This window comes from Lolium perenne, chromosome 4 (assembly GCF_019359855.2).
Source record: "Lolium perenne isolate Kyuss_39 chromosome 4, Kyuss_2.0, whole genome shotgun sequence".
NCBI classification, from domain to species: Eukaryota; Viridiplantae; Streptophyta; class Magnoliopsida; order Poales; family Poaceae; genus Lolium; species Lolium perenne.
In genome coordinates, this window is record NC_067247.2 from 306,807,910 (window position 1) to 306,879,664 (window position 71,755).

General features: G+C 46.9%; 2 protein-coding genes across 6 annotated transcripts; both read right to left on the reverse strand.

Annotated features, from left to right (window-relative positions):
* Window positions 1–9,126: 9,126 nt before the first annotated feature.
* LOC127296023 (uncharacterized) lies at window positions 9,127–12,891 on the reverse strand. 2 transcript variants are annotated; one of them, XM_051326042.2, is made up of 3 exons: window positions 12,425–12,891; window positions 9,526–10,124; window positions 9,127–9,431 (listed from the first exon to the last, which is right to left on the reverse strand). In XM_051326042.2, exons 1-3 carry the CDS (start codon window positions 12,757–12,759, stop codon window positions 9,367–9,369), a joined length of 999 nt encoding a protein of 332 aa, XP_051182002.1. In that variant the 5' UTR covers window positions 12,760–12,891; the 3' UTR covers window positions 9,127–9,366. The 2 variants fall into 2 exon arrangements, with proteins under 2 accessions (XP_051182002.1, XP_051182001.1); XM_051326041.2 differs by having other exon boundaries at window positions 9,526–10,130.
* A 119-nt stretch (window positions 12,892–13,010) lies between these two features.
* On the reverse strand, window positions 13,011–16,929 carry LOC127296024 (E3 ubiquitin-protein ligase SDIR1). 4 transcript variants are annotated; one of them, XM_051326045.1, is made up of 9 exons: window positions 16,817–16,925; window positions 16,407–16,733; window positions 16,220–16,277; window positions 16,070–16,122; window positions 15,732–15,960; window positions 15,504–15,639; window positions 15,252–15,303; window positions 13,955–14,071; window positions 13,011–13,345 (listed from the first exon to the last, which is right to left on the reverse strand). In XM_051326045.1, exons 2-9 carry the CDS (start codon window positions 16,485–16,487, stop codon window positions 13,220–13,222), a joined length of 852 nt encoding a protein of 283 aa, XP_051182005.1. In that variant the 5' UTR covers window positions 16,488–16,733; window positions 16,817–16,925; the 3' UTR covers window positions 13,011–13,219. The 4 variants fall into 4 exon arrangements, with proteins under 4 accessions (XP_051182005.1, XP_051182004.1, XP_051182006.1 ...); XM_051326044.2 differs by having other exon boundaries at window positions 16,407–16,739; window positions 16,817–16,923; XM_051326046.1 differs by having other exon boundaries at window positions 15,252–15,300; window positions 16,407–16,929.
* Between the last annotated feature and the right edge of the window lie 54,826 nt (window positions 16,930–71,755).

Genomic DNA, 71,755 nt, shown 5'->3' on the forward strand with positions numbered 1-71,755 from the left:
GCGTGCTCTCAACCGCGCCAATCCTTGCAACGCCGGCTTCAATGGAGCCGATGCTGTTGTACATCGCAGCCACCAACCGAGTGGTTAGCGTTGTCCTGGTGGTGGAGCGCAAAGAAGCCGACAGGGAGCAGCTGGTTCAGCGCCCAGTCTATTACCTTAGCGAAGTGCTCTCCCAGTCGAAGCAAAACTACCCCCACTACCAGAAGGTCACCTACGGCGTCTACATGGCGGCCAAGAAGCTCAAGCACTACTTCCAAGAGCACCCCATCAAGGTGGTTGCCACAGCGCCCTTGGCGGAAATCATCGGCAGCAAGGATGCCAACGGCCGGGTTGCCAAGTGGGCCCTGGAGCTAGCCGCCCACACCATCCTCTACGAGCCACGCACAGCCATCAAGTCGCAGATCCTCGCGGACTTCTTCGTCGGCCGGGCTGAGATGCGGTACCTGCTTTGTCTGTGCCGGATTCCACACACTGGAAGATGCACTTTGACGGCTCGAAGATGCGCAACGGCCTGGGAGCCGGCATCGTCATCACCTCTCCCAAGGGAGACCGGCTGGACTACGTCCTGCAGATCCACTTCGCCGCATCCAACAATGTGGCGGAGTATGAAGCGCTCATTCATGGGCTGAAGCTGGCCAAGGAGATTGGCGTGCGTCGCATACTCTGCTTCGGCGACTCCGACTTGGTCATACAACAAGCATCTGGCGACTGGGACGCGAAGGACGCCAACATGGCCTCATACCGCTTCCATGTCCAGCAGCTATCCGGCTTCTTCGACGGCTGCGAATTCCACCATGTGCCACGGGCAAGCAACGAGGCGGCTGGCGCCTTGTCCAAGATTGGCTCAACCCGGCAAGCCATTCCGCCGGGCATCGCCTTGGCGGTTCTCAAGAAGCCGTCCATTATACCGTCACCGGATTCGGATTCAATATTCGTGCCGGCTGACCCGGGGGCTGCTCAGCCGAACCCGGGGGCTTCATCGCCCAAGTCGGGGGCTAGCAAGCCGAACCCGCCGGCTACCATGCCGAACCCGGGGACTTCTCAGTCCAACCCGGGGGCTTCATCGCCAAACTCGGGGGCTAGCAAGCCGAACCCGCAGGCTAGCAAGCCGAACCCGGCGACCATGCAGTCGAATCCGGAAGCTCCCACGCAGGAGGCCCTGTTGGTCAGCGTATTCGAGATAAGATGCATACCTTCATGGGCACAAGAATTCCTCTCCTACCTCACCGACGGTGTGCTGCCTGATGATAGAGTCCAGGCCAGGCAGATTGAGAGAAGGGCCAAGGCCTACACAATCATCAACCACCAGCTGTACAAACGCAGCGTAAGTGGGGTGTTCCAGTGGTGCGTCGAGCCGGCTGAAGGGATTGAACTCCTACGGGAAATCCATCAAGGAGAGTGCGGACATCACGCCTCATCCAGAGCCATAGTGGCCAAAGCCTTCCGGCACGGTTTCTTTCAGCGGCTGCGCTCAGAGACGCAGAAGAGTTGGTGAAGAAGTGCAACGGCTGTCAGCGCTTCGCAAAGAAGAGACACCAGCCGGCTTCCGCCTTGAAAACCATCCCCATCACATGGCCATTTGCCGTATGGGGCTTGGATATGGTAGGCCCATTCAGAACGGCGCGAGGCGGCATGACACATCTCTTGGTGATGATTGACAAATTCACCAAGTGGATCGAGGCCAAGCCAATCAAGAAGCTGGATGGCTCCACAGCCGTCACATTCCTCAAAGAAATCATTGTGAGATTCGGCTACCCCCACAGCATCATCACCGACAACGGCAGCAACTTCTCCCAAGGCATCTTCTCTCGCTATTGCGGGGAAATGGGGATCCGGATGGCCCTATCTTCTGTGGCGCACCCAGAGTCCAACGGACAAGTGGAAAAGGCTAACGGCTTAGTCCTAGCTAGGAATGGCAACGGGTCTGCACCCGCGCGGGGATTGCCTTTTCTTCCCCGTCCCCGCGTTTGTGAAATTCCCCCATTCCCCACCTTGGGGACTATTTTCCCCCGTCCCCATCACCCACCGGGTATAGCAGATCCACGGGTTCCCCACCCCCATCACAAATAGTAGACAAATCATGAAAATATCTTAGAAATTCAAGCTCAAAAATAACTTAATACGTGCAAACTGTAGAGTCACACAACCACACACTGACACACATAAGACATAACGAGTACTTATGTTTGACTCACATAGTTCACACGATGACACCACCGAATCACGTGATTACCAGAAGGTAAGCAAGCATTAGTGACGTGCGTAAATACGTGTTAGCTGAAATTAAGCAGGACAAGCTAAATTTGTGGGATGTTACCGATACGTGCGGGGCTCCGCGGGGTTCGGGTATGGGGACTGCTAGAACACCCACCGCCCCGCTTTCCCCATCGGGGAGCATGTCTTGCCGTTAATACCCCCATGGGGATAAGTTAGATACCACACCCGGCCCCTAATAGAGGAAAACCCCGTCGGGTTTCGGGTAAACGATCCCCGTTGCCATCCCTAGTCCTAGCCGGCATCCGGCCCCGGCTGGTGGAGCCGCTTGAGCGAGCAGCCGGCTGCTGGATTGAAGAATTGCCCAATGTGCTATGGAGCCTGCGCACAACGACAAACCGCTCAGTCGGCTTCATACCATTTTTCCTCGTATACGGGGCCGAAGCCGTCCTGCCAACTGATATCGAGCACGACGCGCCAAGGATCAAGCTCTACACAGAAGCCGAAGCCAAAGAAGCTCGCGAAGATGGAGTTGACCTGGTCGAAGAGGCCCGGCTGCTGGCTGCGTCCAGATCTACTATCTACCAGCAGAGCCTCCGACGCTATCACAGCCGGAAGGTCCAGCCCTTAGCATTCCTAGAAGGAGACCTAGTGCTCCGGCTGATCCACGGGACAATGGGACAAAGCATAAACTGTCATCCCCATGGGAGGGTCCCTTCATCGTGAGCAAGGCAGTAGGCAATGATTCCTACTATCTCATAGATGCCCAAGAGGCTAAGAAAAACAAGCCGGACAAGGCTGACGAGGAGACTAAACGTCCCTGGAATGTCAACTTACTCCGCCCATTTTACACATGAGAGCAGGAATGTATGTATCCCTTGTATCCCTTTTGTGAGCTATGAAAAAGCACGCGCCAAGAGCGCTGTTTCCGACAAGTTTTTCACGTACTCTACTTCGTTTCGCCAATTGGCTTGAACCCTTTCACGCGGCCAGCTCAGTAACGTGATCCGGTTTCCGACAGCCGGCTTCCGATCCAGCTACAGACCGCAACCCGGCTGTCCGGCTGGCGGTAGTAAGGCCTAGGGAGCCGGCACGCGAAAAACGACTAAGGGAAAGAGTAAAAGCGAGTTGACTTGCAACTTTTCATAAAAGTGCCGGATTGCCGAATTCAGCTCGTTCGACCGAAATACTGTCGGCCTCACCCAGCGGCCCGCTCTTGATCCGGTGACGGATCGCAAGTCGGACGTACGACCGGCAAGAGCACAGCCAAAGAGTGGGGCGGATGGGAAAAAGCGAACGAGTCGAAAGAAAGCAACTCGGCACACAAATGATTAACAAACACATTAAAGTGTGACATAACGAAAGGACGATAATATTCATACATATGCACCCGGCATCCCGGGGATTTAATAAATTGTCTTGGCAAAAGCAACAAATGAGACAGGTAAACTAGGCAGTAGCTGAAGAGGGACCAGCCGGAGGAGCGTCAGCGGAGCCGGCTGCCGGGTCGTCTTCGGGCGCATCTTCCGCCTCCTCATCGTCCATCTCGTACTCCTCATCAGACTGAGGGTTCGGGTCCGCGATGAAGATGCCCTTGTCGACGAAGTCGGCGATGGCGCTGGCTCGGGCAAGCCGGGCGGTCTTGTGTTCGGCTGGGAGCTTGTCCTCCACGCCGGCTCACCGGTACTCGAGCTGCTCCAGGTCCACCTCGTTGTACCAGGAGAGGACAAAGGATAGCGCCATGTCGGCACCAGCGCGCGTGGCAGACTCCTTCCAGTCGAGGAAGCGATCCGGCGCCCGCTCCATCAAGGAGGTGAGATGGGAGATATCTTGCGGCACCGCCTCCCCGGGCCACAGCATCGGGACCAGCTCCTCAGCCGCCTTCCGGAGCTCCCAGCCAAGCTTGGTGATGGGCTCGACGCGGGCAGCCATGGACGCCATGTAGTCCTCCATGGTGAAGTACTCCGAGCTGCCCTCGCCAGTCGCCCGCCTCCTGGATTCGCGCGCAACGCCAACGGCTGCCAAGGCCGCGTCCTGCGTCTCCGGGAAGGCCGCTGCAAGAAGAAGCAAGTCAGAAATCATCGAAGCCGAAATAAGCTGAAAAATGCAAATTTTCGAAGTCCTAAGACAAAAGGAAAAGCCTGGCGGCAGCCGGCAAGAACCGACTGCCCCCAGCCCGAAGATGGAGATAGCGAAAAGATCAGAAGTTTCTGCCGCCAGCTGCCAACGAAAGCCGGCAGCCGACAGCCGAAAGCCGGCAAAGGGAAGGGAACATAGAGATGCACTCACCCAACAAGCCACGATCAAGCGCGCCAATCTCGTCCGTCCAGCGCTTGGCAGTAGCCGTTAGCTCCGTGGATTTGGTGGTGACCTCCTCCTGAAGCGCAAGCCGCTGCTTCTCCACCTCGGTCAGCCGCCGGCTCAGATCCTCCACCTTCTCCTTCTCCGCCGTCCTAAGGGAGGCGAGCTCAGTGAGATGGTTCTGCTCCAGCAGGCGCAGCCGCGTCAACTCCCCCTCAGCCACCTTGAGCTTGGCGGCTGCAGATCGGCCCGCCTCCTCACTCTCGGCACACTGGGCGCGAGCAGCCCGGAGATCCGCCTCCAGCCGCGGGACCTTGGCGGCTTCAACTGCGAGGCAGCCGGAAAGAAACGTCAGCCAACGAAGACTAAAAAGAAAGAAGACATCGAGTCGGAAGAAGCAAGATCTTACCCTTGACGGCCTCCAGCTCACGAGCCAAGCCGGCCCGGTCCAGCTTGGCCTTGTGGTAGTGGGTCACGGCGCGGTTGTACAGATTGGTGCGCCGATCCGCCACAGCCTAAGGAAAAAAGAAAAATCAGTATGCTAGGCGAAACCCGGACCGGCTCCAAGCAGCCGGCCCATGCCTCGGAGGGCTACCAGGATGACAACCAAATCAAAAAAAAACAGATGAAGCTTACCTTGCTGGCTTCCTCCACCTTGGCGAGGTTGGCTGCGACCTCTGCAGCCCTAGCCTTGAGGTTGGCTTGCAGGCTGGAGAAGAACATCTCCACCGATGCTTGGCCGGGGTTCCCCTCCCGGCTGGTCACCTCATAGGAGTCGGCGCGGAGCCACGCCTGCTCCATAGTGCCAGCCGAGCCAAGGCTGGAGTCGGAGGCGGATGGCACATGCAGAAGCATAGCGCCCTTGGCCACGTGCAGGCCCTGCTGCGGCGCCGATGGGGCTCCCGTCCTCACCAACGCGCGCGAGTCGGCGCCCTCCGGGCGCGCCGGCTCGTCCCTTGCCGGCTCTGCTGGCCGGCTCCCCGTCGTCGGCTCCGGTGGTGGCGGCGCTCCGGCAGCAGATGGCGGTCGGCGCAGCCGTCTCCGGCGCTGAGGTGCCCCCTCCGGGCTCTCATCCAGCACCACCACGCTTGGCACGGCTCCGGCTCCGGTCGCGGGCGGCGCAGCCCTGCCGGCTCCGGCTCCGGTCGCGGGCGGTGCAGCCCTGCCGGCTCCGGCTCCGGTCGAAGGCGGCATGCCCCGGCCGGCCCCGGCGGCTGGGTCCGAAGACGAGTCCGGCGCGGGAACATGTCGTCCGGCGTCGGCTGGCGCGTCGGCTCAGCCCGCGTGCCGCGATCAGGCGCTGAGGCCAGCGGCACGGCGAAGGAAGGCGCCCCTGCGGAAGGCGGAGTACCCGCAGGCGGCGGCGGCGTAGGTGCGCGCGATGGAGGCTGCGGCGTCGATTCCCTCCTTTGTCGAGGAAGCGGCGACATGACGCGCGGAGCTTGCCGGGAGCCGCCGCCCTGAGCAAACTTAATGGGGGCCCTAGCCGGACAAACAAAGAGAAGATAAGCATAAAGAGTAAGGAAAGAAAAGGAATCAAACAAAAGAGAAAGGGAGCTCACCCGGCCTGCTCCGGAACCTTCTTCGGCTGCAGCCGGCGGAGTTTCTTCGCCTTCGCCTCCAAGGCGGCAGTAGAGCGGGGCTCGCTGGCCCGCTTCTTCCCCTTAGGCGCTGAAGTCGCCGTGGTGCTTGGCGGCCTCGCGCGCAGGGGCACGGCGGGGATTGGCCCCGTGGCGGACGTCGCCGGCTCCTCGTCCTCCTGCTGCTCCGGTGAAGGGGCCGGATTGTGCTCCCCCTGGCCGCCTAGGTCAGGCACCTGCAGCAGGTCGTCGTCGCCAGCTTGGTCGCCGGCTTGGTCAGCCGGATCGGCGTGATCCGGCGACCATCTCCTCGTCGCCGGGTCGCCATCCTCGACGTTTTGGCGGTCGAAGAGCTAGAAAAAACAGAACATGAGCAAACAACAAGCCGGAAGTCGGCAGAAGAAAAAGGAAGTCGGCCTCGCAGCCGCAAGCCGGAAGTCGGCGAAGACATAAAGCTTACCAGCTCGGGCGGGTGGTCCCTGTCGTGGGGCGCCAGCCCGTAGTTCCACTCCTCCGGCATGTTCGCCTTGGTGATGTTGTTCACCCGGTGGGCGACCTGGGCCTTGGAGAGCAGCGCCTTGGACGTCCGGTTCGGATCGAACCGGCCGGACATGTGCCCGATCTTGTGGGTGCGCATTTGGAGCGGCAGCACCCGGCGCTCGGCGATGGTGCAGAGGAGGTCTTCGGCGGTCAGCCCGTTCCCGACGGCTGCCCCCAGGAAGTCCCAGAGCTGATTCACCTCAGCATCCGGATCCGTCGTGCGGGCGTTGTAGCTCCAGTTGATCCGGCCAACTGGAGGAACCGGGTTGAACTCCGGAAGGTTGATCCGGTCGACGAGCTGGCCTTCGTTGCGCACGTAGAAGAACGACATTTGCCAATTCTTCACCGAGTCAACGGTTGGAATTTTGGGGAAGGGCGTACCGGGCCGAGTGTAGATCGAGGCGGCGCCACAGGCCCGCAGGCGGCCCTCAGTGGTTTGCGCCTTGAGGTAGAACAGCCGGCTCCAGAAGTCGATATCCGGCCACAAGCCGGCGTAGGCCTCCATGAAAGCCACATAGCAGCTGAGGAGGATGCAGGCGTTGGCCGGCAGATGGTGCGGCTGCAGGCCAAAGTTGTCGAGGAACTGGCGGAAGAAGGTTGATGCCGGCAGGCCCAGCCCGCGGTCGAGATGCGCGCCGAAGACGACGCGCTCGCCGGGCTGCGGCTCGGGCTTCGTCTCCTCGCCGGGCGCCCGCGTGATCACCGACGACGGGATCCGGCGGAGGCGCACCAGCCGCTCGATGTCGTCCTCCCGCATGTACGAGCCCCTCCACGATCCGCTGGCGGAGGCCATCGTCGAGGAAGAAGAAGAAGATGAACACGAGAGGCGAAAGGGCGAAGAAGAGCCTTGCGACGGCGGCGGCGACGACGGCGGCTGAGGACGCTCCGTTGAAACGCGGGGCCCCGTGGTGCCGGCTCGACGGAGTAGCGGCGGCGGATCGGCGGAGGTTCGCTCGCCGGAGTTCGCCAGTGGGAGGCGTTCGCCGGAGCAGCAACGGGCTTGAGCGCGAAGAAGAGAGCGAAGAGGAGTGGGAGCGCGAGGAAGATGAAGTGAAGCAGTGGCCGCCTCGGAACCCTCCCCCGCGGCATTTATAGCCGACCGCGGCGGACGGTTAGCCTCCAAGTGGCGATCGTGGCCACGTCGCCCGGATCTTCTGCGCATTAACTCCCCCCACGTCCGCTGCCGTTACTGGAAACCGCCACACCACGTCGCCCACGACCGCATCGAATCCGGAGGGGACATTGATGTGACCAGACGAACCGGCGGCAGAGCCCAGGCGTCAGAACCGGTCAAGTCGGGTGCAGGACCAGAGACGGCGGAGACTCCGGCGCGCCGCAAGCCGGAGCCGGACAATAAGTTCAACTCGGACCAAAAGTCATCAGCAAGGCGGAGACGCCACCAAAACTTGCGAGAAAGCAAAAGCTGCATAAGTGTAAATAGCGGCCGGCTAGAAGCAGCCGGTAGGAACGAGCCGGATGAGGGCGCAGCCGGCTGAATGGAGATTCTCAGTCGGCCCCTCCAAGTGCCGTCAAGTATATTCGAGAAGCCAGGAAAACCTGCCTAGGTCCTTCTTAACGCAGGACCTTGCCAGCTTCGGGGGCTAATGTCGGGGGGAAGACCCCGGGTAGGGCAATGGACGCGGAGCAGCCGGCTGGTCACTGGCCGGCTCGCGGCAAAGGCCGGCGAGGAGCAGCGGCCGGGCGCGCCGTGGCCGGCTGGTCCGGAGCCGGCTGGCTCTAGGTCCTAGTCGGCACGGCTACGGCCGCCAATCTTTGTGGGCGGGCCGGCTTCTACAAGCCATATCCGATCGGGGGTTTGTACCTCGGACCGACTCGAGGCTGGCGAGTCTTGCCTTTGGAAGGAACCGGGTTGGTGATCCGGGTTCCCAAAGTCCACGCCGACTTCATCCTCCGTAAAGCGCGGGCCTTTGTGGAGCAATAGTGCCACGCGCCGGACAGGCCATCATGGTCTACGACGATCCGTGCGCTCTACGATGGGCGATGGCGACAGGGACACCTCCTCACCATACCGCTGACCTTGGCAGCCGGATGGGACAGGCCATGAGGCCTCAACGGCTCCTGACGTCACTGCCTCGGGAAGGAGCGGAAGCCGGAGCCGGCCAAGCCGGCCAGTAAACTATAGGGTCTTATATGTAAAGTGCCGGCGCCTATATAAGCCGCACTACCCCCTCTCGTGCAGGGGATCGATCATTCTCACTTCATTCCACCCTTAGCGCTGCCCTGTGAGAGAGACCATCGTCTCCCTTAGCCCCCCAGGAGCAGCCGGACACAGCTCTAGGAGCACCATTGTATTGTGTGATCATCATATACACTCTAGCAGGAGTAGAGGTTTTACCTCCATCGGAGGGCCTCGAACCTGGGTACGTCGCCGTGTCGCTCGTCCCCATACCCGCATCCGGATACCGCCGTGAGATCTCTCAGGAACCACTTCGATTAGCCACCCTATGGCATATGCCGTGACGATACCACGACATGAACATAGCACGTTAATCAGAATTCCAGATGTACCTTTATGCACAGATCTACACCCATGACACAACGGATGCCAATACTTGATGGCCCCTAAAGGTAGGGTCTGAAAGTGTTAACATATATACACATTGCAGAGGCAAGATTTTAAGTTAAAATACAGAATTAATTCGCCGATAGTAGTTCGACTTGCATTTGCTAGTTCAAGACAGGTTAGGATGCAGAGCTTCTTTGAAAAGTACTAAAGCATGAGCTTTGAAAAGTACTGCTCGAATTCTTGATCGATGGTTAGCTTCTTCTTCTCACCTGAAATTTGTTGCGGCAAGCAATGTGTTAGTGTATAGGTAGCAGACAGGTTCAATCGTAAGTACGAGAATTGCGTGACTGCGTAAGTACTTACCATGGCATCCAGTCTTGCCTGCTGGCAAAATCATGAAATCGTCGACGCCGTTCGAGTAAAGCTTCTCATCCATGATATGATCTACAGAACCATCGCCATTTGCTAGCTCATTCATCACATCATACATCCTCTCAATGTCATCATCGTATGGTTGCAGCATCAAACCCGGGTGATCATGCTCCAGGCGTGGCCTCACCCAGCTGGCAGTCTTTTTGGTGCCACAGCTATTGAAAGAACTGTAGGCGTCAGATGAAATGTTGTTGCTTGAGCTGCTGGATACAGACGCCCGTTTTCTCATAGATTGGCTTTCGATTCCATTTATGGAGTCGACTTCGATGCACCCACCTAGAAGGCTTTGTGTATTCTCACAAGAGTCCAATTCCTTAACACCATTGACCATGTCGGTGTCACAATTCTTGTCGATGAAAATGCCATCGCCTCCTAAGCTTTCTGTTCTTGCAGTCTCATTCTCCTGCCAAGCTAAACGGTCCTGGAACTTGTATTTCAGCGATGACAGCCTTGTATCATTGAGATCATACTGTGGCTTCCGTTTCTTAATTGGACTGTCAATAGGGTAAATTTTCTTCACGCTACTGGAGCTGGAACTAAAAAATAAAATATAGCATGAAATATTATTACAAACCTGAACTTTATTTGCACATAGCAGTAAGCATTAACGACTCAGCTGGCCAACAAAAAATATTCTCTATTTTGCCATAGGAAGAGTATTTTGACAACTTTCAAGAAAAAACAATCCTGAGTCATCCTTCCACACTCCCCCATTGTAGTAGTTATTCATTTACATATTTATAAAAATATTCCCATGAAGCAGAAACTGGAAAACACTTTATAGGATAAATGTAAACTTTAGAGCGTGAGGTGGAGGTCCAAAGGTAATATACAAGCTGCACTACAGTGTTTTCAACTTGAGCAATGATTTTCTCATTTTGTTTGGCCACCACATTATAATTTCAGTTTTTGGTAATGCTCCACTTTGCAAACATGTCCAAGAATTCTGATAAAGATAATGCTGTGTTCTGGAATTACGGTGGATTTTTTTTAACTGAACGGCGGGAGCTCCGCCTTTGCATTATAGAAGAAAAGAAACAATGGGCTTTACATACATTCTCCCAACCCCAGGCTGGCTGGAGAATGACTCAAACTCAAGGAGAAAAGGACTAACTCGAACGACTGCGATGAGCCTGTCTATACATCGCAAGGTCCATTCTGGCCTTGTCGGCAACAATGTGAGCTTGCAACTCGATGCCCTGGAAAATATGCCTGTTACGCTCGCTCCACAGGTTCCAATAAATATATACTGCTACTGTAGCCTCCCTCTTTGCGTGAGGATGCTGACCCTGGTTGATATTCTTCCAGCATTTTCAACCACTCTTTTGCCTATTTTACCTTTACGCTACCAAATACTTTTATGCCTTCATGGGTACTTTTCAGCATCATATTATAAAATAAGTCAAGCACATCACAGTTTAGCAACCGCAAAATGAGCTTAAATGAACAAGGCTTACAATAAATCACAAATAAACAGAATTTTATTAGGCAAGTCCGCCCTAAATGTGCAATTAGGTGGAAGCATAACACCAAAGAAGGTTATTGTTATTGGCCAAATTTGTTGTTCATGTTTTGCTCCCTGCCTTGAAGCGTTAAGACCCTAGAATATGTTTGAGATGTACAAAATCTAAATGGCACGCATTGAAACCACAATTTTCCAATTTCACTTTTTCATATTAATCCATATCTATCCTATTCGTTCTAGTATAATGTTCAGGTTGTTGCTTACATCATGTTCATGCACCTCGAAGTCACACAACTTCTTTTTTCTGGTTACATGATTTTCTTACCAATATATGATTGATCGATCAACATCTGATCCACACAGGATGATTTGGTTAAGATTTGGGAGGATATTACTCAAGTATCTTAGGACCGCACCTCGGACATCACACTGCTTGCGTAGTCAAAAAAACGAGACCACCCAGGCACTAGCACCCGATTGGGGCGGGCTGCGTGCACTCCCGCACCTCCAGCCACCAGAGCGACGCTCTGTTCTCCACTGCTTGCGTAGTCACAACGAACCATACCAATGCGGCAACATCTCATCCAGACCATGAATCTTTCATGGTCTGGACATCTCATCCAGACCATGAAAGATTCATGGCGGTTACCAGGCTAACCTACATGCACACAACGATTCAATAATAAAGTTATGAAGTACTACTAGGTAGGAGTACTACAAAGTGTCAACTGCCATCCCTTCCCAGAGAAGCAAAACGAAAGGAATGGAGAAACTAACAAACACCCAAAATGGAAAACCTTATCTGCTAGCTGTTCAATGGGGAAAGCTAACAGCTTCCTTTTGGTGCACCCTTCCTTAACTCCACCTTATTAGTGCTGTCTTCTGTTATCCACCGTAATACAAATTTTGCCTAACCTTGCTGCAGCTACCGGCGTCACAAACCCCACGCAGCTGTTCTTCCCGAACATCAACCGCACTTCACTGATCCACTCAATCGTGAGCTCAAACACAAATTAGGTAGCCGGCACACAGTGAGAGACACGCAGAACACTTCGCTTTGAACTTGAATTTGGCATTAGGCCTTGCTGCAAGACTATGGGTTATAGTATTGTAGCTTCTTTTTTCGATAATTATAGTCTTGTAGCTACTGTAGCAAAGATTCCCCATTTCCCCCATAGAGATCTCAGCTTGGCCGCACTGATCGAACTACCCTACCTCAACCTCTCGCTTGATCACCAAAGCAGAAGGTAAAAAAAGCAGAGGAACTCATGGCAGGCAAAGTAGCAGAACGAGCTAGCGCCATGCGTATGGCCGGTACGGCGGTAGTACATGATAGAGGAGAGGAAAAGAGGATGCCTCACTCACCAGCCTTCGAAGCTTTCGGTTTTCTGGTTGGTGGAACCCGCCGCCTGCTGCTCCTCCTTCCCGGGCATCCCGTAACCAGCTCCGCCGCGATCCATTTGAGACAGCCAAGGGAGGGGAGAGGGATGGGCAGCTGTAGCTTCTTCAGTTGTGTTCTGATTAAGATATGGAGAGTGGAGGGAGTAGGCCGCAATGTCACCAGGGGCCCACGGATTACTATCGGCTCTGTTCGGCCGAGATTTTCTGCATGAAGAAACCGCTGTGGCGTGTGGATGCAAGTGCGTGCTTTTCATCAGTCTACAAGAACAGCTCGAGCTCGAGGTTTTTTTTTTGAACATTGAGCTCGAGGTTCCAATCACAGAAGATCCTGGTGTCCACGTGACGCGCACGGGAAGCCCATCCGCTCGCCTCCCGACGGAATACGACGGCCCATCGCAGATCCAAAGGCTCCAACAGGGTGGATCTCCCCAGCAGCTAAAACATCAGCTGAAACTCGATGACAGATGACAATCCTCAGCATTGGAGCAAATCAGTAGCTCATAGACCAAGTCCAAGAGCAAAGTATCATCTGACGCTCTGACAGCAGAGATAGGCTGCTAGCTCATCGACCAGAGTAATTAAACTCAACCAGAAAATATCAGTAGCCTTTGGATGCATAAACATCGGAGAGGAAGGAGCTGGGAACATCTCATGTATACAGGAGCTCTCGGCACGACTAGACACCTAATATTTCCCAATTCCATTGGTTTTTTTTCTGTTACTAGTACTATCAGGTTAAGGCCTGAAGCTCATGTTAGGTTACACCATGTAAGAAGCGTCCACTTCGACTTCGCTGGCCGCCTGCCACCCGTCGCTCACCTGGCGCTTGCAGACCGGGCATGTTCCTTGTTGGCGCAACCATGGGTCGATGCAGTTCACATGAAACTGCGAGCAAAATGTAGGTCAGGTCAACCTTGCAGAGTCAATCATGTACACACGGTAGTAATACGCAGGCAGCAGAGTGCATCAGCTATCCTCCTTCAAAGGCGTGGGAGGAGCGCGATAAAGCAGTCACGATGGTTATTGGTCATTACTTATTAGATTCACCACCCATGTCCATAACATTTCTGGTATGAAAGTGCTTCGGAAATAAGGTAAATCGGTGAAACAGTTATAAATAATGTGGCAATTGGCTATTTAGCAGGATGTAACATTATCAGCCATTCAGAGTGGTGCAGCATCGTGCACAAAAGGAAGTGTCCAACAAAGTGGAAGTGTGGAACATCGTAAGTATAATATTTATTTGTATATCTGTATAAGGAATGAGTTTAAAACTTCATATTCATTGCTCACTGTAATCATGCATGCATTGTGCAACTCAGTTTCGGTTTCCTAGCACGCTTATATGATGTTCACCGGCATTATGTCAACTACTCAACTAAGTTAATCTGCCACCGTCAATAGTACTACAGTTAGCTTGTCCTCCACGACAGAAATTTAAGTCCTGCTGTCAAAATGAAGGAAACAACTGTAAGATGATCATATGATAATTACCTGATGCAAGCATGGCAGGCTTCTCAATAGATCACCCACAACAACTTCCTCTAAGCAAATACTGCACGTCAACTCATCCTCTGGCATTATGCTGTTTCCATCTGTATCTTGCTTTTTCTGCACAAAAAATGCAAATATGTAATAATTAAAACAGGAAGTGCTGCCCACCAAGGTGGTAGTGCTAGGATACATGCTTAATAATAAAAAAAGAGCTGTCTGTGTAAGAAACTAACCCTAATTACTGAAAAGTATATAAGAGTAAACAACAATATTCTCCCTTTGTGGGTGTCGCAAAACATGATATTTCTTGACTAATTCTGACCCTGCTGCTGGAGGATGTGGCACTACTTCCGCTCCTCCTTGTAGTTTCTCTACCTCCACTGCTTCAAGCTGCAGCCCTTCTGTCGAAGGGGTTAGCTGCACCAGCTGCTGGTAGGTGGGGGCAGAATTGGGGAGGGATTGGATTTGAGCTGTAAGGTGGGCAGCTGTGGCAAGTAAGAAGATGGCTGAAGGTGGAAAAAGAAGTTGACGACTATTGGTTCACTGGCTTAGATTGAAAACAAATCGTGGGGGTGCGAACTGGCTTAGATTGATGTTAGAGGGCAGCTGTGGCAAGCGGGCAGAGTTCCGACGGCAGCGGCGGTGGCAATTCCCCCGCTAGAGAAGGGGGCACCAGAGGTGCTGTTTGTGAGGGACGTGGAGGTGGCGTCATGTGTGGCTGCTGCATCCAAGGAAACTGGTGGCGGTTGAGCGCTGTCAAGCGGCACCAGCCCGCTGAGGAACACCTGGTGCTTCTCTCGTTGGCGATTGAGGTTCTCCAACTGCTTCGCGATGATCTTCATCTGCTCCACAACCTCTATTTTGATTTCTTTGCCGCCATCGTAGATGGCTCTGATACCAAATTGTAAGAAACTAAACCCTAATTACTGAAAAGTAGATAAAAAAAAGTAAACGGCAATATTCGTCTCCGTTGATTCCCAGTTGGTACATCTGATGTCCCTTATAGAGGATGACTTACTTGCCCCCTAAGTAATAATCTAAAGGATACAGATCCGATATCTTAACTCTAAATTATCTCTTTCCTCTTTAAATAACTTCCATATATCTCAATATAGCATAATCCTATATTCCTACACATAACGGTGTGATTGTTACTACCACAGTTGACTATAATGAAATCCCAAAGAACATGTAGTCAAGCTCAAGCTACATTGCTGTCTAGTGATACCAAAATGGAGATAGATATATAGCAGCTTTATAGAAGGAATATGATCAAAGAAACACATTTATTCATTACCTCCTTGCCAGATCCAGGAGAGGAAACCAGCGGTACAGATGGTCCATCACTACTGCATCAAAAATATTAAGCAGTCAGTTACACTCTCTAGAAGCAGGAAGATATATATTGTTCGTTACTTATTTCCCTGAGGAACTCAGTAGGACATGCCCCTATTGTGCTATAATTGATCGGGTTACAAATTGAAGAAAGAAGGCACTTATAATCATTTTTTTTTGCCATAATGCACCCAAAAAGGATAACTCATCTTGCCTTTTTTGGGCAGCGGTGCTTGCCTGCTGCGCCTGAAATTTGTATTTGAAAACAGGGAGAGTATTTATTTCTTCTTCACTCATAGAATGAGCACGTGGACTATTGTCGGCATCTAGAGCTCTAAGGGCATCATAATCTGCAAGCAGAAGATCCAAGAGTGGTGATATGTTTGCACGAAACAATATAAACACCAGTTAGAGCAACAGAAAGTATCAGTGTACAATGTACCCAAATCATCAAACTCGCGGTCAAGCAGAGCAAGTTGAAGTCTGAGACTTTGCAACCGGCCTCTCGTAGCAACGGCTATGCTTGGCGGGACATGCACCCGCAACTCAGTGCGTCCAAGGAAGCCGTTGGCGGCTGCAGCATGTGCTTGCGCCTGCGCTTGGAGCTGCTGGCACGTGGCCAGCATCCTAAGGCTGGTGGCCATTAGGAACACACCCAACACCAGCCAAAGCTACAAGAACAGACAGTTCCGAGCAATCCGACAAAAGTTATGAAATCGGCCATCAAGCTTCGTAAGCATAAGAACACGTACATCGCTACGTTGTGCATGAACAACTTACCATAAAATTCGGAGACATCTGGTGCGAGCTTAGTACCATGAATAGAACAAGAACTGCCCAATAAGAAACAATCAACCATATATATAACTAAAATCACAAATTATTAACAGCTTAGCAATACCAGTAGTACACATGACAGACCCACATTACCTGTTACAAGAAAAGCTAAGGAATTGCTGTTCACCGGCCGGCCTCCGGCATGAATCCGCTACACACAAGCACACACGTGGGTGGAATCATCAGATATCTAGGGCACCAAATCTACTCTAGGTTGAAAATGCCGAAAGAATGATTTCAGGCAGAAATGCAGGTGGGGATGAAGAGGAGAGGAACTCACCATGGCACGGCGCTCCGGGGCGAACCCCGGGGAGCCACCGGCCTCGATGTCAGCCCTGCTGCCGCGGAACACAAAGCTCATGGCGTCCACCGGCCAGCACCACCGCCACTACCGCCAGGTGTAAGATGTGTTCCTTCAAAGCGGCGCCTTTCCTGCCAACAAATACTTCGGCAGGCCCACGCAGCAACGTCACTGAAGCCGACGAGCGCACCGAGGATGCAAATCGAACAAGCGGCGGACAGCGACGCCCCAACCGAAACTGTAATTTCCGGAATCCCAGCGGCCCAGGCGCGGAAAACGCCCGGATAATCCTGAAGCTTCCGGAAGCTTCGCCTGCGACGGCACGCGATTTCAGGGTTCCCAATTGGGGGATTCGAGGAATGGAGCGCGATTTCGAGGAGGGCGCGCACCTAATCGGAGACGAGCGGCCTCTCGAGCCGGCGTTTTGCTCGCGCGGACGCCAAGGTAGCGGCTTGGAATGGGGGAAGGGGGAGCAGGAGAGGAGAAGAGATGGAGAGCGAGAAAGGCATTTTTTTTTTCTTTTTCTTTTGGCAGTTTCAGATCGTGTGCGTTGTGCGGTGCAAGGTGCGTGGCTCCATCCAGACCGTCCATCCTATTATGATCTTATTACTCTGCTTTTAGTTGCCCTATATCTATATCTATATCTATATCCATATTCATACATAATAATAATGGAGCTAAGGTTTTGCCAAATAGTTTAGTCAACAATATTTTTTAGACCGTTTTACCCTCCCACCAAATTACATATTACTGCACACTTGTCACTCTAGGTAACAAGGTATTAACTTGTCAATGCCTACAAGTTGTAGACTAGTGTTTTGCGGAAAGTAGAGGGCAACTAAATCTCGAAGGTTTCAGCCGAAAAGGTGTTCAACTGCTAAAAACTAGGGTTATGTTGACAATGAAATCAATCCTTTCTTTCTTCCTCGACTTCCCCTTATATAGGAGGCGGACCGAGGGTTTCATGTCGTACAAGTTACAAACAGCGGGAGACTCTTTGAGTTCGTCCTGTACAATTACAAATCTCTATGTTTTCTAATCTATCTCCATCTTCCAAGTCGATGCTTTATTGGGCTTTCGGGCTTTGCAATCTTCGGGTCGTGGGCATTTTAATAAACCCCGGGTACCTTCTTCGGCATGCCCATTCGGGATGCCTATGTCAGTAGCCCCCGAGATTTTGCTTGAATTGTAGAGTCGAGTAAAATCTCCATTATACAATTAGTTCATAAATATTTCGGATTGTCACAGCAATTTATTCGGGGTATACATATTTTGTACAGGGATAATGGTAAATGGGGCTGGTTCATCTGACGGATTAGGTACCGGTTAACTGCTCTCGTGTCAAACCCGCAAAAACCTACTTCAAAGTCAAGCCCCTGGACATGACTCCGGAATACTGGCGTAATTCGAAATGTGCCGCTTTAGGACTTACTCGTGAATCGAATTCCAATCATTTTTATAAGATCCATAGCGCGTCCGCTAGGAATTTTCCTTCGCGTCTGTTGACACGGAAAAAGGTAGCAGAGCGCATTCAGGTGCGATACCACGCCACACAGGACAGAACCTGGGGACTTGCCCTCGTAAAGCATTACGGCATCCAGAGATTTTACCATGGCGGACGCGCTCTGGCAATATATTGTCGAGTACCTTTATCGGCTGTTGGAATTGCCAATTTTCTCGAATCGTATAGTGATAATATGTTTTCCTGATGAGAGTACATGACGAGTTATATGTAACTCGAAGATGTACGACAAAAAGTATTCGTCTTATATTTTGTCTTGTCACTTTCTTCCTATGTATATTTTATCAGGTGCGCGACTAGCGCTCCCGATGGGAGTAGCCCCCGAGGCTATAGTCGAGTATTTATATTTGGTTGCAGGCTCAACTTGCATTGTTCCTGCACTCTATATTTTGAAATCATAACTTCTGCTTCTCTTTATTTTATCGGGTGCGTGATGACCCACAACTATAGGGGGTGTATCGTAGTACTTTCGATAAATAAGAGTGTCGAACCCAACGAGGAGCAGAAGGTGTTGACAAACAGTTTCGATGAAAGATTCACTGTAAATGCTCACAGACAAGTATTCAGGGGGTTTTGATATAGCAGATAAATAAAATACAAGTAAGTAAAATGCGAGAGTAATAATTGCAGCGAGTGGCCCAATCCTTTTTAGAACAAAGGACAAGCCGGTTTGTTTACTTATAATGACCAAGCGTTCTTGAGGACACACGGGAATTTAGTCTAGTGCTTTCGCTTCATATAGTTGATTAATCTTCATTGTTTTGATAAGTGTTGTGTGGGTGAACCTATGCTAATGTACCGCCCTTCCTAGGACTAATACATACTTGTAATTAAACCCCTTGCAAGCATCCGCAAATACAAGAAAGTGATTAAGATAAATCTAACCACAACCTTAAACTCTGAGATCCTGCTATCCCTCCTGCATCGATATACCAACGGGGGTTCAGGTTGCTGTCACTCCGGCAACCCCACAATTAGCAAACGAATACAAGATGCATTCCCCTAGGCCCATAAAGGTGAAGTATCATGTAGTCGATGTTCACATGACACCACTAGAAGAATAACGCCACAACTTAAATATCAAACCATTAAATATTACTCAACATAGTTCACTACTAACATTTAGACTTCACCCATGTCCTCAAGAACTAAACGAACTACTCACAAGACATCATATGGAACATGATCAGAGGTGATATGATTATGAATAACAATCTGAACATAAACCTTGGTTCAATGGTTTCACTCAATAGCATCAATAACAAGGAGTAATCAACACCGGGAGAGTTTCCCCTATGAAATAATCAAGATTCAACCCTAGATGTTACAGCGGAGACGAGGTGCAGCGGTGGAGATGACGGTGACGGTGGTGGAGATGATGGTGATGATGATCCCAATGAAGTCCAGCTCGATGACGGTGACGATGGCGACGATTTCCCCCTCCGGGAGGGAATTTCCCCGGCGGATTTCAGCCTGCCGGAGAGCTCTTTTCTCTCTGGTGTTTTCCGCCCCGCAGAGGCGGCTGTGTCTATTCGTGATGCCTCTATGCACCTTAGGTTTTCGGGTAGATGAAGTACACGAAGGAGAGACGGCCAAGGGGGGCTGTGGGCCCCCTCCCCACAAGGCGGCGCGGCCAGGGTGGAGCTCGCGCCGGCCTATGGGGGCCCCATGGCGACCCTCCTCGGTCCCTCCTTTTGGCTGGCTCCTTCTTCTGGAGAAATAAGACTTTCTGTGTATTTTCCGTCAATTATTGATCTTCAGAAATATTGTATCCTGACGGTGCTTTTTCCAGCAGAATCCTGACTCCGGTGAGTATTTCTCCAATAATCATGAAACATGCAAAATAGGTGAAATAACATAAGTATCATCTCTAAATATGAAATATATCAATGAATAGCAGTAGATTATGATATAAAATAGTGATGCAAAATGGACGTATCAACTCCCCCAAGCTTAGACCTCGCTTGTCCCCAAGCGAAACTGAACTCAGTAAACAAGACCACATGTTTATGGAGTGAAGAGTCGATAAATAAAATACGGACAAGAAGCATCACATTAATTCACACAAGAAATTCTAGTGAACAACTTCCTCATACAACTCAACTTGAAATAAGTAAAGGGAAATCACAAATAAGGGTGCATAGGAAATCACAATTGGTGATGGCAAACTTCGTTCTTGGTCAAAGAACAATTAACAGATTGTACTATCTTTCGAGCAGAGCCCTTAAATTAAAGCTTATATGGTAGATCTTATATGCTCAATCATACTAATATCCTCATAATCAATGATAACCTTTAAAGCTATATTCATTCAGATAAAACTTGTACTAAACAAGGAAGAATAAAAATGCATGATTAAATAGATCACAATATAAATGGTTGGGTCGCAACAACTCAATTGCTTGCTTAAGATAGAGGGAAATAGGTTTACTGACTCAACATAAAAGTAAAAGATAGGCCCTTCGCAGAGGGTAGCAGGGATTAAATCATGTGCTGGACCTTCTTAAGTTTTGAAATCTTATAGAGGGCATAAAAATAAAGTTTTGGGAGATGTTTGTTGTTGTCAACGAATGGTAGTGGGTACTCTAACCCCTTTGCCAAACAGACTTTCAAAGAGCGGCTCCCATGAAGGACGTTATTTCTACCAGCAAGGTAGATCATCCCTCTTCTCTTTTGTTTACACATGTACTTTACTTTATTTAGGGATGACACTCCTCCCAACCTTTGCTTCCACAAGCCATGGCTAACCGAATCCTCGGGTGCCTTCCAACATTTCACATACCATGGAGGAGTGTCTATTGCAAAATTAAGTTGCTTACTGATGAATCAGGGCAAAACATGTGAAGAGAGTTATTAATGAAAGCTAATTAATTGGGGCTGGGAACCCCGTTGCCAGCTCTTTTTGCAAAGTTATTGGATAAGCGGATGTGCCACTAGTCCATTGGTGAAAGTCTGCCCAACAAGATTGAAAGATAAAACACCACATACTTCCTCATGAGCTATAAAACATTGACACAAATAAGAGATACTAACTTTTGAATTGTTTAAAGGTAGCACATGAAGTATTTACTTGGAATGGCAGAAAAATACCACATAGTAGGTATTTATGGTGGACACTGATGGCATAGGTTTGGGTTAAGGTTTGGATGCACGAGAAGCATTCCCTCTCAGTACAGGTCTTTGGCTAGCAAGGTTGGTTAGCAAGCATAAGAGTTGAGGGAGACAAACAAATATACATGTGATAGAAACAATCATGCATCTTCCTCGTAAGCACGAATGAATTTATCTTCAGAATACTAAGCTCATTAGCTAACAAGAAAGAAAGATAATGAAATAACATATCTACATGTATTTCTTCTTTTCTACTTAAACCTCAAATATTGTTGCTATTGACCAATGCTAAGTTTGCCAAAACCAAATAGATTTACTTGATGCTCCCAAAGCGATACCAATACTAACAACAAGATCAATCATATAACAGAGATTGCGAACTAAAATAAGGTGTGAAATATGTAAATGATAAAACTTCTCATTAATATTCCATAACGATAACTCACACCAAGGGATACATAGATAACCAACTAAAGAGAGATACTTCCATACTGCAACCATCTTATATGATAACTTCCCTACTCATGATATGACACTACTTGATAGTAAAAAGATAAAAGATAGTGATGATGTGATACCGCGGCACTCCCCCCAAGCTTGGAACAAACCAAGGGGGTGCCAATACCAATGATGAGTTACTCCTTCGGTGGTGATGATGAATTCCTGATAAGCTTCTTAACAAGCTCCTTTAGCTCATCAATCTCGTAAGTGAGGTTGCGGATCATCTCCGAGTTGTGCTCAACGCGGTTAAGAAGTATATCAGATGGTGAGTCCCAACTCTTAGAGTTGTTTCCCCACTCCTCAGCTTCAGGTTTCACCCTTCCTGCAGTGTTAGAACGATCCATATCCCAACTGCTAGGCAATACTGCCTTGGGAATCCTTTCAATTTGACTATTATGAATTAGAGTGTGGAAGGGGTTGTCGATGCCTGGAGGAGATGTCCTTGTTGTTGGAGACCATGGTGCTTCTAGATCAAAAACGGATCCTGGCATAAAACAGCTCGAAACAAAACACGACGAGATAACGATATACGGATCTCGGGGGATCCGGGGTGATTATATAGCAAAAAAATTCACGACAGAAGGAAAGTACCAGGTCGAACCGGAGTGGGAGAGGGACTCCGAGGGGCCATCCCCGTATGGCGGCGCGGCCAGGGTGGGGCCCGCGCCAGCCTATGAGGGCACGCCCTCGTGCGTCTCCTCCACTCCTATTCGATCTCGTAATTTTTCATATTTTCCAAAAATAGCAAAAACGTTGTTCAGAAAGTTAAACGTGGACTTTTTATTACCAGAACTGTTACCTATTCAAAGTCGAACTCTACAGAACTATCAATTTGATCTTTGATGAAAGCTTCCGAAGTCACCACTCGAATAACATCAACATCTTCATTATAAGAATCTCCAGAAATATAATGCTTGAGTCTTTGCCCATTCACCACTTGTGTGGCATCACCTTTCAGAGAACCAATTTTTATTGCCCCTGAACGATACACCTCCACAATGACATATGGTCCTTCCCATTTTGAGAGTAATTTCCCTGCAAAAAATCTGAGACGAGACCGATACAATAGGACTTTATCTCCAACATTAAATTCTCTTTTGATAATTCTTCTATCATGCCATTTCTTAACTTTCTCCTTAAAAAGTTTAGCGTTTTCATAAGCTTCACTTCTCCATTCATCTAAAGAACTCAATTGTAGCAACCTCTTCTTACCGGCAAGTTTAGGATCTTTATTTAGTTCTCTTACAGCCCAATAAGCTTTGTGCTCTAGTTCTAAAGGTAAATGACAAGCTTTTCCATAAACCATTTTATAAGGAGACATACCCATAGGATTTTTATAAGCAGTTCTATAAGCCCAAAGTGTTTCCTTCAACTTACTAGCCCAATTCTTTCTAGATTTATTAACAGTCTTTTGCAAGATAGATTTAATTTCTCTATTTGATAATTCTACTTGTCCACTAGTTTGAGGATGATAAGCGGAAGCAATCCTATGATTAATACCATATTTAGCCAGAGTTTTTCTAAAACCACCATGAATAAAATGAGAACTTCCATCAGTCATAAGATATCTAGGAACTCCAAATCTAGGAAAAATAATATCTAAAAGCATTCTTAAAGAGGTCTCACCATCAGCACTTTTCGTGGGTATGGCTTCCACCCATTTAGTAACATAATCAACAGCGACAAGTATATGAGTGTTACCTTCTGAAGAAGGGAAAGGACCCATGAAGTCAAATCCCCAACAATCAAATGGTTCAATAACAAGAGTATAATTCATAGGCATTTCATTGCGTCTAGAGATACTACCAACCCTTTGACATTCATCACAAGATAAAATAAACTTTCTTGCATCTTTAAAGAGAGTTGGCCAATAAAAACCTGATTGTAGAACCTTTTGCGTGGTTCTATCTCCGGCGTGATGTCCTCTATAAACACTACCATGGCACTTACTCAATATCTCTTGTTGTTCATATTCGGGAACACATCTTCGCATAATACCATCCACTCCTTCTTTATATAAGTGTGGGTCATCCCAAAAATAATGCCTCAAGTCATAAAAGAATTTCCTCCTTTGCTGAGCTGAAAAGGTTGGAGGCAAGTACTTCGAAACAATAAAGTTAGCATAATCAGCATACCAAGGACTATCTCGCGAGCTCACCTTTATTACAGCCAATTGTTCATTTGAAAAACTATCATTAACAGGAACAAGATCATAAGCAATATTTTCCAATCTAGACAAATTATCAGCAACAGGATTATCAGCACCTTTCCTATCTATAATATGTAAATCAAATTCTTGCAAAAGAAGCACCCATCTAATAAGCCTTGGCTTAGCATCTTTCTTTTCCATAAGGTACCTAATTGCAGCATGATCAGTATGAATTGTGACTTTTGAATCAACAATATAAGGTCTAAACTTGTCACAAGCAAAAACCACAGCTAATAATTCTTTTTCAGTTGTAGCATAATTTCTTTGAGCAGAATCAAGAGTTTTACTAGCATAATGAATAACATTCAATTTTTTATCTACTCGCTGTCCAAAAACAGCACCTACAGCAAAATCACTAGCATCACACATAATTTCGAAAGGTAAATTCCAATCAGGAGGTTCAACTACAGGAGCAGTTGTTAAGGCTTTCTTTAAAGTTTCAAAAGCTTCCTTACAATCATCATCAAAAACAAAAGGTACATCTTTTTGAAGAAGATTAGTAAGAGGCTTTGAAATTTTAGAGAAATCTTTAATAAATCTTCTATAAAACCCAGCATGACCAAGAACACTACGAATACCTTTAACATCCCTAGGATAGGGCATCTTCTCAATTGCTTCAACTTTAGCTCTATCAACTTCAATACCTCTCTCAGAAATTTTATGTCCCAATACAATTCCTTCATTTACCATAAAGTGGCATTTCTCCCAATTAAGAACAAGGTTAGTTTCTTCACATCTCTGCAAAACTTTATCAAGGTTTCGCAAGAAATTATCAAAAGAATTCCCATGGACAGAAAAATCATCCATGAATACCTCTACAATCTTTTCACAAAAGCCATGAAAAATAGCAGACATGCATCTTTGAAAAGTAGCAGGAGCATTACATAAACCAAAAGGCATACGCCTATAAGCATAAGTTCCATAGGGACAAGTGAAAGTGGTTTTCTCTTGATCTTTAGTTTTAACAGCAATTTGTGAAAACCCAGAATAACCATCAAGAAAGAAAAAATGAGTATTTTTATACAACCTTTCTAACATTTGATCAATAAAAGGTAAAGGGTAATGATCTTTCTTAGTAACTTTATTAACTTTTCGATAATCAATGCACATTCTATACCCTACAACTACTCTTTGAGGGATGAGCTCATCATTATCATTAGGTACAACAGTTATTCCTCCTTTCTTAGGAACACAATGCACAGGACTAACCCATCTACTATCAGCAGTAGGATATATAATACCAGCTTCAAGAAGTTTTAATACCTCATTCCTTACCACATCCTTCATCTTAGGAATTAGACGACGCTGATGTTCAACAACAGGCTTTGCATCATCTTCCATGTTGATGGCATGTTGGCAAATAGAGGGAGAAATCCCCTTCAAGTCATCAAGAGTGTAGCCAATAGCTCCTCGGTGTTTCTTCAATATTTCCAATAACCTTTCTTCCTCAAAATCTGAAAGCTTAGCACTAATAATAACAGGATATATTTTCTTATCATCAATATGAGCATACTTAAGATTATCAGGCAACAGTTTTAAATCAAAAACAAGATCTTCCTTTGGTGGTGGTGTTGTACCTAGATCTTCAACCGGTAAGTCATGTTTAAGAATAGGTTGACGAAGGAAAATTTCATCAAGCTCATTCCTTTCTTCCCTAAAGACTTCACTCTCACTATCCTCCAAATGTTGCTGCAAAGGATCATTAGGAGCAAGAGCAATAGATGCACACTATTCAACTCTAAAATCATTATTAGGCAATTCAGCTTTATAAGGAGCTTTGGCAAATTTAGAGAAATTAAACTCATAAGATTCACCAGCAAATTTAGTTACAATTTTCTCCTTCTTACAATCTGTAACAGCTCCACAAGTATTTAGAAAAGGTCTACCAAAAATGATAGGACAAGACTTACTAGCAGCAGAACCAAGTACCAAAAAGTCAGCAGGATATTTAATCTTACCACATAGAACTTCCACATCTCGAACAATACCAATAGGAGCGATAGTTTCTCGGTTAGCTAGCCGAATAACCACATCAATATCTTCAAGTTCACAAGAACCAATTTCATGCATGATTTCCGTGTAGAGCTCATAAGGAATGGCACTAATACTTGCACCAATATCGCATAAACCATAATAACAATGATCACCAATTCGAACAAAGAGCATAGGAACACTGGCTTTCCTAGACTTATTAGGATGTGAAACAATATTAGAAGCATCTTCACAGAAAATGATATGACCATCTTCTACATTTTCAGTCACAAGATCTTTAACTATTGCAATAGCAGGTTCAACCTTTATTTGCTCTTCAGGTTCTATAGGTTTCTTTGCACTTTTATTAACCACACTAGTTATAACAGAATACTCCTTCATTTTAGCAGGAAAAGGAGTTTTTCAATATAAGCTTCAGGAAGAATATGATCAACAGTTTTAATCTCAACACATTTACCTATAGGTGAATCAATTTTATCTTTGTAAGGTTCATGATACTTATTAAAATTCTTCCTAGGCAATTCAAAATGAGAGGCAAAATCTTTATAAAAGTTTGCAACAACTTGAGAGTCAAGATCATAAGTAGCACTCATATTACGAAATTTATCAGTATCCATAAAAGTTTCAATGCATTCATAATCATAATTTATACCTGACTCTCTATCTTTATCGTTCTCCCATCCTTCAGTATTCTCCTGAATCCGATCAAGAAGGTCCCATTTAAACTCTTCTTTGTTGCGTGTGAATGATCCAGAACAAGTAGTATCCATCAAGGTTTTATCTTGAAAAGAAAGTCTTGCATAGAAATTATCAATAATGATATTACCAGGAAGCTCATGAATGGGGCATTTAAGCATTAAAGACTTCAATCTCCCCCATGCTTGGGCAATACTCTCTCCATCACGAGGCCAGAAATTATATATGCGGTTTCGGTCTTTGTGAATTTCACTTGGAGGATAGAATTTAGAATAAAATAGAGGCACAATATCCTTCCAATCAAGAGAATGCCCATTCTTCAGCAGTTTATACCAATGCGCCGCTTTACCAGACAATGATATAGAGAATAATTTCTTCCTAACTTCATCCATAGCAATACCTGCACACTTGAATAACCCACATAATTCATGTAAAAACAGTAAATGATCTCCAGGATGGATAGTTCCATCCCCTTCATAGCGGTTATCTGATGTCTACGCACGTTCTATTCCTGTAGGCAGTGTTGGGCCTCCAAGAGCAGAGGTTTGTAGAACAGCAGCAAGTTTCCCTTAAGTGAATCACAAAGGTTTATCGAACTCAGGGAGGTAGAGGTCAAAGATATCCCTCTCAAGCAACCCTGCAATTAAGATACAAGAAGTCTCTTATGTCCCCAACACACCTAATACACTTGTCAGATGTATAGGTGCACTAATTCGGCGAAGAGATAGTGAAATACAAGTAATATGGATGATTGTAAGTAGTAATTGCAATCTGAAATAAAGATGGCAGCAAGCGAACATGTAGCAGAACTTGTTGGAAACGGTGTTTCAATGCTTAGAAATAAGGCCTAGGGATCATACTTTCACTAGTGGACACTCTCAACAATGATCACATAACTGAATAAATAAATGCTACTCTTAAACACTCTCTTGTTGGATAACAAACACCATTCATTGTGTAGGGCTACAAAAGCACACCTCAAGCCGGAGTAAACAAGCTCCACAACGTCCGGAGTTCATATTAAAGTAACCTCTAGAGTGCGTAATAGACCGTTGCAATTTAGACCGAGTACTAACATAGCATACACACTGTCACCAATAGCTATGAAAGGGGGAATAGATCACATCAATACTATCATAGTAATAGCTAACTTCATAATCTACAAGAGATTACAATCATAACCTACGCCAAGTACTACATGATGCACACACTGTCAACATTACATCATGGAGGAGGAATAGACTACTTTAATAACATCACTAGAGTAGCACATAGATTAATAGTGATACAAAGCTCATGATCACATAAAGATCACACCATGGGAGAGAGAGATGAACCACATAGCTACCGGTAGAGCCCTCGACTCTGGGAGAACTACTCCCTCCTCATCATGGGAGTCAGCAACGGCGATGAAGATGGCGGTGGTGTCGATGGAGATGACTCCGGGGGCAATTCCCCGTCCCGGCGGCGTGCCGAAACAGAGATTCTGTCCCCGAAACATGTCTTCGTGATGGCGGTGGCGCCCCTGGAGTCTTTCTGGAATATGATTGATTGATGTAGGGTTTTTACGTCGCGAGGGATTTTATCGGCGAAGAGGCGGCGCAAGGGGGTGCCTGGGGGGCCCACACCACACCTGGGCGCGCCCCCCTCCTAGGCCGCGTTGCCCTGTGGTCTGGAGACCCTGGGCCTCCTCTCCGTCTCTCCTTCGGTGTTCTGGTCCGTCCCGGTAAAATAAGATGTTTGGCTTTTGTTTCGTCGAATTCCGAGAATATTGCCCGAACAGCTTTTCTGGAACCAAAAATAGCAGAAAACAGGAACTGGCACCTCGACATCTTGTTAATAGGTTAGTTCCGAAAAATGCATAAAATCATTATAAAGTGTGAGCGAAACATGTAGGTATTGTCATAAAACTAGCATGGAATATCAGAAATTATAGATACGTTGGAGACGTATCAAGCATCCCCAAGCTTAGTTCCTACTCGCCCTCGAGTAGGTAAACGATAAAAAGAATAATTTCTGAAGTGACATGCTACTAACATAATCTTGATCATACTATTGTAAAGCATATGAAATGAATGAAGTGACTCAAGGCAATGATCTATAGTTTGCTAACAAATAGATAACATATAGCAAAACTTTTCATGAATAGTACTTTCAAGACAAGCATCAAAAAGTCTTGCATAGGAGTTAACTCATAAAGCAATAAATTCTTAATAGAAGGTTTTGAAGCAACATAAAGGAAGATATAAGTTTCAGCAGTTGCTTTCAACTTCAACATGTATATCTCATGGATAATTGTCAACACAAAGTAATATGATGAGTGCAAATAAGCAAGTATGTAAGAATCAATGCACACAGTTGACACAAGTGTTTGCTTCTAAGATAGAAAGAAGTAGGTAAACTGACTCAACATAAAGTAAAAGGAAGGCCATTCGCAGAGGGAAGCAGGGATTACTCATGTGCTAGAGCTTTTATTTTGAAATCATAGAAACAATTTTGTCAACGGTAGTAATAATTCATATGTGTTATGCATAAGACATCCTATAAGTTGCAAGCCTCATGCATCGAATACCAATAGTGCTCGCACCTTGTCCTAATTAGCTTGGATTTCCATGGATTATCATTGCATTACATATGTTTCAACCAAGTGTCACAAAGGGGTACCTCTATGCCGCCTGTACAAAGGTCCAAGGAGATAGATCACATTTGATTTCTCGTTTTTGATAGATCTCAACTCGAGGACATCCATACCGGGACAACATAGAAAACAGATAATGGACTCCTCTTTAATGCATAAGCATTCAACAACAGATAATATTCTCATAAGAGATTGAGGATTAATGTCCAAACTGAAACTTCCACCATGATACATGGCTTTGGTTGGCGGCCCAATGTTCTTCTCTAACAATATGCATACTCAAACCATTTAATCATGACAAATCACCCTTACTTCAGACAAGACGAACATGCATAGCAGCTCACATGATATTCAACAAAAGTGTAATAATTGATGGCGTCCCCAGAAGCATGGTTACCGCTCAACAAGCAACTTATAAGAAATAAGATACATAAGCTACATATTCTTTACCACAATAGTTTTTAAGGGTATTTTCCCATGAGCTATGTATTGCAAAGACAAGGAATGAAATTTTTAAAGGTAGCACGCAAGAAATTTACTTTGGAATGGCAGAGAAATACCACATAGTAGGTAGTTATGGTGGACACACATGGCATAGGTTTTGGCTCAAGGTTTTGGATGCACGAGAAGCATTCCCTCCCAGTACAAGGCTTTGGCTAGCAAGTTTGTTTGAAGCAAACACAAGTATGAACCGGCACAACAAAACTTACATAAGAACATATTGCAAGCATTATAAGACTCTACACTGTCTTCATTGTTGCTCAAACACTTTTACCAGAAAATATCTAGACCTTAGAGAGACCAATCATGCAAACCAAATTTCAACAAGCTCTACGGTAGTTCTCCACTAATAGGTTTAAACTACATGATGCAAGAGCTTAAACATGATCTACTTGAGAGCTCAAAACAATTGCCAAGTGTCAAATTATTCAAGACAATATGAAGCATTTTCTGTTTCCAACCAAATAGCAATAAATGCAGCAGCTTTCAACTTTTGCCATGAACATTAAAAGTATAACGAAGAACACAAGTGTTCATATGAAAAAGCGGAGCGTGTCTCTCTCCCACACAAGCATGAATTTATTCAGAAAATGAAAATAACAAAACGAAAATAAAAGCACACAGACGCTCCAAGTAAAGCACATAAGATGTGACGGAATAAAAATATAGTTTCACTAGAGGTGACCTGATAAGTTGTCGATGAAGAAGGGGATGCCTTGGGCATCCCCAAGCTGAGATGCTTGAGTCTTCTTGAAATATGCAGGGATGAACCACGGGGGCATCCCCAAACTTAGACTTTTCACTCTTCTTGATCATATTGTATCATCCTCCTCTCTTGACCCTTGAAAACTTCCTCCACACCAAACTCAAAACAAACTCATTAGAGGGTTAGTGCATAATCAAAAATTCACATATTCAGAGGTGACACAATCATTCTTAACACTTCTGGACATTGCTCAAAGCTACTGAAAGTTAATGGAACAAAGAAATCCATTCAACATAGCAAAAGAGGCAATGCGAAATAAAAGACAGAATCTGTCAAAACAGAACAGTCCGTAAAGACGAATTTTAGAGGCACTTAACATGCTCAGATGAAGAAGCTCAAATTGAATGAAAGTTGTGTACATATCTGAGGATCACTCATGAATTTTCGCTGATTTTTCTGAGTTACCTACAGAGAGACCTACTCAAATTTGTGACAGCAAGAAATCTGTTTTTGCGCAGTAATCCAAATCTAGTACCAACCTTTTATCAAAGACTTTACTTGGCACAACAATGCAATAAAATAAAGATAAGGAGAGGTTGCTACAGTATTAACAACTTCCAAGACACAAAAAACAGTAGCAAAATAAAAACATGGGTTATCTCCCAAGAAGTGCTTTCTTTATAGCCATTAAGATGGGCTCTGTAATTTTAATGATGCTCACATAAGGATGAGAGTTGAAGCAAAGAGAGCATCAAAAAGCAAGTATGAAACAAATTTAAGCCTAACCCACTTCCTATGAAAAGGAATCTTGTACACAAATAAATTCATGAAGAACAAAGTGACAAGCATAGGAAGATAAACACTACAAGAAATCTGCCATAAGTTGACGAAATAAAGGTGTCACTGAAACGTCACTAATGGCTACTTGTGACGTTATTGTGACGACTTTCAAAACGTCGAAAGCTGGGAGTCAGCAGTGAGTGCTTAAGACGTTTCACTTGAAAACGTCGTAGAGCTTTGTGACATTTTAAAATGTCACTGACGGCATGACGTTCCCAAAACGTCATGGGCACCTGCCCCCGAGTCCAGCGTGGCAATCCGACGTGGCAAAATTGTGACGAATTAGAAACGTCGTTATCTGAATTCAGCCCGGTCCATTCAGCTCCTTATGTGGGCTGAGCCCATTAGTTCTGATTATTTTTTTCGGCTTTGTTGGGCCTTGGCCCGTAACTGGCCCAATTACCTCAGCCTTTTTAGCTTATTTTTTTTTCAACGGCCTTTTTAGCTGCTGTACTTACTGGGCCTGGGCCAATTTCCATTGGGCCGTGGCCTTTTTAGGATCCATTACAGTTTTGGGCCGTGGCCTTTTTAGGACCCATTACAGTTTTGGGCCGTGGCCTTTTTAGGACCCATTACACTTTTGGGCCTTGGCCTTTTTAGGGTCCATTATGGTTTTGGGCCTTGGCCTTTTAGGGTCCATTAAGATTTTGGGCCTAGGCCTTTATAGGGTCCACAAAGGTTTTGGGCCTCAGCCTTTTTGGGGTCCATAAAGATATTGGGCCTTGGCCTTTTTGGGTCCATAAAAGTTATGGGCTTTGGCCTTTTTACGGTCCTGCAAGTTTTTTGGGCTTCGGCCTTTTTTGGCCTTTTCAACTCCCATTTTTTGAAAATGCAATTAATTATTTGTTGGGCTCTAGCCTTTTAAGAGCCCATATATTTCTAGGCTACTTTGGGCCTTGGCCTTTTAAGAGCCCACAATAGCCCAACAGTGCATATATTAAATTAGGAAATTCAACAGCAAAATATAAAAGACAACATTTCAAATGCAAATTTCACAAGCAGAGTGACAAGAAGAAATGACCAGGTTCACAGATTCACCAACATGTCAAGAAAGTTCACAGATTCACAGTAAGAAGTTCACAGATATGACCAAGTTATTGTCACGCTGCCAGGATATGACCAAGTTCCATGGCGGGACACAAAAAAGGGATACGACCAGCGGCGGAGCTAATTCACGGATGCTCCGAAGATGGACATCATGGGAGCAAGCCTCCTATCACTTTCCTCGATCCGCTTGAGGAGCTCCATGTAGTCCTTGTCACGCTGAGCTTGTGCGGCTTCATTTGCCGCTTGCTTCTCCTTCCGGGCAGCGACTTCTTCCATGATGGCAAGAAGCTGCTGCTTCATCTATTCAGCTTCCTCCCGGGACCTCTTCGGTGTGCTTCCAGGGTCATGAACATGCGCCGATACAGGCTGCGGTGGGCTTGTTGAGCTTGACCAGTGGAGGCCAGGGCTGAAGTCCAGCATTCTTCAGGAAAGTGCTGTGCTTGGCTTCCTTGCTAAGAACCTTTGCAACAACAGCGACTGCAGACCTTGGCGGTGCACCTTCTGGCACAGGAATAGCCATCTCAGCTTCCATATCAGCCTGGAGATCCATTTCCAAAAGATTCATCAATTCAGGAAACGCACAGGTCCAAGAATGGTTCACAAAAGTGAAATGAATAAGTCACTTACTATTGCAGCTAGAGCTTCCTCAGAGAAACCATCCTTCTTGCTGTGATGGGTCGCCTTAAAGATGTCGACTGCATCTAGCTCTTCACCTCTGCGCTCCTCCCTCTGGAAATGATGTTCACCAAGAATCAGAACATAAGCTTGTGGAGACAAGAGTAAGATGCAAAGGAAATTCTGTAAGAGTGTTCTTACAGCTTGCATACAGATGAGCAAAGATAGCTACGAGAGCCGATCTTTTGGCCAAATTTGACCGCAAAGACGACTGTCCTTGTTCTTGGTACATGTGTTCTGCAGAAGGGCACAATCATGATATTCAGCAATGTGCACACTATAACGATGAGCATCATGTCTACCATGCAAGCACTAATGATCTGCAATCGAAGCAAAGAACATACCCCGTGTCTTGGGGTTACCCACAGAGCGATTAGAGCTTCCCATTCTTCATCCGAGACATCCTTAACAGGGGACTTGATGCTGACTTCATTTGCTGGTACTTTGTCGAAGTAGTCCCTTTTCAGGATGTAGCGCCTGTTCTTCGACACTTTCCGCAGTACGTCATAGCAAGCCTTCTGGATGTCTTTCGACTCTGTGTCCATGTTGAAATTTGCCTACAAAGCAAACAAGGGAAAGGACGAGGTTAGTTATCATGAACTATGAACAATCAAGCAAGCACTCCTATCATCTAACAAATGAACTGGTGATGAAGAATATTACCCCCATCTTTCCAACGAAGTCGGCCAACAAATTCTCATCCCTCTTGTACAACTTGAAATGCGGAAGGAGCGGCATCTGGCCTCTTGCAAGCATTCCACCCTCCGATGCAAACTTGGCAGCAGGCAAAGGCTTCTCAGGACGTTTCAGCCCTGGAGGAATCTCAATGGTAAGCTTGACTCCCATCCCCTTGCAAATCTGCTCCAGCCCGGTGCCCTTCCTTTTACGGCCACCTGCAGCAGTGGTTCCACCTGAATAGCATACATACAAAGATCATGTCGTAAAGCAAAGACCCACAACCAAAAGAGTTTATAAAGATAAACAAAAAAGGCAGTAGATAATGTGGACATTTGTCCAACAAAAACTTGCCTTCATCATCCTCAGGATCAAGAAAACCATCGGAATCAAAGTGCTTTGATGGACCATGACATCGGATGCGGTAGGGACTGTGTCCTGCGAACAGTGCTTGCTTCATCGATCCTTTCATCAATCTGCGGTGAGCTACTGCGATTGTTGCGGGGCGGAGTATCTTCATTGTTGGTTGCAGACGCTTCACTTGATGTCCTCCTGGTGACTCTTTTGGAAGGAGCTTCAGCAACAGGTTCCAGATGCCTCTTTCTCCCTCCTGGAGCATCAGCAAACACTCTAACAGGAGGCATTGAACTTTGTTCCTTTTGCAACCTCTTACTCCTCCTCCCTGGGCTTGTCTTTCTAACAGAAGCCTTTTTCTTTCTACTCTTGGGATCCTTCAATGCCTCGCAAAAATAGCAAAACAAAATGGCATTACATCACAGGTTATAGCAAAACAGAAATAAGAAAACAGATACAAGTAATGCCAGCCCTCCAAAGATGATAAGAAGAATGCACCTTCTCAATGTGTTCCCCTATACTCCCTTCAACCTCCCCATCCTCCTGGTCAACCAATTGGTCATTGCTCGGATGATAATCTGAGCTCTCGCCTTGTGTTATGGCCAAAGACTCATCATTTGAAAGTGTGGACCGACCTCCACCTCGACCACCATGTGACTTCCTAAAAATTGACACTACGGCGGGGATACCCAGGGATTGTAAGACACGGTTGTTCTGCATCATTGTCCTAGCCCTGTCCTTCTCTATCTCGGTGAGGGGCGCTTCTTTACATGTATGAGAAAAATATGTAACCATTAGATTGATGGTTGAAATGCATAGAAGCAAGCCAACTCGAACAACTAAGGTAAATTGTTTAATCATAGCAATTTTCAACTTTTAGTTTCATTTAATCCTAGGGTACAGAAATATTCAGACAGAGCCAAAAAACCCCAGCACCCGATTAAAAGCATCAATTAGACACAATGATGTTAGGATGAAGCCGCATACCAGCCAGCTGCTTCTTCCCAGTCTTTGCCATGCCTGATGTTGATGGGTTGGATATGTGCTGGCACAAAAAGAATAACAATTAGTGACAGCAGATACAACATATGGATGCAATTAAAGAACCAAGCAACATAGGTTCATGTGGATCAACAATCACCTGGTTCACCTTGCTCCTTGAAGTAGGTCAGACCTTGATAGTATTACCTAAGAAGATAACAGGTTATAATCATTAGACATATCCCTTCATACATCAATAGACATGTACACAGAAAAAGTTGTAGGCATGTACAGATAAACAGGGCTCCCAAACTTTGTTTGGGAGAAGTTTCATCAACACAGGATAAAAGGGCAATATAAATGTTCATCGACGAAATATAAAAGGGAATGCCTTGGTAAAGATCTGTACCAAGCAAGATCCGCAGCAGGTAATCATATTATGTACTAGTTGCAGCAAGAAAGATCTGTAGAACCTAATCATATATGGACTGCAGTAAACTAGATGTACAATCTACAGAGCCCAAGCCAAGTAAAATCCCCCAACAATCACGGACTGGTTGCAGCGAGACCCACGCCAGGCAAGATCTGCATCACTAATTGACTGGTTGGATACAGCAAGCAAGATCGGCAGCAGGTAATCATATAGGGACTGCAGTAAACCAGATCTAAATTCTACAGAGCCTGAGCCAAGCAAGATCCGCAGCAATCATCGACTGGTTGCAGCAAGACACATGCCAATCAAGATTCGAAGCAACCATGGACTGCTTGCATATAGCAAGCAAGATCGGCAGCAGGTAATCATATAGGGACTGCAGAAAACCAAATCTAAAATTTACAGAGCCTGAGCCAGGCAAGATCCGCAGCAATCATCGACTGGTTGCTGCAAGAACATGAAAAGCAAGATCCGAAGCAACCATGGACTGGTTGCAGCAAGAACCATGACAGGCCGAGCAACCCTGACCCTGGACAAGCCAAGGAAACAAGCCATGCCACGAAATCCCTAACCCTAACCATGCCATGCCAAGCAAACCGTAACCCTAGCCATGGCCGACGAAACCCTAAGCAGGCCAAGAAAAGGCCATGGAAGAGGGGGGGGGGAACTCGCCTGAAGATCTTGTGGCGAGCGTCTACGCACGCGCGGCCGTCGTCGGCGGGTAGCTCTCCGCTCGTCCGCTCGTCGGAGCGCCGCTCGTCGGTGGCCGTCGGCGGGTGGGGATGAGCGGAGTGGGAATTGGGGTTCGTACTGCACCGGAGTGGGAGGGGAATTGGGGAATTGAGGGAGCTCGTACGGGATTTGACTGAAATGTCCCTCCTTTCCAGCTTAGGTTAGTGGCGTTTCGGACATTTGCCCTCCTTTCCAGCTTAGGTTAGTGGCGGGCGGATTCAAAACATTTCGCTGGAGCTGGCGGGAGAAGCTGGGCGGGAGAGTTTTGGGGTTTTGGAGGGTTTTGGGGTTTTGGAGGGAATTTTTGGGGCTTTTTTGAGCAAAACAATAATAATTAAATGCGCAATAATGCATATAATTTGGTGTAGGTTAAAATATTTTTAAAAACAGAATATCATGTAATTAAATGGGTGTCACCTTCATTCCTTTAATGATAATAATATAGGGATATATGAAACTCCTAGAATCCTTAATAATTAAATTATATAAAAAAAATCAGAAAATGTTTGGTTAATTAGGTCAAATAATATATGTCTCTTGCACACACTAATTATATGCTTATCATAAGGCATATGCAAGCTTTATCCCATTCTATATACATCAAGATTCCGAACGTGGCAGTTCGATCGTGAAGGATTCTCCTAGCTAGAATGTCGTCTCCGCTCGATTTTTTGGCTCCGTTTAATTTGCCAACTGCGCAAAACGGGGCCGCCGGGACATGCGGTATGGCCGTACCGGGCGCGCGCATGCACCCGTCCGCCAACGCGCGAAACGGAAAACATTTAGCACATAAAATGACGTGTCCTAGACCTAAAAACATGTTTCCCTCCATTTATTGAGCCAAGGAAAGTGTGGCCCCAGTTCAAATCCTCCCGGTCAGTTTCCAGCGGATTCGGCGGGACACCGCAGGAAGCGGGAGGGATTCCCAGATGGCTACCGCGCGCATACGGCATGTGATAGGTGGTGCGTAGGAGGTATCCTACCGCTGCGCGGAGGTCTCGCGCAATACTAAAATGCGCACCATGTAGCCCCTTCACAAAAAAAGCCCTTCCGGCACCCCGAAAATGGAAAAACCGTCGCCCGTGGTTCGGATTGGAAATCCACGACACAAGCCTTGCTTCCCATCCTAAGGTCCACGCACGTGCCAAATATGGCCTCGTTCTGACAAACTATGTGGTGAAACGGGCCGTTTCCTACTCATTTCCCCTAAAAGCCATAGAACTCCGGACGTGATAGCCCTATTCGTGAAGGGTTTTTCAAGATAATTGCCGTATCCCAATTCCGTCTTTTGAAGTGGTTACGAGGACACATAAAATGACGCCACGCGGCTCCGCTCGATTTTTTTGGCTCCGTTTAATTTGCCAACTGCGCAAAACGGGGCCGTCGGGACATGCGGTATGGCCGTACCGGGCGCGCGCGTGCACCCGTCCGCCAACGCGCGAAACGGAAAACATTTAGCACATAAAATGATGCGTCCTACACCTAAAAACATTTTCCCCTCCATTTATTGAGCAAAGGAAAGTGTGGCCCCAGTTCAAATCCGGTCAGTTTCCAGCGGATTCGGCGGGACACCGCAGGAAGCGGGAGGGATTCCCAGATGGCTACCGCGCGCATACGGCATGTGATAGGTGGTGCGTAGGAGGTATCTTACCACTACGCGGAGGTCTCGCGCAATACTAAAATGCGCACCATGTAGCCCCTTCACAAAAAAAAGCCCTTCCGGCACCCCGAAAATGGAAAAACCGTCGCCCGTGGTTCGGATTGGAAATCCGCGACACGGGCCTTGCTTCCCATCCTAAGGTCCACGCACGTGCCAAATATGGCCTCGTTCCGACAAACTATGTGGTGAAACGGGCCGTTTCCTACTCATTTCCCCTAAAAGCCATAGAACTCCGGACGTGATAGCCCTATTCGTGAAGGGTTTTTCAAGATAATTGCCGTATCCCAATTCCGTCTTTTGAAGTGGTTACCAGGACACATAAAATGACGCCACGCGGCTCCGCTCGATTTTTTGGCTCCGTTTAATTTGCCAACTGCGCAAAACAGGGCCGTCGGGACATGCGGTATGGCCGTACCGGGCGCGCGCGTGCACCCGTCCGCCAACGCGCGAAACGGAAAACATTTAGCACATAAAATGACGCATCCTAGACCTAAAAACATTTTCCCCTCCATTTATTGAGCAAAGGAAAGTGTGGCCCCAGTTCAAATCCGGTCAGTTTACAGCGGATTCGGCGGGACACCGCAGGAAGCGGGAGGGATTCCCAGATGGCTACCGCGCGCATACAGCATGTGATAGGTGGTGCGTAGGAGGTATCCTACCGCTGCGCGGAGGTCTCGCGCAATACTAAAATGCGCACCATGTAGCCCCTTCACAAAAAAAAGCCCTTCCGGCACCCCGAAAATGGAAAAACCGTCGCCCGTGGTTCGGATTGGAAATCCGCGACACGGGCCTTGCTTCCCATCCTAAGATCCACGCACGTGCCAAATATGGCCTCGTTCCGACAAACTATGTGGTGAAACGGGCCGTTTCCTACTCATTTCCCCTAAAAGCCATAGAACTCCGGACGTGATAGCCCTATTCGTGAAGGGTTTTTCAAGATAATTGCCGTATCCCAATTCCGTCTTTTGAAGTGGTTACGAGGACACATAAAATGATGCCACGCGGATCCGCTCGATTTTTTGGCTCCGTTTAATTTGCCAACTGCGCAAAACGGGGCCGTCGGGACATGCGGTATGGCCGTACCGGGCGCGCGCGTGCACCCGTCCACCAACGCGCGAAACGGAAAACATTTAGCACATAAAATGACGCGTCCTAGACCTAAAAACATTTTTCCCTCCATTTATTGAGCAAAGGAAAGTGTGGCCCCAGTTCAAATCCGGTCAGTTTCTAGCGGATTCGGCGGGACACCGCAGGAAGCGGGAGGGATTCCCAGATGGCTACCGCGCGCATACGGCATGTGATACATGGTGCGTAGGAGGTATCCTACCGCTGCGCGGAGGTCTCGCGCAATACTAAAATGCGCACCATGTAGCCCCTTCACAAAAAAAAGCCCTTCCGGCACCCCGAAAATGGAAAAACCGTTGCCCGTGGTTCGGATTGGAAATCCGCGACACGGGCCTTGCTTCCCATCCTAAGGTCCACGCACGTGCCAAATATGGCCTCGTTCCGACAAACTATGTGGTGAAACGGGCCGTTTCCTACTCATTTCTCCTAAAAGCCATAGAACTCCGGACGTGATAGCCCTATTCGTGAAGGGTTTTTCAAGATAATTGCCGTATCCCAATTCCGTCTTTTGAAGTGGTTACCAGGACACATAAAATGACGCCACGCGGCTCCGCTCGATTTTTTGGCTCCGTTTAATTTGCCAACTGCGCAAAACGGGGCCGCCGGGACATGCGGTATGGCCGTACCGGGCGCGCGCGTGCACCCGTCTGCCAACGCGCGAAACGGAAAACATTTAGCACATAAAATGACGCGTCCTAGACCTAAAAACATTTTTTCCTCCATTTATTGAGCAAAGGAAAGTGTGGCCCCAGTTCAAATCCGGTCAGTTTCCAGCGGATTCGGCGGGACACCGCAGGAAGCGGGAGGGATTCCCAGATGGCTACCGCGCACATACGGCATGTGATAGGTGGTGCGTAGGAGGTATCCTACCGCTATACGGAGGTCTCGCGCAATACTAAAATGCGCACCATGTAGCCCCTTCACAAAAAAAAGCCCTTCCGGCACCCCGAAAATGGAAAAACCGTCGCTCGTGGTTCGGATTGGAAATCCGCAAGACGGGCCTTGCTTCCCATCCTAAGGTCCACGCACGTGCCAAATATGGCCTCGTTCCGACAAACTATGTGGTGAAACGGGCCGTTTCCTACTCATTTCCCCTAAAAGCCATAGAACTCCGGACGTGATAGCCCTATTCGTGAAGGGTTTTTCAAGATAATTGCCGTATCCCAATTCCGTCTTTTGAAGTGGTTACGAGGACACATAAAATGACGCCACGCGGCTCCGCTCGATTTTTTGGCTCCGTTTAATTTGCCAACTGCGCAAAATGGGGCCGTCGGGACATGCGGTATGGCCGTACCGGGCGCGCGCGTGCACCCGTCCGCCAACGCGTGAAACGGAAAACATTTAGCACATAAAGTGACGCGTCCTAGACCTAAAAACATTTTTTCCTCCATTTATTGAGCAAAGGAAAGTGTGGCCCCAGTTCAAATCCGGTCAGTTTCCAGCGGATTCGGCGGGACACCGCAGGAAGCGGGAGGGATTCCCAGATGGCTACCGCACGCATACGGCATGTGATAGGTGGTGCGTAGGAGGTATCCTACCGCTGCGCGGAGGTCTCGCGCAATACTAAAATGCGCACCATGTAGCCCCTTCACAAAAAAAAGCCCTTCCGGCACCCCGAAAATGGAAAAACCGTCGCCCGTGGTTCGGATTGGAAATCCGCGACACGGGCCTTGCTTCCCATCCTAAGGTCCACGCACGTGCCAAATATGGCCTCGTTCCGACAAACTATGTGGTGAAACGGGCCGTTTCCTACTCATTTCCCCTAAAAGCCATAGAACTCCGGACGTGATAGCCCTATTCGTGAAGGGTTTTTCAAGATAATTGCCGTATCCCAATTCCGTCTTTTGAAGTGGTTACTAGGACACATAAAATGACGCCACGCGGCTCTGCTCGATTTTTTGGCTCCGTTTAATTTGCCAACTGCGCAAAACGGGGCCGCCGGGACATGCGGTATGGCCGTACCGGGCGCGCGCGTGCACCCGTCCGCCAACGCGCGAAACGGAAAACATTTAGCACATAAAATGACGTGTCCTAGACCTAAAAACATTTTTTCCTCCATTTATTGAGCAAAGGAAAGTGTGGCCCCAGTTCAAATCCGGTCAGTTTCCAGCGGATTCGGTGGGACACCGCAGTAAGCGGGAGGGATTCCCAGATGGCTACTGCGCGCATACGGCATGTGATAGGTGGTGCGTAGGAGGTATCCTACCGCTGCACGGAGGTCTCGCGCAATACTAAAATGCGCACCATGTAGCCCCTTCACAAAAAAAAGCCCTTCCGGCACCCCGAAAATGGAAAAACCGTCGCTCGTGGTTCGGATTGGAAATCCGCAAGACGGGCCTTGCTTCCCATCCTAAGGTCCACGCACGTGCCAAATATGGCCTCGTTCCGACAAACTATGTGGTGAAACGGGCCGTTTCCTACTCATTTCCCCTAAAAGCCATAGAACTCCGGACGTGATAGCCCTATTCGTGAAGGGTTTTTCAAGATAATTGCCGTATCCCAATTCCGTCTTTTGAAGTGGTTACGAGGACACATAAAATGACGCCACGCGGCTCCGCTCGATTTTTTTGGCTCCGTTTAATTTGCCAACTGCGCAAAACGGGGCCGTCGGGACATGCGGTATGGCCGTACCGGGCGCGCGCGTGCACCCGTCCGCCAACGCGCGAAACGGAAAACATTTAGCACATAAAATGATGCGTCCTACACCTAAAAACATTTTCCCCTCCATTTATTGAGCAAAGGAAAGTGTGGCCCCAGTTCAAATCCGGTCAGTTTCCAGCGGATTCGGCGGGACACCGCAGGAAGCGGGAGGGATTCCCAGATGGCTACCGCGCGCATACGGCATGTGATAGGTGGTGCGTAGGAGGTATCTTACCACTGCGCGGAGGTCTCGCGCAATACTAAAATGCGCACCATGTAGCCCCTTCACAAAAAAAGCCCTTAAGCACCCCGAAAATGGAAAAACCGTCGCCCGTGGTTCGGATTGGAAATCCGCGACACGGGCCTTGCTTCCCATCCTAAGGTCCACGCACGTGCCAAATATGGCCTCGTTCCGACAAACTATGTGGTGAAACGGGCCGTTTCCAACTCATTTCCCCTAAAAGCCATAGAACTCCGGACGTGATAGCCCTATTCGTGAAGGGTTTTTCAAGATAATTGCCGTATCCCAATTCCGTCTTTTGAAGTGGTTACCAGGACACATAAAATGATGCCACGCGGCTCCGCTCGATTTTTTGGCTCCGTTTAATTTGCCAACTGCGCAAAACAGGGCCGTCGGGACATGCGGTATGGCCGTACCGGGCGCGCGCGTGCACCCGTCCGCCAACGCGCGAAACGGAAAACATTTAGCACATAAAATGACGCATCCTAGACCTAAAAACATTTTCCCCTCCATTTATTGAGCAAAGGAAAGTGTGGCCCCAGTTCAAATCCGGTCAGTTTCCAGCGGATTCGGCGGGACACCGCAGGAAGCGGGAGGGATTCCCAGATGGCTACCGCGCGCATACAGCATGTGATAGGTGGTGCGTAGGAGGTATCCTACCGCTGCGCGGAGGTCTCGCGCAATACTAAAATGCGCACCATGTAGCCCCTTCACAAAAAAAAGCCCTTCCGGCACCCCGAAAATGGAAAAACCGTCGCCCGTGGTTCGGATTGGAAATCCGCGACACGGGCCTTGCTTCCCATCCTAAGATCCACGCACGTGCCAAATATGGCCTCGTTCCGACAAACTATGTGGTGAAACGGGCCGTTTCCTACTCATTTCCCCTAAAAGCCATAGAACTCCGGACGTGATAGCCCTATTCGTGAAGGGTTTTTCAAGATAATTGCCGTATCCCAATTCCGTCTTTTGAAGTGGTTACGAGGACACATAAAATGACGCCACGCGGATCCGCTCGATTTTTTGGCTCCGTTTAATTTGCCAACTGCGCAAAACGGGGCCGTCGGGACATGCGGTATGGCCGTACCGGGCGCGCGCGTGCACCCGTCCGCCAACGCGCGAAACGGAAAACATTTAGCACATAAAATGACGCGTCCTAGACCTAAAAACATTTTTCCCTCCATTTATTGAGCAAAGGAAAGTGTGGCCCCAGTTCAAATCCGGTCAGTTTGCAGCGGATTCGGCGGGACACCGCAGGAAGCGGGAGGGATTCCCAGATGGCTACCGCGCGCATACGGCATGTGATACGTGGTGCGTAGGAGGTATCCTACCGCTGCGCGGAGGTCTCGCGCAATACTAAAATGCGCACCATGTAGCCCCTTCACAAAAAAAAAGCCCTTCCGGCACCCCGAAAATGGAAAAACCGTCGCCCGTGGTTCGGATTGGAAATCCGCGACACGGGCCTTGCTTCCCATCCTAAGGTCCACGCACGTGCCAAATATGGCCTCGTTCCGACAAACTATGTGGTGAAACGGGCCGTTTCCTACTCATTTCCCCTAAAAGCCATAGAACTCCGGACGTGATAGCCCTATTCGTGAAGGGTTTTTCAAGATAATTGCCGTATCCCAATTCCGTCTTTTGAAGTGGTTACCAGGACACATAAAATGACGCCACGCGGCTCCGCTCGATTTTTTGGCTCCGTTTAATTTGCCAACTGCGCAAAACGGGGCCGCCGGGACATGCGGTATGGCCGTACCGGGCGCGCGCGTGCACCCGTCCGCCAACGCGCGAAACGGAAAACATTTAGCACATAAAATGACGCGTCCTAGACCTAAAAACATTTTTTCCTCCATTTATTGAGCAAAGGAAAGTGTGGCCCCAGTTCAAATCCGGTCAGTTTCCAGCGGATTCGGCGGGACACCGCAGGAAGCGGGAGGGATTCCCAGATGGCTACCGCGCGCATACGGCATGTGATAGGTGGTGCGTAGGAGGTATCCTACCGCTGCACGGAGGTCTCGCGCAATACTAAAATGCGCACCATGTAGCCCCTTCACAAAAAAAAGCCCTTCCGGCACCCCGAAAATGGAAAAACCGTCGCTCGTGGTTCGGATTGGAAATCCGCAAGACGGGCCTTGCTTCCCATCCTAAGGTCCACGCACGTTCCAAATATGGCCTCGTTCCGACAAACTATGTGGTGAAACGGGCCGTTTCCTACTCATTTCCCCTAAAAGCCATAGAACTCCGGACGTGATAGCCCTATTCGTGAAGGGGTTTTCAAGATAATTGCCGTATCCCAATTCCGTCTTTTGAAGTGGTTACGAGGACACATAAAATGACGCCACGCGGCTCCGCTCGATTTTTTGGCTCCGTTTAATTTGCCAACTGCGCAAAATGGGGCCGTCGGGACATGCGGTATGGCCGTACCGGGCGCGCGCGTGCACCCGTCCGCCAACGCATGAAACGGAAAACATTTAGCACATAAAATGACGCGTCCTAGACCTAAAAACATTTTTTCCTCCATTTATTGAGCAAAGGAAAGTGTGGCCCCAGTTCAAATCCGGTCAGTTTCCAGCGGATTCGGGGGGACACCGCAGGAAGCGGGAGGGATTCCCAGATGGCTACCGCACGCATACGGCATGTGATAGGTGGTGCGTAGGAGGTATCCTACCGCTGCGCGGAGGTCTCGCGCAATACTAAAATGCGCACCATGTAGCCCCTTCACAAAAAAAAGCCCTTCCGGCACCCCGAAAATGGAAAAACCGTCGCCCGTGGTTCGGATTGGAAATCCGCGACACGGGCCTTGCTTCCCATCCTAAGGTCCACGCACGTGCCAAATATGGCCTCGTTCCGACAAACTATGTGGTGAAACGGGCCGTTTCCTACTCATTTCCCCTAAAAGCCATAGAACTCCGGACGTGATAGCCCTATTCGTGAAGGGTTTTTCAAGATAATTGCCGTATCCCAATTCCGTCTTTTGAAGTGGTTACTAGGACACATAAAATGACGCCACGCGGCTCCGCTCGATTTTTTGGCTCCGTTTAATTTGCCAACTGCGCAAAACGGGGCCGCCGGGACATGCGGTATGGCCGTACCGGGCGCGCGCGTGCACCCGTCCGCCAACGCGCGAAACGGAAAACATTTAGCACATAAAATGATGTGTCCTAGACCTAAAAACATTTTTTCCTCCATTTATTGAGCAAAGGAAAGTGTGGCCCCAGTTCAAATCCGGTCAGTTTCCAGCGGATTCGGCGGGACACCGCAGGAAGCGGGAGGGATTCCCAGATGGCTACCGCGCGCATACGGCATGTGATAGGTGGTGCGTAGGAGGTATCCTACCGCTGCACGGAGGTCTCGCGCAATACTAAAATGCGCACCATGTAGCCCCTTCACAAAAAAAAGCCCTTCCGGCACCCCGAAAATGGAAAAACCGTCGCTCGTGGTTCGGATTGGAAATCCGCAAGACGGGCCTTGCTTCCCATCCTAAGGTCCACGCACGTGCCAAATATGGCCTCGTTCCGACAAACTATGTGGTGAAACGGGCCGTTTCCTACTCATTTCCCCTAAAAGCCATAGAACTCCGGACGTGATAGCCCTATTCGTGAAGGGTTTTTCAAGATAATTGCCGTATCCCAATTCCGTCTTTTGAAGTGGTTACGAGGACACATAAAATGACGCCACGCGGCTCCGCTCGATTTTTTGGCTCCGTTTAATTTGCCAACTGCGCAAAATGGGGCCGTCGGGACATGCGGTATGGCCGTACCGGGCGCACGCGTGCACCCGTCCGCCAACGCGTGAAACGGAAAACATTTAGCACATAAAATGATGCGTCCTAGACCTAAAAACATTTTCCCCTCCATTTATTGAGCAAAGGAAAGTGTGGCCCCAGTTCAAATCCGGTCAGTTTCCAGCGGATTCGGCGGGACACCGCAGGAAGCGGGAGGGATTCCCAGATGGCTACCGCACGCATACGGCATGTGATAGGTGGTGCGTAGGAGGTATCCTATCGCTGCGCGGAGGTCTCACGCAATACTAAAATGCGCACCATGTAGCCCCTTCACAAAAAAAAGCCCTTCCGGCACCCCGAAAATGGAAAAACCGTCGCCCGTGGTTCGGATTGGAAATCCGCGACACGGGCCTTGCTTCCCATCCTAAGGTCCACGCACGTGCCAAATATGGCCTCGTTCCGACAAACTATGTGGGGAAACGGGCCGTTTCCTACTCATTTCCCCTAAAAGCCATAGAACTCCGGACGTGATAGCCCTATTCGTGAAGGGTTTTTCAAGATAATTGCCGTATCCCAATTCCGTCTTTTGAAGTGGTTACCAGGACACATAAAATGATGCCACGCGGCTCCGCTCGATTTTTTGGCTCCGTTTAATTTGCCAACTGCGCAAAACGGGGCCGCCGGGACATGCGGTATGGCCGTACCGGGCGCGCGCGTGCACCCGTCCGCCAACGCGCGAAACGGAAAACATTTAGCACATAAAATGATGTGTCCTAGACCTAAAAACATTTTTTCCTCCATTTATTGAGCAAAGGAAAGTGTGGCCCCAGTTCAAATCCGGTCAGTTTCCAGCGGATTCGGCGGGACACCGCATGAAGCGGGAGGGATTCCCAGATGGCTACCGCGCGCATACGGCATGTGATAGGTGGTGCGTAGGAGGTATCCTACCGCTGCACGGAGGTCTCGCGCAATACTAAAATGCGCACCATGTAGCCCCTTCACAAAAAAAAGCCCTTCCGGCACCCCGAAAATGGAAAAACCGTCGCTCGTGGTTCGGATTGGAAATCCGCAAGACGGGCCTTGCTTCCCATCCTAAGGTCCACGCACGTGCCAAATATGGCCTCGTTCCGACAAACTATGTGGTGAAACGGGCCGTTTCCTACTCATTTCCCCTAAAAGCCATAGAACTCCGGACGTGATAGCCCTATTCGTGAAGGGTTTTTCAAGATAATTGCCGTATCCCAATTCCGTCTTTTGAAGTGGTTACGAGGACACATAAAATGACGCCACGCGGCTCCGCTCGATTTTTTGGCTCCGTTTAATTTGCCAACTGCGCAAAATGGGGCCGTCGGGACATGCGGTATGGCCGTACCGGGCGCACGCGTGCACCCGTCCGCCAACGCATGAAACGGAAAACATTTAGCACATAAAATGATGCGTCCTAGACCTAAAAACATTTTCCCCTCCATTTATTGAGCAAAGGAAAGTGTGGCCCCAGTTCAAATCCGGTCAGTTTCCAGCGGATTCGGCGGGACACCGCAGGAAGCGGGAGGGATTCCCAGATGGCTACCGCACGCATACGGCATGTGATAGGTGGTGCGTAGGAGGTATCCTATCGCTGCGCGGAGGTCTCACGCAATACTAAAATGCGCACCATGTAGCCCCTTCACAAAAAAAAGCCCTTCCGGCACCCCGAAAATGGAAAAACCGTCGCCCGTGGTTCGGATTGGAAATCCGCGACACGGGCCTTGCTTCCCATCCTAAGGTCCACGCACGTGCCAAATATGGCCTCGTTCCGACAAACTATGTGGGGAAACGGGCCGTTTCCTACTCATTTCCCCTAAAAGACATAGAACTCCGGACGTGATAGCCCTATTCGTGAAGGGTTTTTCAAGATAATTGCCGTATCCCAATTCCGTCTTTTGAAGTGGTTACCAGGACACATAAAATGATGCCACGCGGCTCCGCTCGATTTTTTGGCTCCGTTTAATTTGCCAACTGCGCAAAACGGGGCCGCCGGGACATGCGGTATGGCCGTACCGGGCGCGCGCGTGCACCCGTCCGCCAACGCGCGAAACGGAAAACATTTAGCACATAAAATGATGTGTCCTAGACCTAAAAACATTTTTCCCTCCATTTATTGAGCAAAGGAAAGTGTGGCTCCAGTTCAAATCCGGTCAGTTTCCAGCGGATTCGGTGGGACACCGCAGGAGGCGGGAGGGATTCCCAGATGGCTACCGCGCGCATACGGCATGTGATAGGTGGTGCGTAGGAGGTATCCTACCGCTGCGCGGAGGTCTCGCGCAATACTAAAATGCGCACCATGTAGCCCCTTCACAAAAAAAAGCCCTTCCGGCACCCCGAAAATGGAAAAACCGTCGCTCGTGGTTCGGATTGGAAATCCGCGACACGGGCCTTGCTTCCCATCCTAAGGTCCACGCACGTGCCAAATATGGCCTCGTTCCGACAAACTATGTGGTGAAACGGGCCGTTTCCTACTCATTTCCCCTAAAAGCCATAGAACTCCGGACGTGATAGCCCTATTCGTGAAGGGTTTTTCAAGATAATTGCCGTATCCCAATTCCGTCTTTTGAAGTGGTTACGAGGACACATAAAATGACACCACGCGGCTCCGCTCGATGTTTTGGCTCCGTTTAATTTGCCAACTGCGCAAAACGGGGCCGTCGGGACATGCGGTATGGCCGTACCGGGCGCGCGCGTGCACCCGTCTGCCAACGCGCGAAACGGAAAACATTTAGCACATAAAATGACGCGTCCTAGACCTAAAAACATTTTTCCCTCCATTTATTGAGCAAAGGAAAGTGTGGCCCCAGTTCAAATCCGGTCAGTTTCCAGCGGATTCGGCGGGACACCGCAGGAAGCGGGAGGGATTCCCAGATGGCTACCGCGCGCATACGGCATGTGATAGGTGGTGCGTAGGAGGTATCCTACCGCTGCGCGGAGGTCTCGCGCAATACTAAAATGCGCACCATGTAGCCCCTTCACAAAAAAAAGCCCTTTCGGCACCCCGAAAATGGAAAAACCGTCGCCCGTGGTTCGGATTGGAAATCCGCGACACGGGCCTTGCTTCCCATCCTAAGGTCCACGCACGTGCCAAATATGGCCTCGTTCCGACAAACTATGTGGTGAAACGGGCCGTTTCCTACTCATTTCCCCTAAAAGCCATAGAACTCCGGACGTGATAGCCCTATTCGTGAAGGGGTTTTCAAGATAATTGCCGTATCCCAATTCCGTCTTTTGAAGTGGTTACCAGGACACATAAAATGACGCCACGCGGCTCCGCTCGATTTTTTGGCTCCGTTTAATTTGCCAACTGCGCAAAACGGGGCCGCCGGGACATGCGGTATGGCCGTACCGGGCGCGCGCGTGCACCCGTCCGCCAACGCGCGAAACGGAAAACATTTAGCACATAAAATGACGCGTCCTAGACCTAAAAACATTTTTCCCTCCATTTATTGAGCAAAGGAAAGTGTGGCCCCAGTTCAAATCCGGTTAGTTTCCAGCGGATTCGGCGGGACACCGCAGGAAGCGGGAGGGATTCCCAGATGGCTACCGCGCGCATACGGCATGTGATAGGTGGTGCGTAGGAGGTATCTTGTGTGATAAATAGAAACCCTAATAAGAGGAAATTATTTCAATGAGATCGTTTGAGGATATTAAATCTTAGTAATATTCAATGAGAAGAAATTATTTCTCAAAAGAAATAAATAGAAACCCTAATAAATATTTCAATGAGAGGAAATTATTTTTCTTAAAAAGAAAACAAAGCCAACCACAATATTAAAAATGGTGTGATTCTAGATTATCTTGTGTGATCCACTTGAGTGTTTAGTCTAGTACCTAGGTATTGTTTGGTGATTGTGCATTTCGTCTTGTATTTTAGACGCCAGTACCGAAGGATACGAGGAGGAGGAGGTCTTCTATGAAGAAGAAGAGGAACACTTTGACAACTATACCAATCAAGGCAAGCTATTATTAATGCAAGATATACTCTTGCAAGCTACCCTAATGCAAAGCTCTACTAGAGCAAGGCACCATTACAATATTAATTTGTGTTTAAGGATTCCAATCCCAAGTTTTTTTTTCATACAAGCTTTTACTTTGGTTATCAAAGTTTATTTTGTTCATAGTTAACTTTGGTCTAGATATATGGAGTATTACAAGAGCATCAAATTTAGCCTAGAGAGCTACAAGTTAGTTAGCACCCCTCATGACTAGTTGCTAGTGATAAAACTAAAATTGACTACTCTAGATGGGAACATGTGAATCAAATGACTTTGAAAACCTTGGAATGATGAGTCATTCTATTGAAAGATTTTAAAGGTGAATATGACTTGAATGTACCGTATGCGCGCATACTGAATTTTGTCTTTTTTACACACGTCACATGATAAGTTCATTTTTTGTTTCAATTTTTTTAAATTTAAAATATGTGTAAGATGCATTTCAAAATATAGGGAGCATATGCTCCCATGTTCCAAAACATCACTCCCTGAAAAAATGACAACACACATCTATGTTATATATGCAATGCCAAAAATTTGCAACTTCAAATTCGACATACACTTAGAGAAACAAAAAAGATAAATCTGGGTGTGAATTGTGTGAAATACTATTCAACCAGATCTGACACTATGATTTCTTCGCATAGCAAAAGTATGATTTCTCTAAGTTGATCCTATGATCCTACCTAATGGGGAGATCCTATACAAGTCTACCCCGAGCTGTGCCTCATAAACAAAGAGACGATAGAAGCAAAGTTTCTTGACAAGCAAATACAAATAATTAACTAGGCATGGATCTTGGAGATGTCGTCGAATCGCCTGCACAGCTTCGTCAGCCACGGATTATCACTCTTCGGGCTCTGCTGATCACTCATCTCCGTCGTCCACGGATCATCACTCTTCTGATCAGCACCAGTCCACGACTTCTTCCTCAGGTTCTGCCAATAATCACTACTCTTCGGCGCATCACTACTCTCCAGCCACTGCTCATCATTCATCTTCGTCCGTTTGCCATGAGGGGGACTTGTCTGCTGGGTGTTGTCGCTGGAAGCTGGTGCCTTCAAGCTTGCTAGTTCAGCCTGTGTGCTTGCAAGTTCAGCATTTAACCTTGCTATTTCAGCTGCAACATTTTTCTTTGCATGTTCAGCTTCGATCTCTGCTTTATTGCATTTGCCACACAGACGTCCCCTCAGCTTGTCTTCCTTCTTGCAACCGGGGCAAAACACAAGGTAACGGAGGAAGAACGATATCTTAACGTAGAGCTGGTAGCTCACGTAAGCATCTTTAGCTGCATACTCCAGGTTCAAATCAGACAACAGCCGCTCTTCCCAGTAATCGTGCCTCTCTCGAGGGAAATTGTTCTTCATCTGGCTGTACGACTCGTCGATGATCCTAGTTGCAAGACTAGCCATTCCATCCCTCATTAAATTTCCTCTCTCGTTGAGACCTTTGACGTTGACAAATTCCTGGATATCGATCCAGTTCTCCCTAGGAATTATAATCTTCTCGTAATATAACTTTATAAAATCTGCTCTCTTGTCAACGCTGCAGAACACAATTCCTTGATTTTGAAGGAATGAGCGCAGCGCCGGACATTCCCCGTTGGTCCTGAAAGCAAAAATTTAGTACTTGCGAGATCAACACTTGAATACAATTTGGGACTACGAAGCTAGTCTATATGCAATCTCATAGCTTGAATATAAAATTTGAAACTACATAAGTTTAGTAAGTTCATGATCAACAGTCTGAAAATTACCTAGTCATAATTCATTTGGTACTAATAGAATGCATGAACAACACTTTTATGAAATGTGTAAGTGCAATTGTTTAGTCATTGAAATTTCATTTTGCATCATATAATTTTGAAACTAACAAAATTCTATTAAATGCAAGATCAAGACTCCGGAAATTTGCTTGTGATAATTAATTTGGTATAATGAAATCCAGTACATGCTAGATGAGCATATGGATATATTCAATTTGATGCAAAAATTTAGTACTTGCGAGATCAACACTTGAATAAAATTTGGGAATACGAATGTTTAGTCTATGCAATCTCATAACTTGAATAAAATTGACATAAGTTTAGTAAGTGCATGATCAAGAGTCTGAAAATTATCTAGTCATAATCCATTTGGTACTAAAAGAATGCATGACCAACACTTTTATGAAATGTGCAAGTGCAAATTTTTTAGTCATTGAAATATCATTTTGCATCATATAATTTTGAAACTAACAAAAGTCTATTAAATGCAAGATCAGGACTCCGGAAATTTGCTTTGTGATAATTAATTTGGTATAATGAAATCCAGTACATGCTAGATGAGCATATGGATAGATTCAATCTGCAAGATCAGGACACCATGCTTTGTGGCTTTTGTTACACAAAACACAGAAACAAAACTAGTTTTGCAGCTAGCACGGTTTGTAGTTTAATTAAAACAGATCAAGATTAACTAAAACAGAGCAAGGGTGACTTGGTTCATCATACACTAGCGGTTAACTAAAATCTGAGCAAGATTAACAAAATCAGAGCAAGATTAAGTAAATCAGAGCAAGATTAAGGTCTACAAACCAGGAAAAGTGGCAGACGAGGACGTGGTTCCTCATGGACAGTTGAACGACGGCGAGGTAGTTGTCTTCTTCGTGGTTGGGGTCCTCCCAAGTGTACTCGAGATCCAATCCTACAAATTTGTTCTCTTCTTCTTCCGCATACCACTGCGCGTACATCTTCAGGTACTTGCTCATCGTCTCCTCCTCGTTTGTGTAGACAACATCGATCTCCTTGCCGCCATGGACGGTGAAGGTCCTGATCTGAGTAATGGGCTGCATGGCTGATGGCGGAGGAGGCAGAAGCGGTTGCGGAACAGAGGAAGAGGAAGAAGAAGAAGCGTCCATGGCGCGGAGGAGGCAGAAGCGGCGAGGCAGAAGCGTCTTGGCGCGGAGGAGGGTTTTTCGTCTAGTGGGAGTGGAACCGGCAAGAAGCGGAGTGGAACCGTCAAGAAGCGGAGAGGCGGAGGAGGGAATTTCTGATTTATTATAATTAGTAAAAACAGAGAATGAGGGTTCCATTTTACCTGCTGGCCCCTAATCCACATAAAATTACCGGAAATGGCCCAACCCAGTGGTATCTACTGCTAGATGGCCCCACACATCAGTGGGTGCCATTTTGCCCCACCCACCCCAAAATGTCCTATACCAAAAGCAACTTTCTCCCCTGTCTCACTCTCTCTCTCCCAACCCAGCCGCCACTGCCGCCTCTTCCTCTCCCAACTCCGTCGGCCGAAGCTCCGTCAAGCAGCTCCGTCAAGCTCCGTCGGCCGAAGCTCCACTGCCTCCGTTGGCCGAAGCTCAGGTTAATTTGGGGGATGAGCGGGGGATTTTCTAGGGTTTGCCGTACTTAATCTCGGGGGATTTTAATTGGGGTTTTTTTGTCCGAGCAGCGATTTTCCTAGGGTTTGATCGATTCAAAGTAGATTCTAGTGCTAGAGTAGATTTTCCTGGTTTAGATTGATTCAAAACATGTGCTAGTGCTGCTAGTGTGAATGTCAATCTGAACCTAAACATCCCAACTTAGTTTTAATTAATGTGTAATTAATAGTTTCATAGTTCTCAAATTGTTCACTGCTTGTTATTAGGTCGACACCATGGACCCCTATGACTATGAAGTTGCCATTTTGGTCCCATCCAAGAAGGCCGTTGAGACCATCGACATCAGCTCATCCTCCGAAGGTGAGGATGGTGCTCTAGATAGGGTTCATGTCAAGCAAGAGAAAGCTGATGATGCTGCAGCAATGGATTGTGCAGCTGAGCATGAGGAAGTTGCTCCTCCTCCTCCTGCTGATGTCCGTCTGACTCATCGAGGTAAAATATATATATAGTAGTTATAGATGCAGGATATAGGTCAAATGCTTAATTAGTCTCGGTTTGGCATAATAGCTAGTCAATTTGTAGCATTCAAGGAATACTTCAGTTTCTATAAATACTGTTGGTTTGATATACTTCAATTTTAGGAAAACTTTAAACTAGGCCTTATTCCCTGGTTTCCTTATATATGTAGGTCCCAGGATAGAGGCAGGTGAGGAATGGGATGACTTTTGCATGTATCCCAATCTAGTGGAAATGAATCCTACACAAGTTGATACCCTGAGATATCTTGTTGACCAAAAGCGCCCCGCAATTCCTTTTTATGTGTGCACTATAAAGAGTGCAAGTACCGTGGAAGGCTGTTCCAGAATGGTAAATATAATTACTCCATCTCGATCAAGGATGTTTTTGCATCTTTATATGTTGACAATTACTTCATCTGAACGAAGTTTTGCATCTTATAATCTGCAGTACTTCAACCGGAAGTTTACCCAGAAGTACATCTCGACGAATATGCAGCTTCCAGATAATGACTTTCTTGTCTCTTATAGTGAGAGACATGGTGTGAAAGTGAGGATTTTCCAGGGCAAAGGGAAGTTTGACGGTGCAGTGATCACAACAAACTGGAGTGCTGTGGTGCGGAAGAGCAAGATGAAGGCAAATGATATCTTTGTGTTTTGGTTCCGCATTCGCGCCCGGGGCGGTCTCAAGTTGTATGTCAGGAAGCTCGAGAAATGAGCTAGCTGGCTGAACCTCTCTAATTAAGCTAGTAGTACTATATATATGTGTGTATGAGCTCAAGTAATATGAGCGTTGAACCTCTTAATTATCGATCTGGTACTATCTAATGGCCTGTTGGTCTATGTAATGTGCTCAAGTAAATGAGCGTTGAACCTCCTCGGTAGTATCTGGAATTAACGTGTCCTTTTGGTACTATGTTATTGAGCTCAAGACTGGCACTATATATGTGTAATATAATGTGCTTTTGGTGGTCTATATATGCTGGAGTATATATAGATATATATATAGCTTGCTAGCCGTAATTAATTATTAGTCATATATTAGCCTGTTGCTTAGCTAATGCTCCTGTACAAATTAACTGTTGTCCTAAATCAGTATCCCCTCTGATAGATTATGTAACAAGATCATATCCATAACTTAAAAAAATAGAAGTTGCCTTAGTTCCACTATGTAAAAGATAAAGGATGGTAAGCTGACAAGATCTCTCCAATAGCTCCACTGGTTAACTGGCACGTTGACATATCTAGAGGTGCTGGGTTCGAGTCCCAGCCCTCACTGTTTTTGATTTTTTTTTTGGCGCCCAGGAGAAGCCCAAATATCCCTTCCGAATCCAACTCCCTCCGATAACCTAGCAGAAATTCGAATCTCCGACGACGAGCGGCGGCGGCGGTGGCGGCGGTGGCGGCCCCGTCCCTCTCTGACGACGAGCCCCGTCCCTCTCCGACGACGAGCCCCGGCCCTCTCCGACGACGAGCCCCTCCGCATCTCCCGGTCTGCACCCCTCTCATCTCTCCCCTCTCGATCTGTTCTTCTTCGTCAGTTCACAATATCGAATCTCTGTGATCCAATATGTGCTGTTACTAGGACTAAAGTACCGAGTCCGAGGTGACGACGGTGGTGGGTGTGCTGGCGCTGCGTCCGAGCAAGGGATCTGCTGTCCATCTGCCTCGCCGACGACGAGCCCCTCGCCCTCTCCAGGACGAGCCCCTCGCCCTCTCCAGGATGAGCCCCTCCGCATCTCCCGGTCTGCACCCCTCTCATCTCTCCCCTCTCGATCTGTTCTTCTTCATCAGTTCACAAAATCGAATTGAACCGTCGTGCATTGCTTGAAATTGGAACTAGCCGTGCGCTTAGGTGTGTGCTAATTGCATCATTTTGTTCTTCCGCAGATGGACGTACGCTGGATTACAACAAGAATTAGAAGGCTTTCCCCGAACACACAAAGGGAGTGGCAGAGTTTATGCAGCTTTGTTCGCTTGAATGCTGCAGGTGATGATCAGTCTTTGTGCCCATGTCGTAGCTGTCTCAACCGGTGCACAAAACCTCTAGATGTAGTAGAGTCTCATTTGCTTCTTTTTGGGACGGCAAGCACTTATGACCGATGGGTCTTCCATGGAGAACCATTACATCCTGTACCTGAAGCTGGACATGGAGGACAAGGAGGTGCACCTGAAGCCGGACATGGACATGGAGGTGAACCTGAGGCTGGACATGGAGGTGAACCTGAGGCTGGACATGGAGGTGATGCAGGGGCACACCATGTTGGTGGAGGTGATGCAGAGGCACACTATTATGGTTTGCAAGAGGAAGATGGTTACGAAGATGATAGAATTCCTGATCTGCTTGCTGATTTGTACAAGTCAGAACCGCAAGGTGCTGGAAAGGACACTATATTTGCTGAGTTGATAGAGGAAGCCAAGCGCGCAGCCAGCGATGGGGGTACAATGTCAAGGTTTTCACTCATAGTCAAGTTACTTCAGGCCAAGTCGTACTACCGGATTAGCAACGTTGCATTCAACGCGATACTCCTGATTTTGGCCTTGCAATACCCTAATAGCTCAATACCAAAGTCATACGAGGAGGCACTTAGCAAAGTCTGCAGGTTGGGACTTGGTTATGAGAGTATCCATGTGTGCCCGAATAATCGTGTATTGTTAGGAAGGATTATGCCAAGGAGAATAATTGCCCCAAGTGCAAAGCCTCCAGATGGAAAGATGCTGATGGTAGGAGAAAGATCCCAGAGAAGGTGCTAAGGCACTTCCCATTGATTCCAAGGCTGCAAAGAATGTTTCTTTCAAAGGAGCAATCAAAGGAAGTACAGTGACACAAACTGAAGCGGCAAGACGTGGAGAATGATCTCAGTCATCCAGCTGACGGGGATGCATGGAAGGATTTTGACAATATTCATAAAGACTTTGCCGCTGATGCCAGGAACATAAGGCTTGGACTTGCCACAGATGGTTTTAATCCCTACGGGAATATGAGCAACTCCTACAGCATGTGGCCTGTATTCGTGGTGCCATACAACCTTCCGCCATGGGCATGTATGGATCAGTCCAACTTCATGCTTGCATTGCTAATCCCTGGTCCATCCTCTCCGGGAAAAGATTTTGATGTCTTCATGGAGCCTTTGATGGAAGAGCTGCAGGAGCTCTGGAAAGGTGTAAAATCGTATGATGCCAATAGTCCAGACAAGTTTGATCTCCGTGCTGCAATCTTATGGTGTATTCATGATTATCCCACCGCACACATTGTCGAGGGAGGGCCACAACTGGTTACTGTGCATGTGTGCGTTGTGACAAAGAGAATTGCTCCAAGAAATTAAGGAACAAAATCTGCTTTATTGGGCACCGCCGTTGGCTACCTCTGTCCCATCCTTGGAGAAATAGCAAAGAATACAATGGTGCTATTGAAAAGTGTGAGAAGCCGAATGAATTCACTCCGTAAGAGTGAAGGAACAGCTTGATAGGGTTAGAGATGTGATACCAGGCAAGCTTCAGAAGAAAAGGAAACATGAGGACGGTCAGTGTTGGAGCCGTAGGTCATGTTTGTGGGACTTGCCATACTGGGAAGATCTAAAGCTGAGGCATAATCTCGATATAATGCACATCGAGAAAAACATCTGTGACAATCTGATTGGTACTTTCATGAACATACAAGGCAAGACAAAGGACACTGTGAATTCAAGGCTTGATTTGGAAGATATGGGCATAAGAGGTGACTTGCATTTGCAGCCTGTTTCAGCTGACTCTTTTGAGATGCCACAGGCGTGGTATACAATGAGTAAACAAGAAAAAATTGCATTTTGTGAATTCATAAAAGCTGTGAGGTTTCCAGATGGGTACGCGTCTAACATATCCAAGTGTGTGGCTGCTGATAAGTGCAAGCTTCAAGGGCTGAAGACCCATGACTGTCATATATTGCTTCAAAGGATCTTACCGGCTGGCCTGCGAGGAACAATCCATGAAGACATATATGAAGCGGTTGCTGAGCTTGGAAATTTCTTCAGAGAGAGGCATCTTTGCAAAACACTGAAGAGAGACATTCTGGACAGACTTGAAAAGGAAATCGTAGTTATTCTTTGCAAACTTGAGAAGATCTTCCCCCCATCTTTCTTCGACGTGATGGTGCATTTGGCCATCCATTTACCAAAAGAGGCAACGCTTTGTGGGGACCCCGGACTAGCTGTCCGAAATCCCTGTTATGTATACAGTTCACGATCCCATGATCAGTGCGTCGTGAACACATAACCGAACTGATATCAAATTACACCATCCATTACAAAGCGGAATAAGAAAATTACAATGAGGTCACATGACCATTACTTACATAATAGCCTCGAAGGGCCTAACTAAACATCAGAGTAGCAACATCACTTCAGCAGCGTAGTACCCAAGTCATCTGCCATAACCCTACAGGCAACTGACTGGGAAGACGTTCCTAGCTCGCATAGACGTCGTCCACTCCTTCTTCATCTGTCGAAGTCCTCCAGGTCTGGCCAAGTAAATAGCCAGGGACAAAGCCGTGAGTACATTTGAATTGTACTCGCAAACCATTTACAAAGTAACATAACAAGGAGAACAAGGTACCGTGGACTAACTAGGAGATCAAGAGGGAATGACCACTTATATAACAAGAATATGTTATGTAGAAGAGAAGAAGTCGTTTAGTGGAGTTAGCATCTCAACTTCATGGGTGAAGGAGATGAGAGAATATATCTAAGACATCACTACTTGACTTCATTTAGAAGGATCTTTCACGACATAAACACTTAGGAAGGGTAGACCCAATTTTTATCAATCCTTTTTCGACCACCTCATTGTGGTCAACAACCATTTTTCCAGTACTCCATGTACTCCAACACAAATCCCGTTTCTTACCTTTGTCAAACATTTTCATAAACAAAACACATCAGGCTAAGCAACAGCCAATCCAACCGTCCATGACCGCGGACACGGCTATTCGAATAGATTTCACTCTGCAGAGTTTGCACACTTTCCCCACAAGATCTGATAAATCCGCGGGATCATCCCAGGGCCATCATACGAAAGTATGTGGGTATCGGATAACCAGTCGAAGCCTTTCGCCCATTCTAATTAGCAAGAGGTCCTACCCTATGGAGTATGTACCTCCCCGGCACCGTGGCAGCTCACCTCACTTTGAGCGTGGCTCCACCGCCAAGCCAGGAGACCCATAGTGTCTTCCGGACGGGTCAGCCTCGAAGGCCTCCCGTTATACTATTGTCCCAACTTCGACAATCCGGACTCGGGGGTAACCGTACCCTTGTATAGTTGTGCGGTGCCTCATGCTAAAGAGAACGAACGTCGAGCTAAGCCCCGTGCCCATGTTGGAGTAATGTGGTTGCGCTAGTTTGTTGTCATGGGTGAGTACTTAGGCGCCAAAGTTTTCATAATATCCCAACCACTTTCTCATCCCCATCATTTTTACCAAATCCTTTCCTTTCTCAAATTCTCACTCGGGCATAACCTTACACCCAAGGTTTTTAACAAAAACTTTTACAACAAGGTAAAACCTTGAGGGTTTTCCCAACCTAAAGTTTATGTGTGAACTAAGATGTAAAATCATAATGATTGCCATCATAACATGAAGGGTGTCAAAGGCATCCATACTCCAGTTGAGCATGAATGGAGATACTCAAAAAGTAGGGCAATTTTAATGATATTATCCCAAGTGTTTACTAGAATTAGGATGTCAAAGGCGGTGAAATGTGATTCACATACTTAGAGTAAGTACGCAAAATATCGAGAGGGGACATTACACACTTGGTAGCAAGTATGTAAAAGAATCAAATTAAGCAAACCCAAGGAAACACAAGATATCAAGAGACCAAGGATACAAGGATCTCAACCAAGAACATGGATAATCAAGGAGTCAAAGTAAATGGCTTGCCTTGGCTTATTTGTCCCTGGACTTCTTCAACTTCATCAATATAAGAATACCAACAATATAAATAAAATCCTTGTCCGATCCACTTCTTCTTCTCCGGAATCGTTCGCATCTATCGTCGGAAAATATAAAAGGAACACAATCAAACACATTGCACCAATCAAAACAATAAGCAACAAGCATCAATCAAAAACTAACCACTCTACTAAGGCTAACATATTAAGGACATATAGATACTACAAAGCATCTAGAAGAAACGCCATTTTATTTACCTAATAAAGGTATGAGAGCCCAACAAATGAGCAATTGCCTCTTTGGGTATCACCATGGCATAAATTAATTATCCCATGGTATATAACACCACAAAGAAGACAAGTGCAATGGTTAGGTATCAAAAGTATTCATATTTTATTTTCAAACATTTTTGAAGAGGTAGAAATCATTTTTCTCTTTTATTCTTAAAACACTAAACTAAAAATAGGAAGTAAACCATATACCCCAACATTTTAAAAAGAAAACACAAGAAACTTGGTTTAAGTCTCAGAGAGTTTTGTTTTGCAAGAATGAAACATAGGTTGACCATTTTTTAAAAGAAGAGGTGGTCGAGGATTTTAAATAAGCAAAAGTTTTTGGTACAAAATTTCATGTGACACACACTTAGCACAAATAGTAGCCAAAAAGTTATGAAAAGGGTCTAACACTAATTATTCTAGATGTTCAGTACTAAATCAAGGCTAACAAAATTGGATTCACTCAAAAAGGTTAATTTTTCAAATTTAGAAATTAGAGATACTAAACAATAACCAGTGATCATGTTTATTACATTAAAAATCGTACAAAAATCTTAAAAATATGGGGTCAGTGGCATTGGAAAGGTATAGAAATTTATGAACTAACGCAATTTGTTTCACTCGATTTGGGGTTGTAAAACTTGAGTTATTCACATTTTGGTGTCACTGGTTATAACAGAATTTAACAGCAATTTTCAAAATTTCAAACGAATATCCTGGGCGGGAAAACGATGCAGGGCCGTGCGGGTGTGGGTATTGGGCCGGCCCAGGTAGGTTTCAGGTGGGGGTAAGATTAAAAAGAAAAGAGAAAAAGAAAAGGGGGCCCGTGGCGGGGCCCAGGCTGCATGCCGACGTGGCCCAGGGAGCGCACGTACGGGACGATCGGTTCGTCTCTCTCCCTCGACCACGCACGCGCTCGGGAGCTCGGGAAAAGGACGCGCGGCCAGGGGCTTACCAGCGCGGGCGGTGGTCGACGGCGACGTCGGGGCGGGCTGCGGTAGGTCGACGGCATCCGGGCGCACGCCCAAAGCAGCGTCTCGGCGGCTCCTCCTTGCTGCAGCGTGGGCTGCTCCTTCCTGGCGTCTTCCTCGGCCGGAGACGACGGCGGCTGCTCCCGGCGGACCTGGGTGGTGTGCAGAAGTGCATTAGATCGGGGAGGAGATGGAGGACCAAATGGAGAGGAGGGGAGGAAAAGAGAGGCCAGGGCGACGTCCATCTCGCCCGTCACCTTTATGGTGACCACGGACAGGAGATGCCCTTGCCGGCGAGCAAGCTGCGGGCAGAGCGCCTCGGCGTCATCTCGCGTGGCCTTCTGAGAGGTGGGAGAGGTGGTGAGGAGTGGTCAAGGGGAGGCTGGCTGGCTGGGCTCGGGTTTTATAGGCGGGCAACGGTGTACGGTGCACCGGGCGCACGAGAGGAGGGTGGCGATGTTTCAAGGACGCGATTGGGCGGAAGGGCAGTGCCATTGAGTATGGCATCCAGAGCTGGGTCCAGTGCCGTCGAAAACGAGGAGATTCGCGGGCTGAGTCTCCCGAAACGAGGTGATCTCTGCGCGTGCAGGAAGGTGTTTGATGGAGCGTGCAGGGCCATGGGTGAAGGAGGGTGGCGTAGCATAGTGGCGTTCGGGTCCAGGTACGGTGCCTTTGCTGGCTACGGCTTGGGGTGGCCAATGGAGGTCTATAGGTCTTGGAACGCGCGAGCACACCTGCACGTGGTGACCACGTCAATGGCGGGCACGGGCTGGGGTGTGGCGTGCGTTGGGGCACGAGGGAGAAGCATTGATGGGCTCCAGGAATCCAGGGCTATGTCCTAGACATGGTTAGAGGTGCAGGGATGCAACCCTAGGTCGTTTTGTCAAAGGCCTATGCCATTCATGGCATTGGGAAGGGGAAGGGGAAGGTGGTGGAGTAGGGGTGTAGGGCTGGTGAGGGGAAGCTATGTAGGGGTGCAGGTCGTGGTTCCCATGATTTGACCAAGAGAGGAGGGAAGGAGAGAGGAGGAAGTGATGGCAAACATTGCCATACACAATCATGGCCGGCTCCAACTCTTTGCCAAACAAATGTAGGTCACTTGTTAGTCCATGTGACCATAATATGGTGTTGATGGTGGTTTTCATGTTGTGGAGTGATGCTCCATAAATTAGAGAGGGAGAGAGATTAATTGAGAGGTAGAGCATGGAGAGATGACATGGCATGGCCGGCCACTTCCTTAGTGCCATGCAAAGGTGGTTCACCACATGATCACTTAGACAAGATAGGTTAAATATTTTTGTTTGGATGGTCATCAAGATGGAGGGTGTGGTGAAGACTAGAAAGAACTTTTAGGAGAAAAGGATGTGATTTGGGCGTTAATGCCATAGTTGCTCAAATGAACAACTAACAAGGTTATGGGTAGGTAGATGGAGGTGATTTGATGCTATATGGATCAGAGAGGTACAATTGATATTTCAAAAGTTTCCAATTAACTATGAGTTCATTGTGTAGGTAGTTCCATTACCTTAATTGTCTATGGACAATTGGAAAGGAATTCAATTTTAAAATAATAGAAAAAAAAAAGGAGCTAGCCAGAAAAAAAGGTCTTCAAAAATCTCTACTCACTTTATTAAACAAGGTGGATTTTTTCTTAAATAAGACAAACAGAACCAAGGGAATAATTATAAAGAAATTATTATTGGGTGGAAATTAGGTGATATAGAATACCACACACATTTCCCATTTTCTTTGAGAAAATTAAACTTTGATAAAACTAGAAGTGGATTTATAGAGAAAATCAGGGAAGAATCTTAAATAGGATTTTTGGTAAAAAAATATGGGAGAAGTTATCTCAAGGGGAGAGGGTGACCACATAATGTAGCTACCATCTTCACTCTTGGTTTAGTGGAGATGGATTAAAATAAAATAAAAACAAGAGGTAAAACAGGATGAAGTGATCTAGTGCTGAATTAGTGGATAGGGTGCAAGATCAAGTGAAAATAAGAATTGTGGGGGTAGATGGGGACATGCAAGACGTGGGAGTTGTAGAGGGTGTTGCATAGATGAGATCCATGCATTAATGTCACCAATAACAATTGTGGGTGCTTGAGAAACAACTCCCAAAGTTGGAACATTTTAAGCCTGCCAAAACATCCTATTGACTTGGCTTCAAAACCAACAAGGAAAATTGGGTAAGAGAGTGATAGGGTTCAATGCAAGGACATGGTTGGGAAGTGCTCATGATAAGGTAGGTCTAGGACCAGGTGCATTGCCTAAGATGGCAAGGGGTAGCTTAATCCAGGGTCTCCAAAATGGAACCTGAAACAGTTTTAGGACTTAGCCAGATTTATGATGCCTTAGGGTTTTTGACTAGGGTAAGAGGGAAAAGATGTATTAAGGGGTAGATTATCCCAAGTTTTGAATTCAAAGGTGAATTTACCACTAGAGGTGTTGTTCTCTGAGGTAACTCAAGACAAAACTCAACAAACAGAACAAGACAATTCATCTACCAACAGATCAAAACAATTCAATATAACAAGCAGATCAAGACAATTCATCTTATTAGTTTACAGAAAAAGTTTTTGTTCCCCCTAATTTTTGCACTAAGGACAACTAAACAGGGTTGCAAAAGTTGGGGTGTTACAGATCTTCCACCCTTAAAATAATCTCGTCCCGAGATTACTAAGCGTAGAACTAGAGGGGTTGTAAAGTTTAACTAAAGTTAGACTCCATTCTTCTGTAGATGCGCCATTGTTGAGAAGGTCGTTGCTCCATCTTCTGGGAGACATGATGGATTCCTACCGATGGCGAGTTTCATGAAGAGGTTGACTACTCCAGGTAGGTGTTAGATCTGTAGCTTCTGAGCGATCCTAGCGAAGGTTCAAGATTCTGGGAGAGTTAGTGCACTCCAGTGGTGCTTTAGCAGGGTTGAAAACTTTTAGAGTTAACTTTAAATTTTTAGTGGAAGACGAAGTCTTCCACCCTTAAAATTGTTCAACGGGGGTTCTAAAGAACTCAGAGCTTCTGCCACGTAGTTCTGTCCGGGCTTCTGAAGAAGTCATCGATCTTCCGTATTCAGTTGAAGAGTCTTCAGGGGAGATGTGTAGATCACGACTTCAAGAGGCACTCACGGTGTTACCTAAACCATAGGATGCGCGGTAAGTTAGTAAGTCGCTGGAGCTCCTGGTTGGTATCCATATGAAGCAGCAACAAATGTCGTCGAAGACAATCTTCAGTTTGCGGGTCGGTGCTGACTTATACCAGTTGGTGAGCGGGTAAGTTGCACCTAGTCTTGAGTTCTTGAGGTATCTTCAGGAATCTTCACTTGATGAGGACCAGGTGAACCATATGATGTAGCTTGGCTTTGACGTTGTTATTTTCCCCTAGCTCGTCAGATGGTGTGTTAGAGGGTGGTTTTCAAAAAGATATCCTTGAGGTTAGCGCGATTATACTCCAAGGTTAGACCAAGTTAGTATTTCTTCTTGCCGAGGTGCAGTCACTCTTGAAGGTAGGGCTTCTTCTTCATTGGCGTAGTAGAGTCGCTTCAGTTGATCTTGGAGGTAGTTAGTGCAGATAGGGGTCTGGGTTAGTTTTTCCGACGGTTGAAAAACAACTTCTAACGGTTTAGAGTTAGAGCCTTTTCTATCACTTATCTAGTTAACCAGCAGTTAGCATTTTAGCGACGAGGTAGATGAGGGTGAAAACATCTTAGGGAGGCTTCCTACGCTGGATTATCACACTAAGAGTGTTTTTCAGACCGAGGGATCAAGACAATCATACACACAACAAACAAATCAAATACACTCAAGGCAGCACACTAGGGAACTACAAGCAATCAGCACACCAGACATGGTACTCTAAGTACCCAGAAATTCCTAATGCGCGGGGGTAGCTCAATCAAAGCGATTGAGTTTGTCCTATTCATCCTATAGGTTTGGGGCTGGTCGCATATGTTGACGTCTTCATATCATCGGCATCAGCTTCAACTTGGATCCTTGTAGCAGTTGGTGGTGAAGGGGCCGGGTGTTGAGTTGTTGATGTTGAGGCAGAGGCTAAAACTGTGTAGTCTTCTTGCTCAACATCCCGGGGATGTGAGGTCTTCGAGGGGGCGGCTGTTGAGGTACTCCCGAAGTCAAGATCTTCATGTGGCTGGCCTAAAAATTACTAGTCAAGAACTGAGGACTCGATCCCCGGCGACTGCAAAAGTGCAAGTCCACGGAGGAACAAGGTCAGCTCCTTGACATACTTTGGTGACAACCAAAGACATGACATCATCATCCTTATAGGCATACGGATAAGTTGGCCTCCAATCTTCAATAGCTGTCGTTGGAGATTCATGAGTCTTCCTGAGGGATTGATGTATCTTTGAGTTCGAGTCTCCGGTCTGAGTTGGGGACATCGTCCAATATGTAGGTTTGAATTGGATGAGACAATAGAGTAAGAATTTTCAAACCCTTTTTATAAAGCGGAGAGATAAGAATTTAGAAGCTTTGAATAAATAAGAGGAGTAGAAGCTACACTTCCGACTAAAGAAACAATTTGTTTCATAAATAGTTTTTCCCAAGTAATAGTTTCCTAACTAACGTCCATGCTAACTAAGGTCTCCTACAGTCAGGATGGCTCTGATACCAGCTCTGTGGGGACCCCGGACTAGCTGTCCGAAATCCCTGTTATGTATACAGTTCACGATCCCATGATCAGTGCGTCGTGAACACATAACCGAACTGATATCAAATTACACCATCCATTACAAAGCGGAATAAGAAAATTACAATGAGGTCACATGACCATTACTTACATAATAGCCTCGAAGGGCCTAACTAAACATCAGAGTAGCAACATCACTTCAGCAGCGTAGTACCCAAGTCATCTGCCATAACCCTACAGGCAACTGACTGGGAAGACGTTCCTAGCTCGCATAGACGTCGTCCACTCCTTCTTCATCTGTCGAAGTCCTCCAGGTCTGGCCAAGTAAATAGCCAGGGACAAAGCCGTGAGTACATTTGAATTGTACTCGCAAACCATTTACAAAGTAACATAACAAGGAGAACAAGGTACCGTGGACTAACTAGGAGATCAAGAGGGAATGACCACTTATATAACAAGAATATGTTATGTAGAAGAGAAGAAGTCGTTTAGTGGAGTTAGCATCTCAACTTCATGGGTGAAGGAGATGAGAGAATATATCTAAGACATCACTACTTGACTTCATTTAGAAGGATCTTTCACGACATAAACACTTAGGAAGGGTAGACCCAATTTTTATCAATCCTTTTTCGACCACCTCATTGTGGTCAACAACCATTTTTCCAGTACTCCATGTACTCCAACACAAATCCCGTTTCTTACCTTTGTCAAACATTTTCATAAACAAAACACATCAGGCTAAGCAACAGCCAATCCAACCGTCCATGACCGCGGACACGGCTATTCGAATAGATTTCACTCTGCAGAGTTTGCACACTTTCCCCACAAGATCTGATAAATCCGCCGGGATCATCCCCGGGCCATCATACGAAAGTATGTGGGTATCGGATAACCAGTCGAAGCCTTTCGCCCATTCTAATTAGCAAGAGGTCCTACCCTATGGAGTATGTACCTCCCCGGCACCGTGGCAGCTCACCTCACTCTGAGCGTGGCTCCACCGCCAAGCCAGGAGACCCATAGTGTCTTCCGGACGGGTCAGCCTCGAAGGCCTCCCGTTATACTATTGTCCCAACTTCGACAATCCGGACTCGGGGGTAACCGTACCCTTGTATAGTTGTGCGGTGCCTCATGCTAAAGAGAACGAACGTCGAGCTAAGCCCCGTGCCCATGTTGGAGTAATGTGGTTGCGCTAGTTTGTTGTCATGGGTGAGTACTTAGGCGCCAAAGTTTTCATAATATCCCAACCACTTTCTCATCCCCATCATTTTTACCAAATCCTTTCCTTTCTCAAATTCTCACTCGGGCATAACCTTACACCCAAGGTTTTTAACAAAAACTTTTACAACAAGGTAAAACCTTGAGGGTTTTCCCAACCTAAAGTTTATGTGTGAACTAAGATGTAAAATCATAATGATTGCCATCATAACATGAAGGGTGTCAAAGGCATCCATACTCCGATTGAGCATGAATGGAGATACTCAAAAAGTAGGGCAATTTTAATGATATTATCCCAAGTGTTTACTAGAATTAGGATGTCAAAGGCGGTGAAATGTGATTCACATACTTAGAGTAAGTACGCAAAATATCGAGAGGGGACATTACACACTTGGTAGCAAGTATGTAAAAGAATCAAATTAAGCAAACCCAAGGAAACACAAGATATCAAGAGACCAAGGATACAAGGATCTCAACCAAGAACATGGATAATCAAGGAGTCAAAGTAAATGGCTTGCCTTGGCTTATTTGTCCCTGGACTTCTTCAACTTCATCAATATAAGAATACCAACAATATAAATAAAATCCTTGTCCGATCCACTTCTTCTTCTCCGGAATCGTTCGCATCTATCGTCGGAAAATATAAAAGGAACACAATCAAACACATTGCACCAATCAAAACAATAAGCAACAAGCATCAATCAAAAACTAACCACTCTACTAAGGCTAACATATTAAGGACATATAGATACTACAAAGCATCTAGAAGAAACGCCATTTTATTTACCTAATAAAGGTATGAGAGCCCAACAAATGAGCAATTGCCTCTTTGGGTATCACCATGGCATAAATTAATTATCCCATGGTATATAACACCACAAAGAAGACAAGTGCAATGGTTAGGTATCAAAAGTATTCATATTTTATTTTCAAACATTTTTGAAGAGGTAGAAATCATTTTTCTCTTTTATTCTTAAAACACTAAACTAAAAATAGGAAGTAAACCATATACCCCAACATTTTAAAAAGAAAACACAAGAAACTTGGTTTAAGTCTCAGAGAGTTTTGTTTTGCAAGAATGAAACATAGGTTGACCATTTTTTAAAAGAAGAGGTGGTCGAGGATTTTAAATAAGCAAAAGTTTTTGGTACAAAATTTCATGTGACACACACTTAGCACAAATAGTAGCCAAAAAGTTATGAAAAGGGTCTAACACTAATTATTCTAGATGTTCAGTACTAAATCAAGGCTAACAAAATTGGATTCACTCAAAAAGGTTAATTTTTCAAATTTAGAAATTAGAGATACTAAACAATAACCAGTGATCATGTTTATTACATTAAAAATCGTACAAAAATCTTAAAAATATGGGGTCAGTGGCATTGGAAAGGTATAGAAATTTATGAACTAACGCAATTTGTTTCACTCGATTTGGGGTTGTAAAACTTGAGTTATTCACATTTTGGTGTCACTGGTTATAACAGAATTTAACAGCAATTTTCAAAATTTCAAACGAATATCCTGGGCAGGAAAACAGTCTGGGCCGTGCGGGTGTGGGTATTGGGCCGGCCCAGGTAGGTTTCCAGGTGGGGGTAAGATTAAAAAGAAAAGAGAAAAAGAAAAGGGGGCCCGTGGCGGGGCCCAGGCTGCATGCCGACGTGGCCCAGGGAGCGCACGTACGGGACGATCGGTTCGTCTCTCTCCCTCGACCACGCACGCGCTCGGGAGCTCGGGAAAAAGGACGCGCGGCCAGGGGCTTACCAGCGCGGGCGGTGGTCGACGGCGACGTCGGGGCGGGCGGGCTGCGGTAGGTCGACGGCATCCGTGCGCACGCCCAGCAGCGTCTCGGCGGCTCCTCCTTGCTGCAGCGTGGGCTGCTCCTTCCCTGGCGTCTTCCTCGGCCGGAGACGACGGCGGCTGCTCCCGGCGGACCTGGGTGGTGTGCAGAAGTGCATTAGATCGGGGAGGAGATGGAGGACCAAATGGAGAGGAGGGGGAGGAAAAAGAGAGGCCAGGGCGACGTCCATCTCGCCCGTCACCTTTATGGTGACCACGGACAGGAGATGCCCTTGCCGGCGAGCAACTGCGGGGCAGAGCGCCTCGGCGTCATCTGCGTGGCCTTCTGAGAGGTGGGAGAGGTGGTGAGGAGTGGTCAAGGGGAGGCTGGCTGGCTGGGCTCGGGTTTTATAGGCGGGCAACGGTGTACGGTGCACCGGGCGCACGAGAGGAGGGTGGCGATGTTTCAAGGACGCGATTGGGCGGAAGGCGGTGCCATTGAGTATGGCATCCAGAGCTGGGTCCAAAGTGCCGTCGAAAACGAGGAGATTCGCGGGCTGAGTCTCCCGAAACGAGGTGATCTCTGCGCGTGCAGGAAGGTGTTTGATGGAGCGTGCGGGGCCATGGGTGAAGGAGGGTGGCGTAGCATAGTGGCGTTCGGGTCCGTGCACGGTGCCTTTGCTGGCTACGGCTTGGGGTGGCCAATGGAGGTCTATAGGTCTTGGAACGCGCGAGCACACCCAGACGTGGTGACCACGTCAATGGCGGGCACGGGCTGGGGTGTGGCGTGCGTTGGGGCACGAGGGAGAAGCATTGATGGGCTCCAGGAATCCAGGGCTATGTCCTAGACATGGTTAGAGGTGCAGGGATGCAACCCTAGGTCGTTTTGTCAAAGGCCTATGCCATTCATGGCATTGGGAAGGGGAAGGGGGAGGTGGTGGAGTAGGGGTGTAGGGCTGGTGAGGGGAAGCTATGTAGGGGTGCAGGTCGTGGTTCCCATGATTTGACCAAGAGAGGAGGGAAGGAGAGAGGAGGAAGTGATGGCAAACATTGCCATACACAATCATGGCCGGCTCCAACTCTTTGCCAAACAAATGTAGGTCACTTGTTAGTCCATGTGACCATAATATGGTGTTGATGGTGGTTTTCATGTTGTGGAGTGATGCTCCATAAATTAGAGAGGGAGAGAGATTAATTGAGAGGTAGAGCATGGAGAGATGACATGGCATGGCCGGCCACTTCCTTAGTGCCATGCAAAGGTGGTTCACCACATGATCACTTAGACAAGATAGGTTAAATATTTTTGTTTGGATGGTCATCAAGATGGAGGGTGTGGTGAAGACTAGAAAGAACTTTTAGGAGAAAAGGATGTGATTTGGGCGTTAATGCCATAGTTGCTCAAATGAACAACTAACAAGGTTATGGGTAGGTAGATGGAGGTGATTTGATGCTATATGGATCAGAGAGGTACAATTGATATTTCAAAAGTTTCCAATTAACTATGAGTTCATTGTGTAGGTAGTTCCATTACCTTAATTGTCTATGGACAATTGGAAAGGAATTCAATTTTAAAATAATAGAAAAAAAAGGAGCTAGCCAGAAAAAAAGGTCTTCAAAAATCTCTACTCACTTTATTAAACAAGGTGGATTTTTTCTTAAATAAGACAAACAGAACCAAGGGAATAATTATAAAGAAATTATTATTGGGTGGAAATTAGGTGATATAGAATACCACACACATTTCCCATTTTCTTTGAGAAAATTAAACTTTGATAAAACTAGAAGTGGATTTATAGAGAAAATCAGGGAAGAATCTTAAATAGGATTTTTGGTAAAAAAATATGGGAGAAGTTATCTCAAGGGGAGAGGGTGACCACATAATGTAGCTACCATCTTCACTCTTGGTTTAGTGGAGATGGATTAAAATAAAATAAAAACAAGAGGTAAAACAGGATGAAGTGATCTAGTGCTGAATTAGTGGATAGGGTGCAAGATCAAGTGAAAATAAGAATTGTGGGGGTAGATGGGGACATGCAAGACGTGGGAGTTGTAGAGGGTGTTGCATAGATGAGATCCATGCATTAATGTCACCAATAACAATTGTGGGTGCTTGAGAAACAACTCCCAAAGTTGGAACATTTTAAGCCTGCCAAAACATCCTATTGACTTGGCTTCAAAACCAACAAGGAAAATTGGGTAAGAGAGTGATAGGGTTCAATGCAAGGACATGGTTGGGAAGTGCTCATGATAAGGTAGGTCTAGGACCAGGTGCATTGCCTAAGATGGCAAGGGGTAGCTTAATCCAGGGTCTCCAAAATGGAACCTGAAACAGTTTTAGGACTTAGCCAGATTTATGATGCCTTAGGGTTTTTGACTAGGGTAAGAGGGAAAAGATGTATTAAGGGGTAGATTATCCCAAGTTTTGAATTCAAAGGTGAATTTACCACTAGAGGTGTTGTTCTCTGAGGTAACTCAAGACAAAACTCAACAAACAGAACAAGACAATTCATCTACCAACAGATCAAAGCAATTCAATATAACAAGCAGATCAAGACAATTCATCTTATTAGTTTACAGAAAAAGTTTTTGTTCCCCCTAATTTTTGCACTAAGGACAACTAAACAGGGTTGCAAAAGTTGGGGTGTTACACGCTTAGAGGCCCAGTGCATTACGGTTGGATGTACCCAGTCGAAAGAAGGTTGCTAACATTGAAGCGTTATGTCCGGAACAATGCCAGGCCGGAGGGATCGAATGCCGAAGCATATATTGTTGATGAGTGCCTGACATTTTGCTCAAGATACTTCGACGACGTTGAAACAAGATTCAACCGTCCAAGCAGAAATCCGGAGCGGGATGATTCACATATTGGTGATGTGTCTGTTTTCAAACACGGTGTGAAATTTATTGGAGCCTCTCAATATGTGTTTGCTGGTGAGGACTATGACAACATGGTGTGGTATGTGCTCCGAAGTTGCCCTGAGGTTGATCCATACATCGAATACGTTTCTCTTCATCCCCTTATATAGATAGGTTATTGCAGCCTCTCCAAATAATAATTAGGATCTATTTTCTGTTGCCATTCCAGCCTGTGCAAACAAGAGTTGAACCAACAAGGTGGTCAGATCAATGTTGATAGATGGCTTGCCAAGAACTTTGCTAGATGGTTTCAGACTCATGTGAGATCTTTAGCTGGTTTATTTCTGAAGATTGGAAAAGTTCATGATATAATTTTGCTGTGTGTGTTACTCACCCCCTGGTTGATTTTTTGCAGATTGGAAAAATGCGAAATGATGTCTGTCCTGATCTCTATGCTTTGGCGTGCAAACCAGATTTTAGAGTGAGACTATATTCGGCATGTATTGTTGACAGTGTTCGGTACCATACTGTTGACCGTGAGAAGAACAGGAAGACACAAAATAGTGGAATCGTTTCTGAGGGAGATCATGATGGCAACAGCATTGACTTCTTTGGTCAGCTCAAATCCATCATCAGATTGCAATACAACTCCAGCGGTGGCGTCCATCGGTCAGTTGTCCTCTTCCGGTGTGACTGGTTTGACCTTGGTGGTAGGAAACCCGGGCTCGACGATGATGGACACTTCAAGAGTGT

What these genes read in the sequence shown, in the direction of transcription:
- LOC127296023 (XM_051326041.2), bottom strand. Translation starts at nt 12,759, where the DNA reads ATGTTCAAAAAAAAAACCTCGAGCTCGAGCTGTTCTTGTAGACTGATG. An exon ending in ACCGAAAGCTTCGAAGGCTG is followed by an intron (nt 10,131 to 12,424) that starts GTGAGTGAGGCA and finishes TTTATTTTTTAG; the next exon opens with TTCCAGCTCCAGTAGCGTGA. An exon ending in AGGCAAGACTGGATGCCATG is followed by an intron (nt 9,432 to 9,525) that starts GTAAGTACTTAC and finishes AACAAATTTCAG; the next exon opens with GTGAGAAGAAGAAGCTAACC.
- LOC127296024 (XM_051326043.1), bottom strand. Translation starts at nt 16,487, where the DNA reads ATGAGCTTTGTGTTCCGCGGCAGCAGGGCTGACATCGAGGCCGGTGGC. An exon ending in AGCACCGCTGCCCAAAAAAG is followed by an intron (nt 15,304 to 15,503) that starts GCAAGATGAGTT and finishes TTTTTGATGCAG; the next exon opens with TAGTGATGGACCATCTGTAC. An exon ending in CTCCTGGATCTGGCAAGGAG is followed by an intron (nt 14,072 to 15,251) that starts GTAATGAATAAA and finishes TTTTTTGTGCAG; the next exon opens with AAAAAGCAAGATACAGATGG.